Here is a 65,044-nt window from a genome sequence, read left to right as displayed (position 1 = left end):
ATGCATCAATTAAGTTATGAGACTCTTCACTCTATCTCCAGTAGTTAATGAGATATTCGCGTTCATGTGCACGGTGGCGGGTCAAATGAATCGTCCGTTTCACATTCAACCGTAATTATGTCATTAACCATTGGTGACAGAGACAAATGTTTCATTACCAAATAGATGCATCACAAAATAACAAACATCTTTTGTTCGAAATATTTTTCTCTATCTTCATCAGCTTCAGAGATATTTTAAGCGAGAGTCAGACTCCGACTACGCAGTCCGTTTACTTGAGTTCCACATGCACTCTCGAGCACCCGGTCGACGACGAGTGTGGACACAGTCTTCTTCGAATTGGCAAACAAAAGCCTTATCTATGTTTTGATTCTGGACCTTTTCAATGAATTCAGTCGCATGGTATTGGATGGAGAAATTTGGATATGCCTTCGTTGAAGACGACTTGATCCCTAGGCGCATTTCTGAACTCATTCCACCTGCACATCAGCTAGTACCCAATTGCACATGTACAAGTTGTGTCAAAGCAACTTGCATGTGCTTTTTACATAAAGTGTCCTGTTGTTCTTTTTGCACCTGTCAAGATCAGAAAAAGTGCAGAAATCCATATAAATAGAGTTCTCATATCCAACAATTCCTGTTGTTTCCATTAAAAGTGGTTCGTAATGAAAAAAAAAAAAAGTCAGCTCGAAAATGATTTTCCTCCCCAGAAAATGAAGATAGAGAAAAATGTTTCGAACAAAAGATGTTTGTTATTTTATGATGCATCTATTTGGTGATGAAACATTTGTCTCTGTCACCAATGGTTAATGAGATAATTACGGTTAAATGTGAAACGGACGACTCATTTGATCCGCCACCGTGCACATGAACGCGAATATCTCATTAACTACTGGAGATAGAGTGAAGAGTCTCATAACTTAATTGATGCATTTTTTAATAAAAATTTTTTTTGATTTGAACTATTTTGCCCTATCTTTGACCGATTCGCTATAATCCGCCCTGAAGCGCGCTTCCGTTGCGCCAAAGTGGTCGCGCACCGTCTGAGTTACTCCCACGCACAATAACTCTTCAACGATAAGAGTTAGGGAACCAAGTCATATGACAAAAAATGTTCCTTTTAATGTGAGGAACATTCTTTGTTTGAAACATTTTTTTCTATCTCGAACCGTTTTTGCGACAGCGTTTTAAACAATTAAAATGTTATGAACAAATAGACGGCCCGTGATTTCGCAAAAACGGTTATCATATTCGTGATCAGCGACCCCGAAAACATAAAGTCCAACCATAAAACGCAATGGAGAAAACAAAAAATGTCAATGGACACAGAAATGGCCCTGGCGTATGGACTAAGGGGATTCATTTTTATTTGGATTTTCAGTTCTTTTCCATTTATCATTCATGAATTTTCTATACATTTTTTACATAAAAAATGTAACAATAGTTTTTTTTAAGTTTCACCGTCAAAATGTTGAAAAATTTGTTGATTAGGAGTGGATTTTTTTAAAGTTTGTTCAAGTTTTTGCGAAATTTTCTGATTTTTTTTATTGGAGAAGTCGGAGAATTGAGGGTTTGAGGTTTGTTTCATTTGACATTCACGAATTTAACTGATGAGTGGATTCATTCTTATTTTTACATAACAATGCAACAATTGTTTTTTTTAAGTTTCACAGTCAAAATGTTGAACAATTTGTTGATTAGGGGTGGATTTTTTTTTAAGTTTGTGCAAAATTTTACGAAATTTTCTGATCGATTTTTCGTATTGGAGAAGTTAGAGAATTGAGGTTTTGATTTTTTAATCAAAAGAAAGTTAAAGTAGAGAAAATGTCATACGGAAAGATGAAATTCAACTGATTTTTTCTATAAAATCGTTTCTATTGGCCAAAATTATAATATTAAACTGATAAGTAAGTAATACAAGTGTAATAGAAATTCAATAGAATTTTCTATCAAATGGGGTAGAGGTTTGTATGAATTTGCAAGAAAATTGAAGGTTTGAGGAGTTTTATGCCATTCACTTCTAAATTTTTCAAAGTTTTAAACATTAAAAATGAAACCATTTTTTTATTATGATGTTTTCAAAATGTTGAACTTTTTTTATGAGGATTGGATTTTTTTAACGTTTTTCCAAGTTGTTGCGGAATTTTCTGATCCGTTTTTTATAGGAGAAGTCGGCGAATTAAGATTGATTTTTTAATCAAAAGAAACAGTAGAGCACAAAAAACTTGAAGATTCATGTCAAGGAGTTCGTATGAACAATTTTGTATTAGAAAGAAGAAATTTTACAGATTTTTTTCTATGAAATCGTTTTTATTGGACATTAATAGTAAAATAAATAAATAAATAAATAATAAATTGGCTAAGACTTTCTATGAAATTCATCTCGTGCGTGATATGAAGGCGAAATGATAGTACAAAAGTCTCATTAATTAGTGCAGCAACATTTGATGGAAAATGAAAGGGAGATTCAACCGTCGGGTAGCATCAAAGACCACGGGAGAAGGGGGCCCTTGAAGGCCCCCCAACCTGTCCCACCAGTTTCTTTATTCCACGCTCCGTGGAATCTCTGTCGGGGCGCTGTGAACATTTTGCGTCTGTTGATCCGTGGGCGTAACAAACCGCAACCGTAGTCGGGGCATTTTTAGCCGACAAACCACCTTAACTTTTTCATCCGCTCTTTTTTCACTTCAAAGCCCGAGGGTTTCCCTCCGAAAACTTTTTTTTACACTAGATGACGAAAACTTCGTCTTCTTGAACTGCTTTTTTTTGTAATACATTTAAATGAATTGATAACACGCATTCGTTATTTTTTATTTATTTTTTTACGTTAGGGTATTGCCCATTTCATTTTTTGAAATAAATTTTTTTGTTGGAGATTAATAAATTTATAAATTCATTTCTAACACATCAAGTCTTCATTTCAGTCAACGAAAATATTTTTTCCATAAAAAAATATAATTTAAGTGTAAATGAACTTATTTATTTGATTAAAATAAACCATTTCTTTTGGTGCATTAAAAAATCAATAAAACGTTTGCTTTTTAACGTCAAATTTTCTTAAAATTTCTGCGAAAATGTCGCTTCAGAAAAATTTTCTGGAGTTGACGCTTGAAGATATTCGCATTATTACAGCCACATGCTTGACCTATTTATAAATATCAAACAAACGTATTTTTTTTGTAATAAATAGAAATTAATTGATCACACGCATTTACTATTTTGAAATAAAATAAATAAATAGAATTACTTATTTCATTTGAAATGAATAAATTCATAAATTCATTTCTAACTGATCAAGTCTTCATTTGCATCAAGGAAAATATTTTTTCCATTAATAAAATGGAATTTAAGGTGAAATAAACCTATTTATTTCATTAAAATAAACCATTTCTTTTGCTGCATTCAAAAATCAATGAAACGCTTGATTTTCAGCGCCGATATTTCCCGAAATGTCAGCAAAAATGTCGCTCCATAAAAATTTCCGGAAGTCGACGATTGAGAATATGCTGATTATTACAGCCGCATGCTTTGTACCATTCCAGGTTTCAATGTTCACAGTTCTTACTCAGTAAAAACTGGGATAACAACCCGACTGGTTATTGTAAATGTTTTTTCAACGTCTGCGACTGTCCGTGAAGTTGGTGCGGCTCGCGAAAGAATGTGACAAGTTTTTCATCACGTATTTTTTGCTTTGGTTGATGGATGTATAGTCCCATTTAAGGAGCAAGTATCAGGGATTTTTTTGCTCGACGAATCCAATCAGCGAGGGTCTGGAGGCAACAATGAATAGTCCAGCTGTCGTTTCTTGTACAGGAATAAGTGGAGAATTGTAGGAAGTGGAAAAATTTCTGATTGAATTATCTTTCTGTTTTTTTGTATTATGAAAATACAAATCGACTTCTGTTGATGTGAAATTGGGAGATGTAGTGGTGATGGGGTCAGGGGCTCCATAAGGATTTAATGAAGTCATATGAGGGTCGCCTGGAGGTCTTGTATAGGGTTAAGGTCTCGTAAGAGCCCATAATGTCGAATGAGGTCATAAGAAGGTCAACTGGGGTTTTACGTAAGGTCAGGAAATATATGAGGGGAAAGATTTTATATAAGGGTCATGTGAAGGTCATAAGGGTCAGGACACCCATGAGGGTTAGAAGAGTTATGTGAGGCTCATGTGAAGGTAATGAGGGTCATCTGAAGGTCTTATGTAGAGTCAAGGTCTCATAAGGGTCATGAAACTCGTAAAGACCTTCCCATGATGTCGAATGAGGTCATATGAAGGTCAACTGGAAATCAACACTTCATAAGGGTTAGGAAATCCACGAGGGACAGAAGAATTATGAGTTTCATGTGAAGGTAATAAAGATCAGGTCATCTGAAGGTTTTGTATAAGATCAAGGTCTCATAAGGATCAGAAAAACTCATACGGGCCATTCTATGGTGTTATATGACGAGGTCATAGGAAGATCAGCTAGAGGTTTTGTGTAGGGTCAGTGCTTCATAAGGGTCGGGAAATCTATGAGGGTAAGATTTTATATAGGGGTCACGTGAAGGTCATAAGGGTCAGGACACCCATGAGGGTCAGAAGAGTTATGTGGGGCTCATGTGAAGGTAATACCAGTCATCTGAAGGTCTTATGTAGAGTCGAGGTTTCATAAGGGTCAGAAAACCCGTACGGGCCTTTCCATGATGTCGAAGGTCAACTGGAGGTCAGTGCTTCATAAGGGTCAGGAATTCCATAAATCAGAAGAGTTATATGAGGTGCATGTGGAAGTAATGAGGATCAGGAAATTTACAAAGGTCATGTGAGGGTCATCTGAAGGTCTTGTATAGGATCAAAGTCTCATAAGGGTCAGAAAAACCCATAAGGGCCATTCTATGGAGTCACGTCGAGGTCGCGTAAGGGTCAGAAAAACTCATAAGGGCTATTCCATGCTGTCATAAGGAGGTCGTAAGGGTCAGAGAATCCAGAAGGGTCATTGGAGGGTCACCCCATGATGTCATAGAGGTCGGAAGGGTCAGCAATTCTCCTCCAGTCGCCCATAAAAATTAAGTCTTCGGCTGAAACCCAAAAAAAACGGAAACCAACGAATGTTCGTTCATGCCTCATAAAAAAAATAGCAAAGAGTAAAAATAAAGGAAACGAGGGGGAGAAGGAGCACTGACCATTGCCGGTAGAGACGTCGACGTTGAAGGAGTCTCATGAGTAGCCGGTGTGTTCTTGTCGGCGAATCAAAGAAGATTGTAATTAGCCGCGCATGTGCCGCTTCCACAACTCCACCCGTGTACGTCAGACTGGACAGCGAGATTTAAGTTATTTTTCCGCTTTTATTTTATCGCGAATTGTATCTATCACTTTTTAAATGGTGTCTCCTGAGTGCAATGATCGCTTGGGGTTATTAAAAATATACAAGTACTTTGGCTACTTTTTCTCCAGTGAAATGCCTTTCATTTGAGTCGTATTTAACCCTAAGTTTCAGAACATTTTACAATGATTTTATTATTTAAACTTTGCAGGTTTGAATTTGAATTTCGATATTGAACCGTTGGAAAACACTTTAAAAATCTGAATAAAAAATAGAAAGTTTAGTTTGGGAGGAAGATTAATGAAATAATACAAAAATTAAAATTGTTGAAAATTACAATAATTTTCTATAAATAATTTATAAACAATCAATTTTCCAGCAAATTTTTTTTTTTCAATTTTTCTCATCCAATACGATTGAGAAATTTGATGATTGAAAATGGCTGTATCTATAGTGTGTTCTATATCAAACTGTAAAAGATACTTTGAAATCTTTAAGGGAGATTTCACAAAGACTATTTTCATCGAGAAAAGAATAGATCGCGGACGAATGTGCCTCCACAGGATGCAGTTAATCAACAATGATGGAATTTTTTTGTTCTATTCTCCGAGTTCCTTTTTTTTCTCATTGTGGAGACCGGAGAGACGATTTGTTCCACGTTCCATGATTCGTTCCCGACAAATCGCATCGCAGCCCGGAGGGGGAATAGCGCGCGTAATGACGGGTTGGCGGGATCACGTATCTCCGAGGTGTGACCCCCACACCATCGGGCCTCCTGATGCACCATATGATGCCATATTCCCGGGGAGTTGGTCGAACTGGAGATTGTAGGGGTATACCTGTGTGCTGCAATCTCATCCACCGGGATATATCGACGTTTTATTAAGGAGATTGTCCCGATTTTATTCATTTTTATTTGAAAATTACACGATTCATTTGACTTATGAGGATTTGTACTGATTAGCAGCTGCGTAAAGAGAAAATGTCGGCAAGTTTTACGAGAAAAACAACATCATTTTTACATGATTTCCAGAATTTTTTTTATAATACTTTTTCTCTGCACTGTTAGAAATTCTTCGACATTTCATGGAAAATATGGTACTAATTCTCATGAGAGTGATATTAAATCCGATTTAAGGGGAAAATGGCTAGAAAGTTTTAGGCAGAATTGAAGGAAATTCATGAGTTTTCAGTGGAAGTGAGAGAGGAATTTCACTACTTGATTGAATTTTCAACGAAACATGAATATTCGGAAACAAAACCACATGAATTTTCAATTTTTCCTTAATTTTCCTAATTTTTCCGAATTTTCATGGAATAATTAAACTGAAAAATCAAGCAGCATTTTAGCGATTTGCAGATCATTCGAATAGAAAATCAATGGCACATTTGATTTTGGAATGACAAGATTTCCTGAAACTCCAGTAGAAATTAAACACACTGTTAGAAAATTACTCTTGAAATTTCAAGTGAAAAAAATTGAAATTTTTAACAACGACAAAGTTACATGCAATTTCTGTATATTTCTTCATTGACGAATTATTTAATTTCATGAATATTTAAGTAATTAGGCACTGAAAAACCTTGAAAATTTTGAAAATTCAGGCAATAACTTTTCTGAATTTTCAATCTATTGAAAACTGAATTGTGTATGATGTTCAATTTTCACGAAGAGTTTGGAAATTCAAGCTTTCATTGAAAAATCAATGATTGTTTAATACGAAAAGTTCAATTTTCTTGAATTTTCGAGGTGAATTAGAAATTTAGTGGACGCGTTCTTTTGAAATTTAATTCAGTAGTGAAGTGGTAAAACGGTATAAATCAATTTTGATTATCGACCAGTTTTCAATGAATATCTCGCAATCTAAGGGATTTTGTGTTAAATTTTTTGTTACAACCTTTTTTGTAGAGCCGATTGAGAGCTACAAGAGATGTAGTTACAAAAATTTCGCTATTTCTCTTAGATTCGGAAATATTATTCAAAAACTCAACTAGTAGATAAGACGACGACCGTTTTGCCACTTCGCCACGGAATTCAACCTCACATTATCGAAAATTCCGATGATGCTGTGACTGAAATTTCAAACGATTTCTAACAGTGCATTACAAGAATTTCCGGAATTTGACGCAGAAAATTCAGATGAAAATTTTAAATAGTGTGTGAAAATTAGACGATTAATCCGACTCATGGAGGAAACTATCGGGAGAAATTACATGACAAAACGTAAAAGTGAGAAATATCACCAATGATTTTCTGGGAATTTTTATATGACAGAGAACGTAATATTTTAATGATTTCTAGAATACTTTTCATAAAACTCTTCTCTCTGTGTGAATTTAGCGATTAAAAATATCGGATTAGTTCGTCAATTCGTTCTCACATCTGCCGACTCGGCGTTGATAATAAAAATGAAGAAAAATGTAATGAAAGAGAAAGAGTGCGTTTTAAAGGGCGAATGGCCCGTGGTTGCGACTGACTCTTTTAACCGTGAAGAGGGGGATTTGCTTCGCTTGGCGGGCGAACCACAATATAATGATGCTACACGGTGCTCAACTTTTGGGTCCTCGGTTGCTCTCAGAAATTGCCTCAAATGGAGGGATGTTTTTGTTTTTGGAGAGAATAAGGCCCGAGACTCTCACCCGTTTCGCGGTTTTCACCCGTTGATCTGCGAGGCAATGAAGGGATTTATGTTATCGAGAGGCGTAAGTGACCATTCGCGGTGATAGTGGTTGATGGTAAGACTATTTGTCATCGAATGTTGGTGGAATTACCGGCTGAACATTTTACGATTTTTTTATCTGAACATTTTTTACGAAATGAAAGAGTTCTCTGGGTCATTCCCTCTCGGTATTGCTGGGTATTCTTCGGTTTTCACACGTTTTTATATTGATTCATGGCACCGACTGACGCCTAACTAACATAAGACTTGATTACCCCGCGATCACTCGCTCAATGAGCGCGGCGCCACCTGTTTTCGTCTTTTTATATTTTTGCCTGTTTCTTGACGTTTAAAAATTCTGAAAAAATTAGTGTCCCTAGTTTAATCCTTTTATTAAGCGTTGGCGTTGCCCGTTTTTTTCTCGGGAAATTTGTTCAGCTAAAGAAAGAAAAGAAACGTCGAACGGACAGAAAAGCGGCGCCGCGCCATGCGGTGCGAGTCAGTCCCTGTCGACCCCTCGAGCGACAGTGTTGCTACATTCACTGCCACACTTGAAATGCGCGCATAGCGGGAAGCGCCAAGATGGCAACAGCGCGCTCGGTTTAACTCAGCGGGGCTGCGCTAAACGTGCGATGGATGAAGGCCGGCGGCCGAGCGCGAGTGATCGAGGATTAAATTTGAGCCAAATCTTGATGAAAGCTTGATTAAACCTTGATTAAACCCTGACTGGAAAAGAATTCGAGTCTTGAGGATTTGAATGTAGAATCGTTTAAAAGAACGAACTAATACAGAAAAATGTTGATGACATTTCAATTTATGATAGTACTATTGCATGAAACAACAGAAGAAGAGTAAAATAACAATTCTAAAAAAATGAGAATCCATTCGGAAGCAAATTCCTAGTTTATTAGTATTAATCACTGTATTTATTTTCAAAAAATGCAAACTGTCACTTGCTTTTACATCTAGGATATGCGTTCGGTCTCGAGTTCATGGTTCACAATTTAAAAAATTTGGCTGAATTTTCCGGCAAAAGCCCTTGCATTCGATTTAAGGGGAAAAATTTAATGGAATTTTAAGTTTCTCTGAAAATTCAAGTAAAGTCCCATTTTTTTCAGCGGCGGAAGTAAAAAATTCCACAATTTTGGTGAATTTTCAAGTGAAAATGAATATTCACTGCCAAATCCCCTTGAGTTTTCAGGCAATTCCTTTACAATTTTTGCAATTCCAGGAATTCTTGGAGGAATTCCCTGAAAATTCTGAGGAATATGAAATTCGTGGAGAGAATTCTCTCAATTTTCCTGATTTTTCATTAACTTCCCCTCAATAATTAAACTGGAATTGACAGTTCCCACGGAGAGAAATATTCAGTAAGTGACGGTATCGTAATTTTTCACAGGAGATTCAAATAAAAATTACGGAACGCTCCGGAAAATTTCCGTAACAGTTTCGTAAAATTTCCTACAACCACATTTCGCTCCGGAATTACGGAAAAGATACGTAATTTTTATTGAATATTTCTCTTCGTATGAAATTGTGAATTTTCAATGACAAAATTCCTTAAAATTTCGGTGGAAATGTTACTTGTTGAAAATTTCCAAGACTCTGTTGAAACCACATGATCAACTGAGGAATGGGTATTGGTCATTGCTTCGTTTGACAGTTCGAGTTTTCCAAAGGACAATAAAAAAATGAGAGCAATCTATCTGTTTTATTAAATATCGAAGCAGTGATTTCAGAAAAGAATGTTAAGATGATAATTCTCCTAGATAAAAAATACTTTGGCATTCTCTCTCAACAGTCAGAAGGATTTCATCAATGAACCCCTAGAGTCTATTCTCCTTAAAGACAATTTGAGCTATGAAAACTTAAGCATCGCCGAGTGTCGTCACTAAGTGGAGGGATGACCACGAGGGAACACCTAAGGGCAGAACCTTGTTCCATTTCCGGGATATGCGGCATTTAAGCGCATAAAAGACCGAGGGAAATCACCCCAACTCACCCGACCCCACGCGCCTCATCATTTTTTCATTTTCCGAACGGAAAACCCAAACAAACAACATAAAAAGGCTATCAACTAAAAAACACAAGAAAAAATTACGGCAATCCATCTGTTTTGTTAAATATCCAATAAGCATCTCGGCAACGAGTGATTTCAGAAGAGAATGTGTTTTGTACCCAGCGTGGGGGCTACTTATAATACAGTCGTTTCTAGGCTTGAAGGGATAAATCCCACCAATGGTTTATCGGCATTTAAATATTTATTTATTTAGAATTTATTACTTGATTATATTAATGGTGTCATATGACTGATTACAAACTGTTTACGACTTATGTACACGGCGAAGTCCAATTCAGGTCTGATCTGTGCAGACTCAACCGTCTCTTAAATAATACATTAATTATTTATATTTCAGTAGTGAAGTGGTAAACGGAAATAAGTCGACTTATCTCCCAGTTGAGTTTCTGAGGAATATTTCCGAATCTAAGGGAGATGGCGAAATTTTCGTAATTACGTTTGTTGTAACACTCAATCGGCTCCACAAAAAAGGTTATAACAAAAATTGTGCTTTCTTCCTTAAATTTCGAGATATTGATTGAAAACTAGTCAATAGTCAAAATTGATTCATCTCCTTTTACCACTTCGCTACTGATTTCATCACAATACGAAGGCGTTGAAAGAAGCAGAGGAAAAAACCAAAGAGAGGGCAAGGAGGGACAGGAGTGGCTGAGAAGAAAGCAGTGTAGGAAGAAGGTGGGGCAAGGGAGAGGGGGGTGATAGTGTAATAATGAGAAAAGCAACAAATAAGTGAGAACTAACAGTGATATTAGATCTTAACTAATTTAAAGCAGAGTTAAAATGAAGGATAATAGGAAAATGAACATAGAAGAAATCTTATATAACTGATGTTAACTGATTATTAAGGAGAGGAGGAGGACTACATAAGTGTAAAACAAAGAAAAACATTTGTAACACAAAAAACATGAATAAATATATTGTTACGAATAACAATTTCTTCCAAATGCATTCCATTGGCATTCATTCTTTTCTTTCCGTGAACCTCACCTCTGAACATAACAGCATTCTTTTGTCATTTTTTTTATTCTAATCTCTTTAACGTTTGACGTTTTATTTTGCTCTCGTCCCTTTTTTAATAAACCCCGTTTATTAATTACCACGTGCTCTTCAATATAATATTTCATCACAATGCTACATATTCAACAATAACGCAATTGACCAAATCTGGGACATCACAAATGTCAAGATGATAATTCTCCTGGGTAAAAAATACTTCGACATTCTCTCTTGACGTTCAGAAGGATTTCATCAATGAACCGCCCCTGGAGTCTACTCTCCTTAAAGACAATTTGCGCTATGAAAACTTACTAAGCATTGCTGAGTGTCGTCACTAAGTGGAGGGATGACCACGAGGGATCACCTGAGGGCAGAACCCTGTTCCATTTCCTGGATATGTGGCATTTAAGCGCATAAAAGACCGAGGGAAATCACCCCAATTCCCTCGACCCCACGAGCCTCATCATTTTTTTTTATTTTTAGTTACACAAGAACAATACAAAAAACCCACACGGAGAGAAATATTCAGTAAAAATTACGGAACAATTCACGTAATCCGCAATGGGGAATCGTTTTCCGGCAATTTTTATAGGAATAGAAGAGAAGAAATCTGAAACGTTCAGTGAATTTTCAGGTTCATCATCGAACAAAGTACGAAATTGTCACGTAATTTTTCCCGAAGAAGAAAAATTCTTGAACGTTCAACAATTTTTATGAAGCTGGTGAGTTATGTCTGCGTTCCGTTCCGTAAAATTTCTCAATCATTGGGGAAAATTACGGAACGACCTGTTGTCCCCACAGCGGTGAGTCATCAGACGGGTGGTTAATTTTTACGGAACAAATCGTAGAATTTACGTGGCGATTCGTACAATTTCAGTTCCGACTCACACTTTTTATTGGATTTTACTTCGCTCCCGGATTACGTTTCGAAACGTAATTCTTACGTTTTCTTTCTGGTAATTTTTATTGAATTTTTCTCTCAATGTATCAACTAAAAAATCTACGTCATCAGCACCAGCGTCAACAATCAAATTCCCGTCCCAAATTCATGTATTCAAATCCCAACCGAAAACCAATTATCCAGCGATCCAAGACATCTCCCGTATTCATCCCTCCAAGACACGTCAAAGCAACACCACCAAGAACTCCTCGTCTATGAATCAATTTTCCTCATTGTCCTCGCATCATCCTCGATTAAACATGCATTGGTTCCACTCCTGATGCACCTGAAATATAAATATATCGAAGTATCCAAAACCTTGAATTACCAGCACCTGGCAGACAACTGGAGAACCCCATGCGGGAGCACAATCGTGGCTGCGGCCGGCCGTTGGTTCAATACGCATGCGAATTAAAGCTCAGAGCTTGCGCCCGCGTACAACGTATCAACTGTGATACTTTTCGATCGACTTGGCGACGGCCAGAAAAGAGAGAGGCCAAGAGGAAAGGACGAGAGCTTGAAAATCTCCGATGGCCGCTGCAACTCGATGGTTAAGTTCACTCGGTCCTTCAATCATCTGAAAAATATATTTCGCGTTATCGGGGGTGTTTAGGAGCACCTGCGCCAGGTGCTCACTGCTTCAAGTGTATCGGCGGCTGAAGGTGGACATTGGTACTGTCTTCCGGCTGGATCCAATAGTGGGCATGTGTGAAGGATTAATAATGTGAGGGATACAAGTGTTAGCTTCATCCAGCTAGCGAGGAGGTGTCTGCGGAGAAAAATGAAACAATAGTTGAAGTTGAAAGTTTGGGGGAGCGGAATTATTTTTTTCAAAGTCGAAGCCGTAATTCACGGCGAGATGAATCGGAGGAAAACAAGCGGCTCGGGCTCGAGAAGATGTTAGCGTAGCCGGTGTGAGTGGAGATTGAGCTCTAAAAAAGTGACAAGTTCTTGTGAGCGCGATGTCTCTATTACCGTGAAAGCCCTCGATATCTCAATGTTAATTTAATCCGAATGCCAATAATGACACATCATTATTGGAAGAGATCGATGCATTCTTCGGTGGTTTCATAATTGCTGGGGATTTGCGGGGGGATGGAGAGTGGGTGAAGGGAATTGATGAGTGGTTTTGTGAGGGATTGAAAATATTGAGGGCTTTTTCACGAGAGGGGAGGAATTTCACGGGATTAATCCCCTGACCCCGGGTAATGCACCTCCGGAAATAGTGGTTCGGGTGTTTGTGGGGGATTTTCAGGATGCGGGAGGATAAATGACTGATGTGATACGGCTGGGTTATATTACCTGAGAATGCACGAGACTGAAGTGACATCGGTCCGACGATCATGATTACATTCCAGCTGGGGATTTTCAAGCCGAGGTGCGTCAGTTATCACAGACACCTGCACGATGCGCTTTTTATCAGCGTTCTGTGCGTGTGGATTGTTGGATCACTCTGCGTTAAGGATAGTGAGTACTCTAATGATTATAATTATTAGTTTCTAAAGCGTTAATGAAGGTTTTGTTTGAGGGGCCGGAAAATGGATCTTGTTAAATGTTGAATATCTCAGAAACTGACGAAGCGATTTGGACGAGTTTCAACTCACTTTGAAGAATGCGAAAATATCTTGAAAATGGAAGAAAAAAATTGAAAATTCACTCTGCGAATCTCCAGATATTAGAGATTGAAGAGTGGAGTTTTAAAGAAGCGTGAATTATTTTCATTTGGAAAATTTCTGGATATTTGGAAAAATAGGGATTTAAGTTCAAAACGATCCATTTAGCCCCGTCTCATGAAATATGGGGATTATCAGCGACCTACATAGGCGAACAATCGCAATTATCCTGTCACATAATGTAGGATGAACGATAACTTGTGATGGAAATATAATCTTCGAGAAATGTGTCGCCAGATGCACGCAAATTGATTGTGTCTTGAGCACGAGAGTCCGTGCGAATTCTAGGGAAAGAATGGGGAGTGAGTGATGGGGGGACGGTACGTATGGATTGGATTGATTGGGCTCATTGATCTGGATGATTGAGACATGAGGTGTATTAGTTGTATTGATAGTCAGTGGGATAATTTGCGTTTAGTTGAGAGGGATGTAGACAGCGTGCCCACATTTACGTGCGTGCAGAGGAGTACATAGATGAAGCCACATCGATCGATAGCTCACAGCGCATGACCGCTCTGTTCACGTCTGTTCATCCATTATATACATTTAGAGTATGCGAGGAATATACTTATATGACATTTACTTGTTGCCTCTTTGCTCTGGTGAGGTGAAATCTTGGGACTGTTGGTGATTAGTGTCAATTGGAGGATGATTTTCGAGAGATGAGAGAGTTTCTGAATCGTTGGTTTGGGTTTTGGAAATTATCTTTTTTTTTTTTTTTATTGAAAGGAGCTCGAGACCGGTTGGTCCATACAGCGAATAAAAATATATAAACAGTGATAATAATTATATCAGTAATATTACTGACAGTATAGTATGGTATAAAGATGGAGGTATATACACATCTTCGATAAGCTGAGTGCTATTACATTTTGTGGTTCTGTGGTTCGTTTTAGAGAATACCTTTTTTGCGTTTAGATGTTAATTTTTCCTTCGTTCAGGAAGTTTGTAACGATTTCTATGCACTTTATGTCTAGTTTTTTCAAAATGTTTTTGATACTGTACGGAGGGAGAATTTGATTCAATCGAAAAGAACTATACATTTGTTGCCTTGGGAGATCGTATCTTGGGCAGTCCCAGAGTACATGGTCGAGATCTTCACTTGGGTGTCCACATTCGCACTCAGCTGATTTTGTTAAGTTCTTTTTTTTACGAGATGCAGCTAAATGGTAGTGGTTGCATCTCGCTCGGTTCACCCACCACTATGGTTTTCCTCGAAAGCTTCTTATCGTGGAACCACGGTTTTCGACTTTTCCTATAATATTCTCTAAAATATTCTTTGCCTTTCCCAACTGTGGCATTGTCTGATCCCTGTTCTAGACAGATTTCTAGCGTTGAGTCAAGTGATTCTTTCTTGAACTCCTCGCGGTAATCTGTGAACGGGATGGTCAATTCCATATTAGGAGGATTTTCAGTGGCTTCTCCAGCTAATCGATCAGCCTCCTCATTGCCCTCAATTCCTGAATGGGGAAATTATCTGAATGAGGAGTGGGGATAGGTGAAAATGTCAGAAAAGCTTTTTTGTGGGAAATTTTGTTGGCTACAAACAAAGGTCTTGTGAAGTTTTTTCTTAGAGGTCATAGTTCCTGAGATAATCAACGATTAACGGGTCGATCACGCTTGAGTCTCTCCAACTCACGTTGTTTTCGTTTTTTAAGATTATCTGGGTAATGAGTGGAGTTAGGAGAAAATACTAAAGGACCTTTCTTGTGGGGAATTTCCTCGGCTACAAAAAAAGGTTTTATGACATTTTTTCCTAAACTCCGAAATTCCCCAGATATCAACGATTTTGTAAAGATGAAATTTTGAAATTGAGTTTCGGGACGAGTGGAGTATCCGACAAATTCACAGATCCACTTAACTGAATTTTTTTTCTTTAATTTTAACCTTTCAGTACCGACATCCCATGTAGTCGCTGTGGAGGGTGATGGCACATATTTACCCTGTGACATATCGACGAATGATGAAGGCGACTCAGTTCACCTTGTCCTCTGGTATCGTGAGGACCTCGATGCATCGGTATACAGTTTGGATGCCCGCGGGCGAGACTTTGGTATTGCTGAGAGATGGTCGGACAACGCCGTTTTCTCCAATAGAGCCTATTTTCTACCGGATGAAAAACCAGCGAGGCTTGCAGTTGATAGAATACGGGAGGAGGACGCTGGTATCTATCGGTGCAGGGTCGATTTCAAAAAGGGACAGACGAGAAATTCTAAAGTCAATCTTACGGTTATAGGTAAGAGCTCCACGTTAACCCTAGATTGGTCACCCCATGAGGGAAACCCCGCGGCGCATCGTTTTTCTTTAATTACAATTGACTGGCTAACCGGGAAAATTAGAAAAAAATTGACTTTGTCAATTGAAGTGTCTAAAAAATTATAGTATTTTTTAGAACAACATATTTCTCCAAATTCCGAAAGAAAACAAATTCTTTCGGATAGATGAATTATTTTTTCTCATGTTAAATGAAATTGCCCAGGACGCGGCGTTGCCCAAAACTCGCTAAACGCGCCCGGATAGTGTAGAGTGAATTCGGCAACGCTGAAGCCTAACATAACACGGCGGCGAATCCCCGCGGGGGTGACCGAAGTCGCAGGGTCTCGCGTCTTGGTGACCAGACTAGGGTTAATGTCGACGAATGTTGATAAAACCAGAAATGGCGTTGAAATAATGAAATTAAAGAATACACTGGTAGAATTTTTTTCAAATTTCATGGAAGATATAATAGTAAATCTTATGAGAGTGACATTGAATCGGATTTAGAGAAAAAATAGTTATGAAATTTCAGGTTTTAAGTAGAATTCACGGAAATTCATGATTTTTCAGTGGAACATGAATATTCAGAAACAAAATGACACGAATTTTCCATTTTTCCCTAAATCTTGAATTCCCTGATTTTCCTGAATTTTCCCCGGATAACTGAACTGGAAAATCAAGTATTTTATTGATTTCCAGATCATTTGAACGGAAAATCAATGGAATATTTCATTTTTCCGGAACTGACACCGGAATTTGACACGGAAAATTCAGACGAAAATTTTTAACAATGCACTCTTCAGTTATGAATTCAATGAAATTGCATTTCCCGTTGAGAGATTCAGACAAATTAATATTATTCAGATGTCCAGAATGATATTTCTGCCTGTGTTTCGCGAGATGTTACTCTCCGCTGAACATAATGTATCATTTGCACTGCATCCTCCGCATTTGCTTAATTATCGCGGTCAAGAGCCTTCGGGCAATTGTCACTTGTGAATTCACTCCCAACAAATTACTCTCGTCACGTTGAAAGCAAAAAATAGACATTGCTTATGCCATAAATAATATGAGTTGCCTCCCTTCACATTAAAAGCTGCAACGCTGCTGCAGTTACTTTTATAAGTGTAGTTCAAGAGGTCAATTTCAACACCTCGACAAGTAATACAGTCATTATATCCCTCATTAAAAGTACCGAAGTAACATTCGGTTACAGTTTCAGAACTACATCTATAGTTTCACTATAGCCTATACCCTCCAACATATCATCATGCCATTTTTATAATTGTGCGACTAATTTCACTCGTGACATGTGGACTATTGCCCTAGTGCATATAAAGCTCAATTATCAAAGAGTCGGGGCAGAATTTAGAATTTCAAACATTTTGGGCATCTCTCAAGATGTTTTAGGAGAAATTACTCCATTCGTATTGTTCATTTAGAAGATATTGATGACTTCAGAGAGACTATTTGGCCTCATCCTAGGCTATTGATACGCGTCCTGATTTATAGCATGAAAAACAATGATCATATTGAATGAAAACCGATACGACGCGAGCAAAGTTTATCGATCAAACAAAACATACTTTCCGATATCTACCTATTCACCTATTTCAGGTCACTCCATCAAAATTCGATGCGATCCGTCTCCATCCGTTTTATGTGATTCTTGGAAATTAGAACGACTTGCAAATTTAATCCCGAAAAATTACTCTCGTCACGTTGAGAACAAAAGATAGACATTGCTTACGCCATAAATAATATGAAGTTGCCCCCTTCACATTAAAAGTTGCAACGCTGCTGTAGTTACTTTTATAAGTGTAATTCAAGAGGTCAATTTCAACACCTCGACTAGCAATACAGTCATTGTATCCCTCATTAAACGTACCGAAGTAACCTTTGGTAACAGTTTTAGAACTACATCTATAGTTTCACTATAGCCTATACCCTCCAACATATCATTATGCCATTTTCATAATTGTGCGACTAATATCACTCGTGACATGTGGACTATTGCCCTAGTGCATGTAAAGCTCAATTATCAAAGAGTCGGGGCAGAATAAGAATTTCAAATATTTTCGGCCATTTTCAATATCTTTTTTCATGCTTCAAAATGAAAGAGAACGATTACTCCATTCGTACACTCTAAAGGATAACTCTAATTTTCACATGCTTTCATCACACTCAGGCACCTCAAATTTATTTTCATTCTTATAGAATATGAACTGATGCGAATGTGCTATAATTTTTATTCACCGGTACGTGTAATTAACGGACTTCAGTAAAAAATTACTATCCTGTATACATTTGTGCCCAATCATAAAATAATCATGAAGATCCTAATTTTCGTCGACTAGTCTACTAATTATCGAGTACAGTATCTGAATACTTCGGTCGCGCACCTTGAATTATCGCTAATATTAAAGAACAAGTACAGTAGGTATAATGTCCTGAAGTGGAAAATTTGAAATTATGCATTATATGAAATGCGTCGATAGCCGATTGCGTACCATATAGATTTACCCTGATGGGAATGAGATATATCCAGCACTTATATCTAGCATATATTTGGCATACCACATTTTTGGCCGGCAATATATCTGAGATATATTGCAGATATATTACGCTAGTGTTAAATATTTTACATCGAGATATATGTGCATATTTATATCTAGGATATATCTGGCATATGACATTTTTGGCCGAAATATAAGTGAAATATACTGAGATATATGTCCGGATATATCCCGACTAGAATTTATGTACGGCATGCCGAATCTAGTCTCCACCGAATTCGGCGCGAGTCTCGTTTTTCGTTAGGCATGCCGAATAGGGTATACCTCATGTGGTTCTCATAAGGCCCAGATAAGGCATACCCCATCTGGCCAGCCGAATCCAACTTAGACAAATCGGAAGAATATTCTTCTCATAATAGACCCCCCCACCCCTTCAATTTGTTCTAGGGTCAGTCGACCATTATATAGGATTGCACATTCCTCCCATGTAACCAAGATAATTGCCTTACTTTTTTTTTGCTAATTCACCCTCAGTATCCATCTATACTCATCATTATATTCTTCATTGACCTCACTTGATCCTCGAGATTCTATTTTTCAACCCTTCTGCTTGACCCTTATGATCGTATGACCCTCGAATAGGGTGATCTCATTACTTGTGTTCCATCTTAGGACTAGTGGACACTGATAAAATCCTAGCCGATTGCCGAATGTCTACCGAACATCTGCCGAAAGTAGGAGGGGGAGGGGTGAATTTATAATTGGTAATATCATATCAAACTATTTAAATGTTGAAAAACATGATGAAAATATGTATGTGGTGTCATTTAAAAATTTTCGGAACAATTTTGAGAGTGGCGATTGAATGAACAATAATTGATGAGAAATTACCAATAAGATTAATAATAATTTTAATTGGTCCCCACGACTCGGCTTGGATACGGCAATCATGATCCGGTCCGAACGTGAAACTCGCGTAACGCGCCTCATATCTGGGCCGGACTCGATTGACCACACCAGCACCGAACATCAAGCTCGGCATGCCGCATCAGGGCCGAAGGGTTTGCCGAATCAAATTTCTAGTCGGGATGTTCTTTCCATGAGGGTAATATCCTCAAAGACATGGTTTCGCGTCCCGGTTAAGTAAATAATTAGGTTTCTTTAAATAGTATTAAGCTGAATAATCATGAATGCGATTCGTCAATATACCCTGTAGGATGAAAAGACACAAAACAACTACGGTTCATGTTTTTTTTTATTAATTATTCTAATATTAATTATATACACGGAGGGAAATGGTCAGTAAAACTCACCGATTGCGGAATCGACTCAGAAAATTTAAGTGACGGTATCGTAATCTTTCACAGGAGATTCAGATAAAAATTAGGGAACACTCGGGAAAAATTCCGTAACAGTTACGTAAAATTTCCTACAACCACATGTCGCTCCGGAATTACGGAAGATACGTAATTTTTATTGAATATTTCTCTCCGTGTATCCGTGCTTGAAATTAAGATACCATCGTAGAATAATTTCTTGGTACATGTACATGAAAATTCATGCAAGACAGTAAGAAATTTATGACACTCATGTTATGTGAATTCTGTTCACCAGGATAGGAAAATTTGGGTACAGTACTCGAATTGATGTGATATAATTTTATAGTACTGCACACTGAAACAAACTTCCTGCACATATACTTAGAGCACATCAGCCGGAAGGTTTTTACAGTGTATTGTTTATTCAGAGGATAATGATGATTTATGAAAGACTTTTTGGCCTCATAAGCTCATACGCTATTCTCGGCTATTGATACGCGTCCTTATTGATAGCATGAAAAACAATGATCATATTGAGTGAAAACCGATACGACCTGAGCAAAGTTTATCGACCAAACAAAAGATACCTTCCGATATCTATTCACCTATTCGCCTATTTCAGGTCACTCCATCAAAATTCGACGCGATCCGTCTCCATCAGTTTCATATAATAAAAAACCGAACGATCTCCATAATGATAGCATCGAGACAATTCAATCAGCATCGGCTGCAAAAATTTGAAAATTATATTGACTGTAATTATTAGAATGCTATTCTCATATTAGAAATTTTGTTCGTCGAACAGTTGAGAATATCATTCAAATTAATTGAAACGAAATACTCTCATTTAATTAGTCTGATTAAAAAGCCATATTACTGAGCATGGAGTAATCGATTTTCGAATTTGCAGTACCACCTCAGGAAATTGTGATAACGGATGAGAATGGCGTTACGAGATCGTCTCAGGTTGGGCCGTATCTCGAAGGCAGTGATCTGGAGTTGCACTGCGATGTTTACGGGGGAAAACCGAGTCCCACTGTCGCCTGGTATCGGAATAAACAGATTTTCACGGATAAGGCTGAAACGGTACAGCAGGGGATCATCCGGAGCACTATGGTCATCAAGAATTTGGCAAGGCGGGATGTTTATACGGAGCTGACGTGTGCGGCCACCAATTATAACAAGTCGACGCTCTTGTCCGCTACTGTGGGCATTGAGATGAATTGTAAGTAACCAGATGAAACTTTTTTTTTTCTTTAAAATTTAGATTTGACTTCGTTGGGAGTTGGTTTAGGTGGGGGACTATTTTTATTTCATTATTGATTTCTGTTGTGGAGAACATGTCAACCGAATTTTTAAATTATATTTTAGTTTTTGGCGTCTGCGGTCATTAACTGGTTTGGCGTGAAGGAATCTATAATGTCCAAATGATAAAAATTGATCCAGTCATTTGGATTAAGCCCAATATATAAATTATAAAAAAAAATTCATATATTAATTATTGATTTTTGAAATTTTTTAAAATCAACATTTCACTCCCGTGTGGATTATCTTTCGAACGTTATCTCGATTGCTTGTCCATCTTCATAATGTAAAATATGTCACAATTTCCATTGGATTTTACATCACGCAGGAGTCCCTAAATATTATGACTGCACATTTTCAAAGAGCTTTTTTGATAAAGATTAAGAAATAAGTCCGATAGAGAGGAAATAGTGAATGGATAATTTATCATGGAAACGAACGATCTGACAGCTATTGACTACTGTGACAAATGATGACCTAACAGCCATTAAATACACCAAATTATTAATTTGCAATTTCCTCCCTATTGGGTTCATTTCCCAATATTATTCAAAAACGCTCATTGAAAATGTTCAGCTTTTTTCAATGTTTTTTTGATTGTACAATCATAATTTTTGGAGACTCCGGGGCTTACTAAAACTGAATAGCAATTGGAGATTATTTCAGATCATGAAAATAAATAAAAAACAACCAAGATCACGTTAATTCAGTTTAGGGGGAAGGAAATAATGAAATTTCAAATTTCAAATAGTCAACAATGTACCTTGCATGATTATCTGAGGATTGACTTAAAATATATACAATGAAAAAAAGAATTAATTGGAAATCAAAAAGTAAGAGCGCATGGACGTCTATAGAATGCATTTTAATTATGTACGTTTCCGCTCATTAATCAGAAATCCTCTGAGTGAATATAATTACCTTAGTCATTGGCAAAACTAATCCCGGGATTGAGATTCAATGGGCTCAAAAGAGCGGTGACTGAACTCCAAATGTCGTTGAAATGTTGTGACATTCAATCTATTTATTGCCGGTGAATTTTCATCCCAATGAGGATAAATGTCTGAAAATGGATTTAATTTTGGTCGCTTGAGGGGTTGGTGACCTGCAATGCTAATTCAAGCCTTGCTAATTTGAATTGACATCCAAATGAGACTATCATTAAAGAATAGAGAAAAAAAATTCCTGGAACAACTCAAGATTCTTTTGGAATCCAAATAATTATGTAAGAAACCTCGACCATCTCCTCGCTGTGAGAATTTTTTAGCTTCATTTCCAAGATAACTTCATAACACCCAGATTTCACCGCTCAATTACTCAACAAACTTGACCAAACCCCTAGAAATATTCTCTACTGTTCCATCATGTCTGAAGAATCCCTGATTTTGTGGGAAACGCTTGATTAAGCGATTCCCTGCAGCGGAATCACTTCACAACGAAATGAAGTACACAAAACTTCAATTCAATCGCTTAAACAAACAAGACTAATGGACTCCCAAGTTTAAAAACAATAATAAAAAAGCCATCGGTGGCACAACAAGTTAACATTCATTCAGTCAAATGCAGATCACAAAAAATGTAGATAAAAATATCTGCAATTCGAAAGACTAATGTCTGATTTGAAGCCGAGCCGTCGACTCACAATTTGGGCTGCCCACGAGACTCAAACGAGACTTCACTTTGACGGGATCGTCTCGACCTTGGTGAACACGGAAACTTTTCGGCTTGTCACAGTCTCAAAAGAGACAGTATCGGCTCTTTCCGTGAAGGATCACGGTCAATTTATCTCATCTCGGTCTCAAATTTCGTGTGCTTCTTCAATATAAAATCTCGGTTTCAGTCTCGATCGTCTCGTCTCGGCCTTGTACACATAAAAAACGCGAAAAACTTGAAACCGAGATGAGACAAATTGACTGTGAGTCATCACGAGAAGAGCCGATACTGGCTTTTTGAGACTGCCGATACCGAAAGTTTCTGTGATCTTCAAGACCAAGCCGATCCCTCCAAAGTGAAGTCTCGTTTGAGTCTCGTGGGCAGCCCTGTTGACAATCAGGTTCTTCGAGAGCTTTGAATTGAAATCTTGTTTTATGACCCCAAGGCCACATAGTCTCCCCTCAAACTAATATCTGAATATTTGTTCCCAGTGGATCCCCTCGACGTCAACATTCTCAATGCCAACAAGCCGCTGTCCGCCGGCAAGCACTACGAGTTAACCTGCGAGTCCTACGGTTCGCGTCCTCCCGCCTTAGTCACCTGGTGGTGGGACGGCGAGCACCTGAAGACCGCTCACGAGTCGACGTCCAACGACGGCAACATCACCAAGAGTTTTCTCTCCTTCACCCCATCGAAGACCGACGCGGGGAGACGCTTGTCCTGTCGCTCGGAGAACCGTGAGCTGTCGATGGGTCCAATAGAGGACGAGTGGATCCTCGAGATCAACTACAAGCCAGAAACCAAAATCCAGCTGGGCACATCGCTGAACAGAAACGCCATCCGCGAGGGAACAGACGTCTACTTTGACTGTCTGATCAAGGCTCAACCACCGGTCTACAAGGTAGAGTGGCGGCACGAGGGACGGACGCTGCACCACACGATACCCCATGGAATCATCATAAGTAATCAGTCTCTGGTGCTGCAAGGGGTGGAGAGAAAAAGCGCGGGCAACTACACCTGCGTGGGGTACAACACAGAGGGCGACGGGGAGAGCACCCCCTTCCACCTGAACATCATGTTCGCACCGACGTGTAAGCCGAATCAAATGAAGATTCATGGTGTTGCCAAGCAGGAGAAAGCCAACATCTCGTGTCAGGTTGAGGCTAATCCACCGCAGGTTGAGTTCAAATGGACCTTCAACAATTCAGCTGAAAGCATTGATGTCGCTGCGGGTCACATCGCCAAGACAGGGATCTCCTCGGTGGTCTCCTACACTCCAATGACGGAGTTGGATTATGGAACGCTTCTCTGTTGGGCTAGTAATATCATAGGAAGCCAACAAGTACCTTGTGTCTACCATATTATACCTGCTGGCCATCCTGACATGGTCCACAACTGTTCGACTCACAATACTTCTACGAGTTCTTTCTCGGTTCGATGTAGTGAAGGCTTCAACGGAGGTCTACAGCAGTCCTTTCTCCTTGAAGTTAAGGAGAGCAATAGTCAGGAGTTGAGGGCCAACTTGACTTCGGTTGTTCCCCACTTCAGTGTGACTCATTTAAACCCTGGAATGCTGTATCAGGCCTGTATTTACGCTTTCAATGAGAAGGGACGGAGTGAACCCATGGTCGTGCAAGCCGGGACATTGAGACTCCCGGAGAAACAGCTGACGAGTGACAATGGGAAGTCTAGGGAGAGACCCAGGCATCATGTCAAGTTGACGCCCATGTTGAGTGTCATGATTGGCGTTGTTGCGGCACTCGTCATTGTCGCTGTCATTGTCATTGTCGTTCTGAGGATTCAGAATGGTAATCCTGATGATCAGGGCAAGCCACATCTCGAGGAGCATCACAAGAGCTCGAAGAGCATACCCATTCAGAGGGAGTTGAGATTTCGGGAGGGGTGTAGTTTGATAACTGAGGAGAAGCATGTCAGCACGGCGTTTGTCAAGTCACTGGAGGCTAGTGGTGAAATCAGTGAGGGGGATGATAAGAATCCCGATATCATTCCTCAGCAAGTCGCCAGTGGGGGGGAGGAACAGCAAATTGAGTTTGTGAGGAAGCACAGACTCCAGGCTGTTTCGACTATTGATACCTCGCCGTCGAGGGCTAGGTGTAGTTTAATTGAACAGGGAAGTGGACCTCCTACTTCTATGAGTGGACATGGCAGTTATGCTGGGTACTGCACCATTAGGAGCAGCATGCCCTTGAGGGAGCTTTCTGCTATGTCCTCGAGTAAACATAAGAGTGTGAGTATTCAATATCTTTGATATGCTATTCTTCACTGGTGAGGAAAAGGGTCCTAACGAAGGCAATCCTCAGCGACTGAGTCAATTGATTGCCGTGTATTTTCACCCTCGGGTCATCATCAGGGGATTTATTATTACATTATTACAGAATAATAATCCGATAAAATTTCTCATCGTCGGTTTGAATTCTTCGCTATTTTTTATGTATTCTATGAAAATGTGAGGATAGAAATTGAATTTATGGGTATAAGTTCATTATTCGAAAAAATATATCAATTTTAAAATTTTCCCTAGACATTGAAAAACTAAAACGGCGCGAAGCGCCCGTTCGCTAGTCCATACTATAATATGGGAACAAAAAATGTGAAACAAAGAATAAAAGTGGATAAAATGTCAAATTTGAAGTAATTTTGTTAGAAACAGACATTATTTATTAATCATTTCCCTGAGGATTCTAGAGCCAGAAAATACGTCAGCCATACACAATTTAGGGCGAATTGTCCTCTGGAAAAATGAGGGATGAAATCCGGGCTCTGAATAATCAAATTAACTGATTCATATCCCAATTCTCCCAATTCGATTAAATTATCCCGATAGCACTTGGGTAATTGTCGAGTCGATCGAATAAATGTCTCTTCAAATGAAACCGTATTTTTGAAGTGATGAATACTGCATTTATCGGGGCGCTGTGATTAAAATTCAATTGACTATTCCATGCTAAAGGTTTATGGAATTAAAATTATGACCGGAGGAATTATCGTTACATCATGTAATTCAATCTTTCGGCAAATGAGACTAATAGAAATTCGTTATAGCCCTTTCGTAATTCGATATGGTTAATAGTGAGTAAGCGTCGTCTTAGGCGGTTCGGCGCTCACGGAAAGGGCCGACTGACGCCGGGAGTGAAAGCATGCGCGTCGCAACGGACTACATCTCCCAATAAATGAATTACTCAGAATGAGATGATTCGAACAAATTATTCGTCGATAGCAATGAAAGATCTGGAGGAGAAAACATTTCACTCATCTTTTTTTCCGCGGAAAATATTTCACGGACGAGCTGCGTTTTTTCTATCGGCAAAAGACGACAGTAATCTTTCACGCCATCAATTAGTCTTGCATGTCTCCTTGAGTCTCTCTTCTCAGTTTTCAAAATCCAATATTCCAGTCTGAAAAGAACGAATATCTTATCGATTGTGAATTACACAGTTGAGATATTACGAAAAAAGGAGGCAAGTTATACGTGAAGTGGAATGAAAAATACAAATTGGGGCAACTGATGTCTGCACCACTCAGTCTGTAATACTTCAACTTGGTTTTACAAATTCTATTTACGGAGTTGCAAGCTGCTGGAGAAAAGTCTTAAGCTCTTGCAATTTTGTTAACGAAGTTTTTTATTGTGGACTGTTTTGGGACTCTATCGGAAGGAAAACAAGGGGTGTTTGAATTTACACGAAATTAGAATTCGTCTAGGTCTGGACAATCATTTTTGCAAACCTTCTGTCGAACTTTAAAATCAGACCCGATTTGTTCAAGATTAAAAAAGTTTCATTTTGTCACAAAAGAAAAATCGATAGAAACGTTTTTTTCAGTCTATTTAACCGAGACAAACAGCTGCGGTTTGAACAAATTCCGGATTGTATTGATTCAACAAAATATTGCATCCGTTCAGAGCTCAATCAACTCGATATTTTTTCACCGAATTTCTCATTTCGAATGGGAGAAAAATTGGGCAGTACTAACGAGGGAGCAGAGGTAATGAAATTCCCGTGCAATCGAGAGGGTGAATTTTCCATTGGAGAAATTTATTAAAAAATTTCTCTCCCGGGGGATTATTAATAATGATACTTCAATGAAGTACTCGAGTACTACCCAATTTCAATGGAATCTCAATAGGGATCCTAAGGGATATCGCCTTCGTATAATTCTACAGAAACAGCATCATAACAATAATTTAATTAGATTGCGTTTCACATTAAAAAACCAGTTGAAAGGAAAATTACTTGTGTGTACGGGGAAAGCTCTATTGAATTTTTCCGACGGATTTATTCCGTGGGGACGAGCCGAGGGCTTGAGATGATCGATTAATTCGTTTCATGTCACGTTCAGATTTATTCGTTTTGATTAATTAAACGGTAATGCCTGTTTAATGAACCTCAACAAACTGTCGCTTTTTTATAATGGATGGATTGAATACTTCTATTCATAAAATATCTTGACATTGATGAGTGCTGCAATGGACGCGCTTCGAGCAAATGTCCCCTTTGTTTTATTAATTCGGGGCATTTTGTCATTGAACATTATTCGTTATTCGTCACTCAATTTTATATTGAAATAATTATTCACTTTTGATGAAGAGTAATTTAATTCTTTAGTTTCTAATGAAGTCGTTTCAGGAGAGAATGTCATGAGAGGTTCCCAGATTTTTTCCCCGTGAAAAATACTCCGGAGAAAAATCCCAGGGGAGGGGGAAAATTTTCCTGAAAGACAAAAAGAAAAACTATTTTTATATTTTACTGAAAAGAATTATTATTATTTCAAATAATTGATTATTCAGTTTTATAATTATTAAATTTTATTATCATTATTATTATTAATTTTCCCCCGAAAATATCCCATGTCCCCAAGAAACAAACCCATGTAAAATTTCCCTGGAAAATATGAAGTCAGGCACATATTCGAACACAACATCGATTCATGTTTATTTAATGTAATATCCATTTTTTTTTCTTGCAATCGACAATTTCTGAACATCATGAATAATTTACACACACCTTTTCGTCAAAATAGGATTCAATTCTTCAAATAGAACATCTGCAACCAGACAAAATTACTCACATTCCAACAAGCTAAAATTATTAATTTTCAATGTTATCAACAGCATACAAAAAATTGAATGTGAATTTAAAACTTACGTATCAACATTGCTCGGTAAACAATGAATTCACTAAACAATCGTGAATGAAAAAAAAACGATTTTTGTCATTAATTTTTTCATTTTTCTCGTTCCAAGAAAAAAAAATTCAATTAGCATTTTCTGAAAAAAAAACTCCATACAAAATCCCACATGAAAAAAATTCGTACAGAAAATTAATCTCAATGAGAACAATTTGCTGAGAAAGGATTAATGAAAAAAAAAAATCCGGGAATTTTTCAACGAGGAACAAAACTCCGGCCATCGTCATGAGACTTTTTTTATTTGATGAAATTATCAATTAAAAATCTTTTTACATTTACCTCTGAAAATAAGATGGAAAGATTGACTTGTTCTGCTCTTTTCTGTTACATTCCACCACTTCCAACTCATTCAACTCTATTCTACCATATTCAATTCTACAAAATACTTCATAAACCCCTTTCACTAAGAATTCATTGTACTGGCAAAATTCAATGCACGCATTGTGAACGGAAAACAAAAGACGGGGTGAATTCGCTCCAAACCTCATCAATATTTCGGAGAGATTATCATTACAACACGCACATCATTGTCATCAGATATATCCGAGAAACGGTAGAAAAATATTTCGTACGATCGTATGCCTCGGGGTCATTTTCCCCATCAGAAATTGAATTCAAATTCCGGAAAAAATGTTGGAAGGATTGCGATGCAGGGAAAATTCACTCAATAATTCTCCTAGCTGATTTTCTATTCAAGATCGGCGATGCTATCTCCTAGTTGTGCCTGAATGCAAAATAAAAATGTGAAATTCTCGGTTCCTTGTTGCCGGCTCAACAATCTCTCTAATCCTCTGATGTACAAAACGTACCAGAGTGCACTAGACATTGCGCTAATCCGATGGAATGGAGCAATGAAATTCATGTGATAACTTTAAAGAGCCTCTCCTCCAAATCGCCCATGTTATTGAATACACGTAAATCCCCGGATACAACGGCTCATTAAAATTCGAGAGTTATTTTTTCCTAGTCTAAATTATTTTCTGCTGAACATTTGAAGAGTTAGTGCCCCAAGGTGAAAAAATGTTGCAAAAATGGATTTATTCTTTCGTTCTGGTATTAAATTCCTGGTTCGATGAATCTGTACGAATTATTCAACGCGATTGATATTTTCACGCACGAAAAAAATTAATAGAAAATCCTAGCGAATTCGTTAGAAATTTCTATTGGATTTCTATTGAACTTTCTCTTAGTTTTTGGTCGATTCTATTGAAATGTTCAATAGAAAATATTCAACAGAAAAGCCAATAGAATTTGATTCCGAATTTTTTTTCATTTTATTCTTAATTTCTTCTCATCAAGAAAATCAAACAAAAAAACTTAGAAAATTTGAGCCGAGGAAGTACTATAGAAAATATCTCAATAGAATAAGTTATATAGAAAAATCGAATTCGATTGACTTTTTCTATTAAATATTGTCTGAACGTTTCAATAGAATCGGCCAAAAGATTATAGAAAGTTTAATAGAAATCCAATAGAATTTTCTAACGAATTTGTTAGGTTTCTCTATACAATTTTTTCATCTGTATTTCTGTCGTTTCGGCTATTTTACTATTCAATATAAAGTACTACCAAAAATTTCAGCACCAGCTCAGATTTTTTGTTGAAATATTTGAACAGTTATCAATGAATAATCGTGGACAAACACATACGTCCTCCGAAAATCAATCCGATATTTTGAGACACGTCGGAAATGCTCTTAAAACGATAAGGCAGTAGAGGGAAAATTCTCGTGCGAGGATAAAGTTTTTCCTGAAAAAGTTGACAGCTTCCAAAAGTTAGTTTATGATGGATTATCGATTGTGCAAGCACCATCAAATTTATCACAGCTTCGTCACACAATTCCCCCTCAACTCCCATTTTTTTTCATGATAACTTTATCAGAGCCATCTCCACGTATATAGTATTTCCATATTTTTCATATTAATGAAGTTTCTTGTAGTGAAATTCACTGCCCATTCATTCGATTTTTCACATGTATAAAAAAGTTTGTGAAGTTTATAAAGGAATTGTCTCCTACGGAACTTTGAAAATAAAATTAATTGCGCCATGGGAGTTTAGGTTCACAAAGTGTCACACGAGTGAAGAAAAGTTTTGTTGAATTTACGGTAGACCCGCAAATTTATTCAACACTGTGTACATCATCTACATAATTATGAGGGATAATGGGCCTCTGTCATTAAGCAGTTCCACCCGGTCGACTTGAAAAAAATTTCCTATTCCCTTTGCGTGAACTGAGGTATTGGGAATTGTAATGCGACTCTAATTTCTCGTCGATCCTTCTGGATAATTCCAGATAATCTAGGGAGTATCAAAAGTAATGAGGGAATATCTAATGAGTGGATTAGAGGGTCTGTGGTGATAAATTCATGGAGACCATGATGCCGATGAATTCAGTCTCATAAAATTTAAATTTCCTACGTTTGTAAATGGATTCATTAATATTCCTTCTTTTAAACGAGCTTAATTAATGATTTTTTAAAGAGCATTCGTGTCTGGTCTTGGATTTAGGTCTAGATATGAATTCCTTATTTTATTTTTGGATATGAATTCATGTCTGAACATTAATTTCTGGCCGAACATAAATTTCTGCCTGATCATAAATTCTTGTCTGAACATAACTTTCTGGCTGAATATGATTACCCGCCCGAACATAATTCCCTGTCTGATCATAATTTCCTGCCTGAGCATAAATTCCTGTCAGAACATGATTTCCCGCTCGGACATAATTTCCTGTCTGAGCATAAATTCCTGCTTGAGCATAAATTCCCGCCTGAACATAAATTCCTGACTAAACATAAATTCCTGTCTGACTATGACTTTCTCTCTGCGTATAAATTATTGTCTAAACTTGTCTTCCGGTCTGAACCTGAATTCCTGTCTGAGCAAATTTTTTTTGCAATAAAAAAAATTCTAAAACGTCCAATAATTGTCTCCTTCAGTTCCAGCCAATGATGACCTCAGACGCGGTATATGGAACAGGCGTCTGCACGCTACCTCGTCAACATTGGCCGAGTCACTCAACTCCTCAGGCCATGACAATGAGCACCATGACCATGAATCCACCAGCTGTTTTATACACTGGCCTGAGCATTGTTGGCCGTACATGTCCCAGTGCTACGATAGTCACTAAGGACATGGAGCCAACCAAAATTCAAGGCCCACGACTCGCTACCATACAAGCATCCAAGGATTCCAACACGTCCATGACAATGCCACAAGTCACAAAGAGGGAGAGTTCTGTGTGACCTGGTTACCCTGGGGGAATTCTCGACTACTCAATTGTCATCCTCATCACTTCATCACATTTATCTCGTGGGTTTGGCTGTTTTGGGGTTCATCCCTTTGTCAAGATCATTTTTTTAGGGAATGAAGGGGCAGTTTTTTTGGATGGGGATGAATTACAGTTTTTCCGAAAAAGAAGAGGCGATATCGCATTGGTGGAAATGTCATTGATTGAATCACATTCACTGCCCTCTTCACCCAAAATTGGTTCATTAATTATATTAATTATCAAAAAACATGATTGCAATGATTATTACTGAATAATTTCGTAATTATTTGGTAATAATAATGCTCGACTATTAGGTGAATCGACAGAGAAATACGAGAGCTGAGAGTTTTTGAATGATTGAATATTTTTAAACAAAAACACAACCAGGGCGCAATGATATTAATGATGAATACCAACTAAGAGTAATACTCAGCATAATAATTACAGTACTAAGTTGATATAATTAATATAATGATAATGATAATGCAGCCATTGAGAACGAATAAATTACGTGATTTTTCGCCACATGTAAATATCTTTGTCATTTAAATATTTTATACGTGAATTGTCAGCCTCGTTGATTTGTTTTTTCAATCATCAATGACTAATTTAATTCGCAAAAAATGGAGCAAAATGGAGTAAAATTGTTCAAATTTTCATATCTTGTGATTGAAAGATGCGATTTGGATGAATCTGCGATCATTTTAAACTTTGAAAAAAAATTTAGGATGAAAAAAAAATTCGGAATTTCACTCTGCCGATCTCAAGTTATTGACGATTGAAGTGGTAGAACGTGACAGTCGATTTTTTTAAGTCGTCAGTCGTTTTATGTTAACGTCGAATTATGTTGAGAACAAGGGGTCTTAGGCGGAAATGTCTAATAATCGTTATTGTAGAAAATTTCGTCAGCTCCGAAAAAGATTTAGAGACATTTTATTCCAAACGCAACCGTTAACGAGATAGTTACATAATTGAACGAGCAATGTTGCCAACGAAATGGACTCGTTACGTTTTCCCACTTCACTAATGGATTAAAAACAATCCATTTTGCCCCGGTCATCCATAATTTTTCACTTTCGTTGTGCAGGGAAAACCAATAAATATAATATATTAATGAATATCTCCGGAATGAAGCAGACTCGACCCTCTCTGTGCATTAATAACAGCAAAATGTCATTGATTTATTCAATGACCGCAAAAATCGTGACGTAATGAAACATATCGTTCTGTTTTCCGGTGATGAAAACCGACATTTGTATAGATGATGAATAAAATTGAGGGGTAGGATGATGATCGTCATCGAGAACAACGGAATCGTAAACATATGGAGGAAAGGGAATTTCGACTGCTTTATTCGAGTACTTTATTAGGTGAACAATTCGTTATGACGTGTGTATAATGTATAAAGTCAGATGTTAGTTCATTCATCGGTTTATTTGGGATTTTTCGAAAATTTTCGAGGGGTAAATTTGGTGGTTTTACGTTTTTCTGTTAGTTTTTAGTTGATGAATTTCACAGGGAAAATGAAAAAAATTCCAGTGTTAGTTCATTTCTTGTGAAATATCTCGGGAGTGGACATGAATATTTTTTTGGTCATGAATTCCTGCCTGGGTATGAATTTTTGTTTAAGAATAAAACCATTCCCAGACAGGAATTCCTGTCGGGAATGAAATAAATGTTCGCTTGGATATGAAATCCTGCCTGGACCTAAATTCTTATCTGGATATGATTTTTTCCTGGATTTAATTTCTTTTTCTGAACATGAATTCTTGTCTGATCATGAATTCCTATCTGAACATTAATTTTTTACTCGATGTAAATTCCTGTCTGGACATGAATATTTTCTGGTCATGAATTCCTGTCTCGGTATGAATTTTTGTTGAAGGATAAAATCATACCGAGACAGGAATTTCTGTCGGGAATAAAATGAATGTTCACCTGGATATGAATTCGTGTCTGGACATAAATTCTTATCAGGATATAATTTTTTCCTGGGTTTAATTTTTTTACTGAACATGAAATCCTATCTGGACATTAATTTCTTACTGGAATTAAATTCATGTATGTCTATGAATTCCTGACTGAACAGGAATTCCTGCGTGGACGCTAATTGTTTCCTGGATTTAAATTCCGGTTTCGCCATGAATTCTTTTCTGGATATGATTTTTTTCTTAACATGAATTCGTGTTTGGCAATCAATTCCTGACTGAATAGGAAAATTTCTCTTGAAATTCTTCGCAAAAGAGGTCCTTCTAAAATTTTTGCTATTTCGTTCAAATTCCGAGATATTTAAGAAAAACTAAAGTTGGAATGATTAACTTCTATTGTTTTACCATTACAGTTACGAATTCTCAACAGAATAATAGAATATTATCAATTCTATGGGAAAAAATGTTATTATTGCCGTTAATGGAATTGATGTGAGTGCACAAGCGATAAATTGTAAATCTGTTTATGAACAAAAAACGCATCCCATTATTGGTTAACTTATCCAAGTTGTAAAATTGAAAAAGAAACTTTTTTTATTTTTACAAATGAATATATGAGCAAGGAGGAGGGTGAATTTTGGACTCTTGGGCAACTGAAAATACTTGACTATTGCATTAAAAACTTATGGACAAAATGATAAAGATAATTAAAAATACTTTTCAACTAAATTTCAGTGAGTTAAAATTCGTGATATGGAAAATCGTTAAAGTATCCACTCATATAACTAGGTTTGCTATTTTCATGAGTAAACTATAGTATTAGTCATCATAGTAAATATAAGTGTTAACTGTATTTAAAGAGGGGCAAAATGGGTTTGAAGAGACGTGAGAGGGAAAAATTTCGTAATTTTTCGTCTGCAGGTTCGAATTTTGTTGTAATTCAGCGAAAAGTCGTTAGTCGTCAGAGTTTTACTTTGTGATATGACAGATATTTCATCGGATTGTGAAAAGAGGGGAGGAAAATGGGAGATGGGAGCATCAAATATTAAGGAACTATGAGCTGAGAAGAACGAAATGAAATTTTAATGGGAATACAAAAGCATGCGTTCGTTAAATAGTCAGAGGGAGTGATGGGCACTGGATGACGAATTTCATGATATTTGAAAATGGAAAATAATTTATTATTTGAACATTATTTTGTATCTCCTTTGGACAGATTGCGGAAAATGGCACGAAGAATGAGAATTTTATGGTGGGAGTAGAAATTCATGACGCACTATTTCGCGAATATGTTGAAAACCATCAGGGTTAGAGAAAAATAGCTCGGGAACTTTTTGTAGCTCATGAAATTCCCTACAAAACATATCTTGTAACATTTTTTTCTCAACCTCTTTGTTTCGTCACAAAAATGCATCGAAAAATCGAAACAATTTCTCTTCATTTGATTTTTTTAAATTAATACCTCCTCACTATTTCGCAAATATCTCAGGAACTATTAGGATTGGAGAAAAATGTCATACAAACTTTTTGCAGCTCATGAAATTCTTTGGAACAAATTCGTTGCAACATTTTTTCCTAAATCTCTTCATTTAGCCGGAAATGTTCATTTGAAAGGTGGAAGAAAATCATTGATTTCAGTTATTCTAAAAATTCTGAATTTCTATTTCGGAAAATCAATTGGAAAAAAATTGGGATGTAATTGGGGCTTTACGCATTCACAAACATTTGAAGAATGTGGTGTTGAATGAAATGTTCTTTATTGCTAGGAATTAAACGCTACCTGATGGTTCTTTCACACGAAATATTTTGCAAAAACATGATGCTTTGTCCTCGTATTTCTCCTCGAACTTGTTTCCTACGAAACTCTCCTTCTCTATTAACTTCTGTTGTACGTTGTACTTTGGTTGAAATCTCGAGCACGTATTTTCATCGTAAAACAAGGTGGAAAGTGCCGGAGAGAAGAAAATTAATTAATTTCACCTTTTTTCTCATTTTTATTGAGTGTTTCTTTAAGTGATTTCCCTTCACCAACACTCTCTTGCATTTTTCAGTTTTCTTAATGACAATTTCACAAACACTAGAGTGAACATGAATAATCAGAATTCAATTCGTAATTCGAGATTTTTACAGGAAACCTTTATGGCAGATGTTTATAAAAGTGAATTTACTTCGGAAACGAGTTGTTGTAGGGGAAAATGTCATAATCAATTTTTTGTAGACGAGAAAATTTCCTCCAAAAATGTCCTGTGACATTTTCTTCAAAAATCGATAGTTGGGAAGATATTTCCATATTTGAAATGTGAAAGCTTGAATTTTTTAAAAAGTTAAATTTCATATTTTTTCATAAATGTGGATTTATCTCGGGAATAACTGGTTTTAGGGGAAAAAGTCATAAGAAATTTTTGTAGAGCCCTAAATTTTCCACAAAAAAAATCTAGTGACATTGTTTTCTAAAACCACTCATTACCGAGATAATTCACTATTTAAAAACCCAAAAATTGATGAATCTGTACTTTCAATTTCTCTGCATTGCCTACGGAATTATAAGTTGTTAAAAATTCAAATTATCTCCATTTGTAAATTTATTAACGATATTTCGCTGGACGCCAACAACCCTCAACCCCCGAAAACCTTCAGAAATTCTCAATCCCACGAGAACGTCAGATGAAACATTTCTTTATCTGTAAATAAAAGAAAAAAAATCACATACGCATAATTTATGACTGTTGTATCTGTGCTTTGAGAAATCATGCCGGCTATCAATCACCACTTGATCGCGAATAATTCGAGAAACAATAGGTCTACGCAGCCCCAAAAAAAATCCACTCTCGAATCGATTGTTTCATTTTCTCAATAAAAAATCTATAACTCATTTTTTTGAGTATATAAACAAGGCGATACGATTTTATACATATAAACGAAGGGGAATGAACACTTATGTAAGCCTTCACCTGTACTCATAGCTAGAAAACCTTTTTATAAACGTTTTTCCCAAAAACTCATTAAAATGTAGCGGCCGAAAAAAAAAAGTTCAATGAAAACTGTCAACAGAGAAATTAGCGGTGAAAACCAGTAACAATAAAGGCAAAATATAGACAATTTTTTAATATAAAGAATGTTCTTTTTTTATGCAAAAAGAAAATTCTTCAGAGGATAGAAGAGGACACCGGGATCTACGTAAATATGTAAATAGTGAGTGTGTGTGAGAGTGAATAGAGGCAGAATTTCGACGCAAATGCTATCATAAAAATTGGAAAAGGCGTTTACGATGTCATGTTAATGTTGAAAAGTCTCCCACGCTCTTTTATGGGATTAAGGAACGAGGAGAATTGAACGGCTGCACCAACCTGTTGACTCACTGCCTGTACATCTAATATAATTATTTAAAACGTGGATAATTGATACAGACGCCGATATGTTGCATCAACGAGTTTGAAGAAAATTAAAAGAGGAATTCTCATCCTAAGCTTAGTATTATGCAAGGAAAATCGATGTACCCTCAAATTAATGCGTAATATTGTTTTTTCTTTGATTTTTTTACATATTGTAAATATTCTAAAATAAATAATCGTTTTTATTCAATTAAATATCTTGTGAATTTCCTTATTTCGCTAAATTTTTTTATCAAACATTTTGCTGAAATTCTAGATGAAAAAAATTTTCTTGATCATTTCTTTGGCTTATCGGCCAGTTTATTGTAAACTCATCGATAAGCTAAAGAAATTATCATTTATTGAATAAAAAGTACAGCTGACAGATCATGCAAAGAAATATATTATTCGTGTGTGGAAATTCTTCATAAATTGAGATGGTTGTATCATGAAAGATTGAGTGCATTCTTCGATAATTAACTTGAAACGTCAGACGATAATCTCAAAGTTGAAGAGAATAAATCCCAGAAGTTGTCGAGTTTTCGCTTCTTAACTCGTGGGTATTCATGAATGAGGGTGGTAATGTCATTTCGCACAATTATTTAAACCGAGAACCATTGACACAGGCGCCGATATATTGCATCAACGAGTTTTAAGAAAATTAAAACAGGAATTCTCATCCTAAGCTTAGTATTATGCAAGGAAAATCGATGTACCTTTAAATTAATGCGTAATCTTGTTTTTCCTTTAATTTTTTTTACATATTGCAAATATTCTAAAATAAATAATCGTTTTTATTCAATTAAATGTTTCGCGGGTTTCATTATTCCGCTGAAATTCTAGATAAAAAAACTTCCAGAAAAAATGATTTTATTATTCGTGTTTGGAAATTTTTCATAAATTAAGATGATTGCATCATGAAAGATTGAGTGCATTCTTCGGTAATTAACTTGAAACGTCAGGCGATAATCTCAAAGTTGAAGAGATTAAATCCCAAAAGTTGCCGAGTTTTCACTTTTTAACTCGTGAATATTCATGAATGAGGGGTGGTAACGTCATTTCACTGGGATTTCCCACCCACGTAATTTTGCTAAAACGACCCTTCATCACTGGCTGTTGGGACTTGTTAGTCGCTGACAGTGTGCAAGTTGCTGTGGATTTCTCCACCGTCTCGTTCGCAACGACTGCAATTCTGCAGCTGAAATAATTATAAAAGCATCAATCGTTCCAATATTTTTCGCAAATGTAAATTTCAGAGTTTCATTTTGATCTTTCAGTACGCTTTGAAACAATTTCTCATCGAATAAAATACTAAAATAAAAACGAACGAATCGTATGCAGTTCTTCGAAACAATAAACTTTCAAATAATCTTTTTGTTGCAAATAAAATAAAAGAACAAATGTCAGAAAAAAAATTTATTCACTTCGGTTTAATTACAAGTATCAAGGGGAGAATGAGATGATCTAAAAATTGTAGAATGACTCGATACAGGAGAAAACAGAAAAAGAAGTTAGAAAATTAACGCAGACTGGGAATATTTGAACTAGAGGTTGAGGGCTAGTGCCAGGGAACTTGGTTAGGATGGCTGATGGATCCCAATTTAATGTACCTGGTGGTTGACAGTGGCAATTGAACACCAGTACTGTGTCCTGGGGGTGTGGCAATCTGTGGTACTTCAGCTGTCTGCGCTGACGTACCATCGCCCTTGAGAACAGCCACGCACTTCCATTCATTGATGTAATTGTCTTTCCAGAGACGAACACAACCGTCGTCGCCTGATGAGGCCAGAATTGTGCCCATTATGTTCCAGCAGACGCGCCAGACTGTGCAGTAGTGATCGTCAAACTGAACTGTTTTTATTTCGAAACGGGAGAGACCACTGTGTGCGTTATCCCTGGGACGAAATCATTTATTGAATTTAATGATGAATTCAGTGACATTTTTGTTTTAATTAATTCATTTCAGTAGCGAAGTGGTAAAGCGGTTCAAGTCAACTTATATCCCCGTTGAGTTTTTGAGGAATATTTTGGAATCTAAGGGAGATAACGAAATTTTTGTAATTACATTTGTTATAGCTCTCAGTCAGCTCTGCATAAAAGTTTACAACAAAAATTGTGCTATCTCCCTCAGATTCCGAGATATTCATTGAAAACTGGTCAATAGTCAAAATTGACTTATACCGTTTTACCACTTCGCTACTGATTTCTAGTCGCATCGACAACGTGGTCATTAGCAACTATTTACAAAAGAAAGAAAAAAATAAATAAATTGCAATATAATACAATATAAGTGTATAAGAGATAGCAGCTGTCACCATTTAAACAGTCTTTTAAATTATCTGCTAATCCCTCCTCTTGTCAGTGACATTGTTTGACATTGTTTCGTGGGAAAATGAAATGAAGGATCAGAATTCAATTAATTCAGAAGCGATGCAGGAAAACTGCTCAAGTCGTTTTTGATTGCCGGCCAGTTTTCAATTCATATCTCGAAATCTAGGGGAGATAGCAAAATTTTTGTCATAACCTTTTTTGTAGAGCAGATTGAAGGCTACAAAGAACGTCACGACGGCAATTTCGTTATCTCCTTTAGATTGAGAGATATTCCTTGAAAACTCAGTTAAGTCGATTTGTGGAACTCATCATGGAAAAAAATAATTTCATTTGTCAATGAAATTACTCACTGAAGTGGCTTCAAGCTCACAATCCTCACGTCTTTCGTGGCAATAGCCAATGTGTGGAAACTTCTACCCAGATTAGGCGAGAATGCAATATCATGGACTGGATCGACAACGTTCGACAGTGTTTCGGTTTTAGTCCATCGTCTGCTGTTCTCTGAATACTCGTATATGAATACTTTACCACCTGATGATGTATTAGAGTCGTCACTGCCCACTGCAATCATCGGGGGATGCAATCTGCAGGAAAATTAAGGATTAATCGAGGAAAAAATTAATTAATCAGACAAGTCAATAGAGATTCCGTTTAATGAATGCTTAAAAAATTTTATGTGACGTTTGGACGTTTAACCCGTGTGTTAAACTCAATTAAAAATCTTTCACTATTTTTATTCTTTTGATATTTGGTTTGGTTGTCACTCCGACCTTGACTAGCTTCGGCGGTGAGCTCACGGGGGATTCGCTCACTCGGAGGGATGTTGGACGAAGGATATGAAGGGTGAAGTTCTCAATAACCACTCACGTGCTTAATACATAAAAGGACGATATATTAAAACCGATAGTGGTACACGCTATTGGTTCGACTTGGGTTGGTATACGCTTTGCTAAATTGTTCGCGACTCAAACTTGGGACTTTGACGCGATTGTATGGCTTAAGGCCCAAGCTCAGGGATCCGCTCTGTTGTGCTCCTGATCGTACTCTCGTGCTTCCAGAGTCCTCAAAACTCGTCAAAGCCCCAGTTTACTGATCTAAGCAGTCTCACGGTTTTTCTCACTAATATTGTCTTGGGTCATCATTGACATAGACTAACACGGTCAAACAGTTTATCATACCCGACCTGGACCTGCATAAACCATGGGACTGCTTACCACGATGTCCAAATGACACCGTGGGACTGCTGACCAATCTTTGGTTGACAGGAAAGGGAAATCACATTTCTCGTTCCTATCAACCATTATTATTCAGTATAATGTGCTTATTTATTGAATCGACGTATTGGTCGATCCCAATACGTCACATCTATGTAAAGCATTTTCTGTGAGAAATCAATCAATTGAACAAATCTATAAGTTCTTTTCTTCACAAAATTTTTTGGCAATTTTTTAATACAAAAATGGACGTAATTTGCATGAAAATTGAACAATCACTAGAGATATTTTTAATAAACAATGACGTAATTTTTTTAATTAAAAAATGCAATTTGCAAAAAATTGAAGGATTAATCAACGAAAAAATGAATTGATCAAACAACTCAATAGAGATTCATTTAATGAATGCTTAAATTTTTCATGTGAAGAATTTTCTGTGAAAAATTAATCAATTGAACAAATCTATACGTTCTCTTTATAAAAATTGCTGGCAATTTTGCAATACAAAAATGGACGTAATTTGCATGGAAATTAAACAATCACTAGAGATATTATTAATAAAAAAATGAGGTAAATCTTTGAAGTAAGAAAAAATTTATGGAAAATTTATAGAATAAATTTACGAAGTTCTTCTCTTCAAAGAAAAAAATTTGTCAATTCTTCAATGCAAAAAATATTGCAGAAACAAAATGATTTTGTTTTGATTAATGGATACCTAGATAATGATGGATTCCAAGTGATACAACTGCACGACAATTTACAACTGATGTCATGCTGCAGTGTCCACTGGCTCAAATTCATAACATCAGGTGCCTCGTATATCCTAATTACCCCGTCTGCACTGCATGTGGCCAAAACAAGTCCCAGTGTTTTTGGGCCAAATTTAACGTCTGTTACAGAGGTACGTGAGTCCACCAGGTTTGTTCGTCGTACCCAGTGCCTCATGCCACGTTCTCCAGGCCCAGAGCCCTCTCCAACTGCAAATCAAATCATCTGCGCATTAAAATTAACAACAATAACACAAAGGAATTCCCCTTGAAAATTATTAGTGCAGCATAGAGAGAGGCAAAATTGACATCCGTAAATCATCAATATCTCGTGACTCAAAGATGCGATTTAGATGAGTCAAATTTAATTTTAAAGCTGGAAAAAATATCTTTAAAATGAAAAAAAATTGCCCATTTTCATTCTACCGATCTCTAGTTAATTGGCTTTAATTACCTATTTCTTCCCAAACAGCTGCAGTTCTGTCGAAGGAACAGGTCGCGAGGACTTGGCCGAATTCGGGATGTGCCCATGTGACTTTCCACACAGATCCACTGTGCGCCTTCCAGGAGGCTGTCAAGTGCCAATTTTCGTGCTCATCCTCGTCCCAAACCTGGAATAAACCCCAAAGATAGTTTTTCATGCAAAAAAAAATAAATTTGTTTCCTTAATTTTTTTCATTTTCATTTAAATTTAATGAAAACATTGAAGAACTGACCTTCACGAATTGATCACTGGAGCAAGTGGCCATTCTCTGGCCGTAAAAATCGTAGGCAATGTCATGAATCAAGTCTTTGTGCTCAGCGTTCAAACTGTGCGCCTCGAACATTTTTTATTTCACGTGAATAAATCACTAAATAATCATTAAAAAAAGTCTTATTTGTGTTTTGAGAGGTTATTTGCCGGACTCTGGACGTTCTCAAGGTTATGTTTACAGTTTGGCGTGCGCCAGTGACGGTTGGAGAATAGAATCAATCATTTTTAGCGGGAAAATTGTCGGAACGAAATAAAAATCATAAAAAGAAAACAATTCGTATTGAAAAATTAAAAAAAATCTGCAATAATTAATTTTTCAATGAAGAAAATCAATGGAATGATTAATCCAAAAATGTTTATCAATAACGATGAATAATAAATATTCATTATAGTATCGATACTCTAAATCTCACGGTTTCATTGTTGAGCAGGAGTCTCGCAAGAGACGACTGTACCTGGGCAGGTTTTTCCCTCAAATGAGGTTTTCCCTTGTCCTTCGGCGAATGCGGTACAGGAGGTTAGGGGGGGTGGGAAGGGAACAAATTGTAAAGACCCGAAAGGGTATACGAGAAGAAAAAAATTATAATAATAAAAACGACATTAACTTGAAATAAAAATAATTTTTAAAAACGATTCCCATTAAAAAATTACTTATTGCAGATTTTTTTAAAATTTTCAATGAAGAAAATCAATGGAATGATTAATCCAAAAATGTTTATCAAAAGCAATGAATAATAAATATTAATTACAGTAAATATTCAGTATCAAATAATTTTTTATGGAATATTAATAACAATAAAAACGACATTTATTTGGATATAATAATGGTTTTTATTGTGTGAAAAGTTTCTACTGTCTTAAAAAGTTATTCCATAGTTGTTTTTTATAATTGTTTAAATTAGAACAATAGATCAGCTGACGGATTAAAATAGATTTAGAGCCTGAAGAATGCTTTTCTCGTTTTTCCAGTGGGTATCTGTCCCTGACATCTCAGTCTACGAACAGCCTCTCGAAGATGCTTTGGCTGGAGGGGACCAGTCTCATTGTTGGCCTCCATTACATCCAGAGCTGATGAAAAATAATAAATTTGTTTTTTAATCTCAAATAAAAAAAATTTTTTTAATGTTCGAAAAAAAAATTTTTGTTCTTCTTTTAAAAACAAATTTTTTTCAATCTTAAGAACAATTAAATTATTTACCTTCTTCCACAATCTCACCAACGAATACTTTAGCAATACCCGACATCGCAATTACGACATTCTGCGAGACTGAACATCCTGTTATTGTCTGCATAATCTGTGAATTATTTAATTGTTCAGATCTTGAAATTGTGATGAGACATTTTGCGCAGGAAATTTCATCAGTAACAAAAAAATATATTTTCATTCAAAAAATCTTACATTTTCCCCTAAAAATGTAATTATGCTAACCATAAATCTCAAATTCGTCAATAAAGTACCTCTTCAAATCCATGAGAAAATTATTTACTCACTCTCTTTATCGCTGCTTTAGGGAATGCAGCTCTCCTGTACATTTCATATCGATCCAACTGATCCTCAGTGAAATTAGAAACTAAAACTCTAACGAAATCGATGGAAATATCGCAGATTAACAATTGAAAAAAAAATTGATTAAAAAATGACATTGATTCTTTGAAAATTGTGATAATTACTGCATTTTCTCTCGCTCCTCTTCCTCAAGCTCCCTCTTGTTCTTCTCCTTGCTCTCTCGTCGTTCCTTCACAACAACTGGTGATGCTTGAGGAAGAACGATATCCGAATGAAACAAATCATCAACTACTTTGTCTCTACTATTGTCTATTTCCATCCTAGAGGACTCATTGCTGCTGTCCCTGGATTCTGGGGGTCGTTTGTCTGTCGTGAGAGACGTGGGGAGATCTTTAGAAGGACCCAGATCGGTATCAGATGCTGCTTCTGCTCCAGAACTATCCAATTCAGTCTTTAAAAAAATTATCAATTAAAATTCATCAATTCAATTGTCGACGTGGTTGGCTTCCGGATGGATGCCGCGTTGAGTTTCAGCATTGCGCCGACGTTTCGCAAACATTGCAGTCTGCATCTTCAGGGCTATGAGCTCCGATTCTGAGCTCCGATGTGTGGGGGCAGTCCTTATATACCTTCCCTTGTGGTGGTGGGAGAAGGGGAAGGAGTTCCTGAACAATCAGCACACGAGCATCAAGTTCACCATGGAAATTGAGCAGGACAGATGTCTTCCTTTTCTGGATGTTCTGGTTCGGCGCAACGAGGATGGCACTCTGGGCCACCAAGTATATCGCAAGCCAACACACACAGGCAGGTATCTCAATGCTACCTCCCATCACCACCCCTCCCAGAAACACTCCGTTATCAGCTCTCTCATGTATAGAGCACTTACAATTTCTCAACCCTCAAACGTTGACAGTGAAGTTGAACATCTTGAGACAGCTCTGACCACGAATGGGTATAACATCCAACAAATTCGAAAGGTCAAGCAAAAGCTACAGAGCAAGCTCTCATCTCTCCAAGAGGAGACTGTTCCTGAGGAAAACCAGGAAAGACCTAAAATGGCCCTCCTCCCCTATCTGAGAGGCACAACAGAACGCATCAGCAGAGTACTCGGTAAACATAACATCCGAACGATCTTCCAACCCCCAAAGAAGATCGGACAGATGCTGCCGAGCGCGAAGGATCCAAGACCAGCCTTGAGTACACCAGGAGTGTACGAGATCCCTTGCTCATGCGGGAAAGTGTACATTGGAGAAACCGGGAGGAAGATCAGTACACGGATCAAAGAACACCAGCGGTGCTCCAAATACGGTCACTTAGAACAGTCTGCCCTGGCTGAACACTGGATGGATACTGGACATACTATCCACTACGACCAAGCCAAAATGCTGGCCAAGTCTCAAGGGTATTTCGAAAGGAAATACCGAGAGGGTTTGGAGATCCATAAAAACCCTAACAACCTCAACAGGGACAGAGGATATCAAGTGAACCCCATTTGGAAAACCGTCCTCCCGGTTTTTTAATTGACCAGCTGATCAATTAAAAACATATGATTGGCTGCCCCCCCCCCCTTCCCCTTCTCCCACCACCACAAGGGAAGGTATATAAGGACTGCCCCCACACATCGGAGCTCAGAATCGGAGCTCATAGCCCTGAAGATGCAGACTGCAATGTTTGCGAAACGTCGGCGCAATGCTGAAACTCAACGCGGCATCCATCCGGAAGCCAACCACGTCATTAATAATGGCCGCGAAAGCCTCAAAACTAAAATTCAATTGTCGTTTTAATTCTGGGGAAAAAATTCATGTGTTCACAAGCACTTTTTTATTGCTAAATTATTACCACAATTATTTACCTTGATCTCATGTTCCTCAACGTCAATCATATCATCCTTATCAGAAACCCCAACATCACTGTCTCTGTTTGAATCCTTGTTATTCCCTATTTCAATATTTTCGTTTTCGTTCTCAGAGTCATCTTTTCCAAACAAATTATCCATTTTCGATGTTGAAAACTATTTCAGTCTCTGAAAAAATTGTGTTTAAGGCTCGGCTGGATTGTCTTTCGAACATGATTTTGTTTTTTTTTATTTTGATAATCTGAAATGATCTCCAATTGCTATTCAGGTTTACATCGCCCTGGAGTCTCCAAAAATTATGATTGTACAATGTACAATGAAAAAAAACGTTGAAAAAAAGGTGAACATTTTCAAAAAGCGTTTTTGAATAATATTAGGGAATAAACCCAATAGGGAGGAAATTGCAAATTAATAATTTGATGTATCTAATGGCTGTTAGGTTGTCGTTTGTCACAGTAGTCAATGGCTGTCAGATCGTTAGTTGCCATATGATAAATTATCCATTCACAATGTCCTCTCTATCGGACTTATTTCTTAATCTTGATTAAAAACCCTCTTTGAAAATGTTCTATTTCTTTTCTACTTTTTTCATTGGACAATAATAATTCTTAGGGACTACTGCGTGATATTTAATCACAATGGAAATTGTGATATATTTACATTATGAAGATGAAAAAAAATCGAGATGGCGATCGAAAGATAATCCACCCGGGCCTTAAAATGCAAATTTATCATAAAACTGATTTTACTCTAGAGAATGTCAAGGTGAAGTGAACCTGCTTCAATCATCAAAATCTTCTGATCAAATGATGCCATTTGTATTAATCAGGGCTCATTTTGAAGCTTAAAAAAATATTTTCAAAATGAAAGAAAAATTCTTTAATTTCACTCTACCGATCTCAAGTTATTGAACATTAAAAGCGGTCCTTATTCATTTATTCAATTATCATTTTATTATTAATTGCATATTACCTTTATGTTTATAACCCTCACGATCACTCTCACTTATTTTTATTCTTTGATTCTCCTCCTGAATTATTAAAATCAATTCTAGAAACAATCAATGCACTAGTTTAATTCTTATCACTTCATGTGTTGCAATCAACAAAAAAAAAACATTTCATTTCATTTGTTGTTTTGGAGTATTTGTTTATGCTGCGATGAACAAAGTTCTAAATCTGCCCTGAAGGGGGCCGAATGTGCAATTAGGTATAGTCAATTTGCATGACGTCACGATAATGATAAACTGTACATATTGACCGTGGACCAATGGGAGATGTCTAACGTCGACGTTTCATCAGCCAATTGGCGAGCGCCAGCTGGGATTTCGGGGCTTTGACAGAATTCAACGTGGTATAAAGCCGCTTATTGCAAAAGCAACAGAAGGAGGAGGACGATTGTTATTTGTGAGTGCTAACGTTGTTTATGGGTATTTATATTTCGATAAACAAATCAATCGATATTTGGGATAGACTCCAGTGGCCTGGAACTGTCTATTTTTCGCGGAAAAGGGGAACCGTGGAATCCAGTGATTTATCCGATTATCATAACCTGTGAGTATTTCGGTTAGAAGACATTTTGGAGTTTTTTTTTGAGAATTTTTAGTTTTTTAAGGATTTTATTGTGAGGACTGGGATAATTAGACGTTTTGGAGTGGCCGGCGTATGTTCAGTTGAATTATTAGTACGAATATTAGAAATTTGGGTTTGTTGTTTCTCGTTGTTGACAGATGCATTAGAAATCGATTTTTCCAGAATTTCGTCGGGAGATGAATAAATTGTTAATTATCTTTGTGATGAGTAATTTTATCGAAAAATGTCAGAAAACGTGTTTTGTGGATAATTTCATGAACTACAAAAAAGGTCTTTTGATATTTTTTCCTGTGATCGGGATAATTGGACAGTTAACAAACATTCGTAATTTGATTTTGTGAATGGTTTATGACAGAATTCCACGTGGTATAAAACTGATTATCGCAAAAGTAACAGGAGGATTATTGTTATTTCAGTGTTAACATTGTTTATGGGTATTTATATTTCGATAAACAAATCAATCGATATTCGCGATAGCCTCGAGTGGCCTTGAACTGTCGAGTTTTCACAGAAAAGGGGAATCCAGTGATTTATCCGATTATCATAACCTGTCAGCATTTCGGTTAGAAGACATTTTTAAGTTTTTGTTGAGAATTTTTAGTTTTTTAAGGATTTTATTGTGAAAACTGGGATTATTAGATGTTTTGGAGCAGCTGGAGTATGGTTCATTTAAATTATTAGTACGAATGTTAGAAATTTGGGTTTGTTGTTCCTTTTTGTTGACAGATGCATTAGAAATCGATTTTTCCAGAATTTCGTCGGGAGATGAATGAATTGTTGATTATCTTTGTGATAAGTAATTTTATGAAAAAATATCAGAAGACGTGTTTTGTGGGTAATTTCATGAGCTACAAAAACTGTCTTTTGATATTTGTTCCTGTAATCATTTGTTATCGAGATAATTAAAGAGTTAACAAAGACTATAAACTTGATTTCGTGAAGAATGTACCCAAACGACATTTTTCAATCTTCAATATTTGCTGACCAAACGATGCGATTTGGACGAGTTAGTTCTCATTTTGAAGATTGGAAAAAGAGATCTTGAAAATGAGATCAAACTCATCGAATTTCACTCTGCCAGTCTCGAGTTATTAATTATTGATTGAAAATCAATCATTGGCGTACTGACTTAATTTATGTGAATAGTTATGAAATTACTTTTGATTGTTGCAGATTTGTAATAAAAATATCAAGATGTGGCGTGTTACGTTAATATCCCTCCTTGTGATCCTAGGAATAGTTTTTGAAGCGTCAGCACTCAAAGAAGGAGAATGCGAGGGTAAGTCTATCATCGAAGATATAAAAATCACGAAATAAAAACTTCAACTCCTAAAACTCATTCATAAAATTCAATCTCCAACAGTTTGTGTAGCAACAGTTAAGAAATTCGCTGCAACATTGAGCGATGATGTCAAGAAAGACCCGAAAAAAATTGAGGATGAGTTCAAGAAATTCTGCAAGGGTTCGAAATCCAAAGAGAATAGATTTGTGAGTATTGAAGAAATATTCATTATGTTATTCATTAGTTGAATTCTCACGGAGATGATCTCATTTTTTTTTACTTTGCAGTGTTACTATTTAGGTGGTTTGGAAGAATCAGCCACTGGCATTTTGGGTGAACTGAGCAAACCACTCTCTTGGTCACTGCCAGCTGATAAAATCTGCGAGAAACTGAAGAAAAAAGATGCGCAAATTTGTGATCTTAGATTTGGTATGTAGATGTTTTGAAATTAAACAATATTAAGGATATCCAAGTATATTTTTCAATTAAGTAAAACTATAGATTCAACCATTGTCAACCATCAAATTTGTAAATTAAATTGCCTGAAAAAAATTTGAAAAAAAAAAACATTTTGCAAAGAATTATTTTTTTAAACATTCGTTGTTTATGACGGAAACTTAATTTTTTTAGGTATGAAAACGATTTTTGGTGAAATTTAGAATATGAATAAATTTTTTACGATTTCTATTTATAGAAAATGCTCGTAATTTTAAAAAATTGCAATTTTTTAATTATTTCATCAATCATCCTCTAGAATTGGACTCTCCAATTTTTTTCAGATTTTTACAATCTTTTGTAACGATTCAATATCGAAATTCAAATTCAGACCTGCAAAGTTTAAATAATAAAATCATTTTAAAATGTCTAGAAACGTTGGGTTAATGGGGCTCAAATGAAAGCTCTGATGTTTGACTACAAAAGTAAAAAAGCTTTCACTAGAGAAAAAAAAGTCAAAGTACTTGGATATCCTTAATATTTGATATTAGACATTTAGAAATTTGCCTGAGATGAGCAAATTTTCACTCAAAAATAGATTTGGAAGAGGATTAAATATTTGTCTGATGCAAAACAGGAGCTACATAGCTACAAAAAATTATTTTTTTATATAAAATAATAATGACGAAGTGATAATACAAAATATTCATCATTGACCCTCGTTTTGTTATTGAAATCCCTCATTTTTTCAATTTACAATTGCAGAAAAACAAATTGATCTGAACACAGTAGACCTGAAAAAACTGAAAGTCCGTGATCTCAAGAAAATCCTCAACGACTGGGACGAGAGCTGTGAGGGTTGCATCGAAAAAACCGACTTCATCAAGCGAATTGAGGAGCTCAAACCACAGTACTCCAGCCCATCGAAAACCGAACTATGAAGACTTGATTAAATCCATAATTCTTTCATAATTTCCTCCATTAGTCTTCTCATTTCTCTCATTTAGCTCAATGTTACAATTAATTCATCCATATTATCATGATACAATCGAATGCCAGTATCAGTGTTTATAATTATCGATTGGCGAGTGAGAATGCAGAGTGAAAGAATAAATCGAGTATTTATAAATAATAAAAAATTTCAAATTTCATCGTATTTGAATTTGTATATCAATTTGTTACATTTGTATCCCAAATGTATATTTTTAATTAATTAAAAGACACAATTGATTAATTAAATCAATTCATTCATTCTAATTGTGTGGAATCATTTAGTACATATAACGAATAATTATTTATTGAAGGAAATGTCAATTTCGGTTGATGGAGGGGAATTTCATCTCACATTTCCCCAAAACCAAAACTCCTTTTCAACAATCAGGAATTCCACTCCAAAGTCCATCCTCCAGACACTTCATCACCCCCTTCCTCCCGCCCCCACAGTCATACCCCAGTTCCTCCATGTAAAGATAAGACTTCCCTTCGAGTTTCACCCCCTCCGAAACCTTTGGTTTCCCACAGGAGATCCTCGAACACTGTCCTTGGACCCTGCTCCATTTAGAGGACTCCAGGCACTTCGAGCTCCTCTGCCCAAACATCCTGAACCCCTGAAGGCACTGATAAGTCACCACATCCCCGACAGCATGATGAGAATGGTTGGACCCCAGGATCACCTCAGCATTCGTCACCTTCGGGGGATCGTCACATTCAATGGGTCTGCAGAGAGACAGCCCAGACAAAGTTCCTGAGGGGGTGCAGGTCGCTGTCGCCAGCCCCTGGAGGACGAACCCAGGTTTGCAGACATAATTGACAGTCACGTTGACCCTCCACTCAGTGATACTCGAGGGAACTAGAACAGCGTTTGCTGGAGCCATAGGGGGTGGACACCTCCCCTCGCACAAATCCTCAGTCAGCAACAACTTCTTCAACCCCTCGTCATCGAGGAAAGCCCCTGGGAGGGGCTGAAGTATCCATTCTTCGTCCTCCCCACACCTCCAGGAGACGTTCTGATACTTCGTGTCATTGACAATCAGCTGCTTTGACTCGTCTCTGCAACGAAGCATCAAATTGTCCCCGAGTTTGTCCCCCTCGATGGCTAGGGTGAACTGATCAACTCTCGTTGATAATGACTTGTTGATGAAGAGAGAGGCTATCGGGTGGATCGAGACCCCGGGGCACTTCAATGGTCGACATTCAGGGGTCGTCGACCAGGTGCCATCATCCTTACAGACGATCTCTTCTGGAAGGGCTTTGAAACCTTCCTCGCATTGAAAGGACAGGTTTCCTCCAGGTGCAGCGTCTTCAATATGATTTACGATCTCCCCATGAGGGATTGTAGGTCTTGGACACCTGGCGGGTCGACAATCAGAGGTGGAATTCCAGGTGCCATCCTGAGAACATTTCAGGAAGTGCTTCTGCAAAGCATCTCTAAAGGGAAATCCAGGGGCGCAGGACACCTCGAGCACCTCATCATGTACGAAAAAGGTCTCATTGGAGATCTCCAAACTGACATTGAGGATGACAACAGGAATTGTTGGTAGATGACAGCCCATGGAGATGCATTCAGGCACCTCGTGGTCCCAGAAACCGTTTTCAGAGCACGTTAGAATCCTCTCCCCCACGAGTTTAAACCCAGGATTGCACTTGAAGTCTAGTTGCTGACCAACTTGAAGGATGGTGATGTCGTCTCGCTCATGTTCCTCGATGATATACTCGATGTCTCCGTTCACTGGTGCCAGGAGGTTCTTGCAGGTGACGCCGATGCAGATCGGAGGGCGGCCGGTCCAGCGGCCGTCTGCGCTGCAGACCCTGTGGGGATTTCCCCACAGATCGTAGCCCTCCTCGCAGGTGTAGAAGATCTCGTCGTTGAAGTAGTACGAGTTGCCGAGGACTCGACCTCTGGGGAACTGATAGCCACGTTCGCAAAAATACACAGCATTCAGTCCATCTTCACTCAGTTTAACGTATCCCCTCGCAGGAGCTGGTGGTGACGTACATCCGCGGCAGAACGGACTCACCAGAATCCTCACATTTCCATGGAGACGTTTTCTCATAATAGACCAGGGGATCAACGATCCTGAGTAATCCTCACAGTGCTCCTTCATGCTCTGAGCGATATTCTCATCTAAAGCTGTTTTCCACACATCCAGCAGAGTCAGCATCCCCAGGAAGGATTCAGACGCTGAGAAACCCCCCTCGAGATAATCCTGCTCCTGCCCGATCACAATAGTTCCATTTGCAGGGATGAAAAACCCTGAAGAGAGATCCTGACCGTGCTCCTCAAGCACTCCATCAACGTAGATAGACCAGGTTCCTTCGATCTCCCAAATTACACATACGAAATGCCAGAATCCATCATTCAGGCTGATATCCGTGATCACTTTCTCTCCATTAACGTAGATAACCAGTCCATTGTAGTCGGTTAAGGTGATGTTGTTCTCTTCACCTGCTGTTGCATAAGAGAAGACAGTTCCGTAATTGAAGGTATCCCTCGACTGGATCTAGAGGCAGATGGTAAATTCTCGTAGATCCTCTTCGGGTCCATCAAGCAGGACAAAATTCGTCGTTCCAGGCTCTACAAAGGTCAGTAAGTAGTCTGAAGATAACTTAACTTCGCAGGTGAGACCATCATATTCCAGCGGACAACTACACGTGAAATTAGTTAGATTGTTGATGCAGATCCCTGAATTTTGACAGGGGGAATTGTCGCAGTGGTCGATTCTGGTGAGACAGTTCTCCCCCTGGAATCCAGGTGGACAATCACACCTGAAGGAGTCGTGAGTGGCATTGATCTCCCCGAGATCGATGCACATAGCGTTTGGATGACAGGGTAACCAGTCACAAGGGACGAGGTCACAGTGACGACCGAGGAATCCTGGCTTGCAGAGGCAGGTCCAGGTGTTGTTAATGATGATACAGGTGGAGCCTTCCTCGCAGGTGCCTGGTTGACAGAGATCCAAGGAAATCTCACAGAATTCACCTCCGAAGTTGTCGAGACAGTGGCAATGAAAGTCTGTTTCCGTGCTGATGCAGGTTGAGTTATCCTGACAGGGGTTGGACGAGCACTCGTCGATGTAGGTCTCGCAGGTGAAGCCGGTGAAGCCTTCAGGACAACTACAGACGTAAGATGTCTCGATGGACTGGCAGGTCCCTGCGTTCAGACACGGTGACGACTCGCAGAAGTTTCTGATGCTTTCACATCGCGATCCGGTAAATTCAGGTAGACACTCGCAGCAGAAACCAAACCCTCCAGGAATACAGGTTCCATTATTAAGGCAGGAGTCGGGTTCGCAGGGGTCAGGAGGCTCGATCGATCTGCATTGTTGGAGGTCCACAGATCCTGGAAAGTCTGTCGTAGTGTTGGTGGGACAGATGGCACATGCTGTCGCCCCCTGGAGAAGCTGATAGAATCCTATGCCGCAGGGGGTGCAAGGCTCCAGAGACATCCTCTGATCCTTGTGATATCTTCGTCTAGAATAATATCCTGGTTGACAGGTATTCACACAGTCATGTCGACTGGTCGAGTGCATTCTCCTCGTCGACATGCTTCTTGGACACTTCTGACAGAAAGTCGAACCGGGATTATCCTGGTACTCGGACAGTTTGCAGGCTTGGCAGGACCCCCGGTTGACATTATGGAAAGTCCCCATGGGGCATTTAACACACTTGAACCTTCTCATGACCTTCCCGGGGTCACAGACATTCTTGATATCAGTGTCAAACAGAGTCTTCAGGTTCAGTACTAAGTTAGCTATCTCTTGGTTGGTCTTCTCGTTTAAAAGGTTTAATTTGCCTGATCTCGTCAGGCTCAGAAGCTCATTGCGGAGCCTCTGGATGCCCCCCTCGGGGTCCCTTCGATGTTCCGAGATGATTCGACTGAGGATTCGAAAAGTTATCTCGATCCTATCGCGTCTTCGCTTCGCCGGTCTGAAGGGGAGAGACCTCCTGAGGATTTTGGTGGTCGCCGGAAGGGATTCCGTGCAGTCCAGGTCTAGGTAGGAGGGGTGGCAGTCGAGGCCGTTGGCGGAACATTGATCAGGGAGGTTGGTGGCTAGATCCTGATGGATTTTGATTTTCAGGTATTCAAGGAGAGAAGAGTTCGAGCAGATCTCTGAGGATTCCAGGATGATAGTTCCTGTGGATTCGACCGATCCTGGAATCTCTGTTATCAAACAGGATGACGGTAGGGAGTGGTTCCAGATGTTTTGGGCACTGCAGGAGAGGACAACTTGGTCCATAGCGTTAGCTGAAGGTGTCAGGGGAAAGACGTACCCCTCGTCACAGGTGATGACGCACTGAGCACCGTCGGAGGATGATTCCTCGCAAGTCAAGTGACCGTTTGATAAGGGAGGGGGTTCTTCGCAGACGTTCTGCACTGTGATATTTATGACACATTGGAGGATATTTTTACTGAGATCCCTCGCGGTGTAGGTGACGCTGGTCGTGCCGATCGGAAAGAAGCTTCCCTGATCATGGGATGTTGTGATTATCACGGGTTTTGCGGAGTTGTCGAGGAATACTGGATCGTCCCAGGTGATGTTGGATGCACCCGCAGGGTTTGTGGAGAGGAATATCCCGATATTCCTCTCATATGTGGTTGACGCAGTTTTGAACTTGAGGTGGTTCTTCATCTAGAATATCGAACAAGAAGAATGTCAACATGAATGCAACATCAGTGATTATGTTCCATATATATTTTGAGAATAATTAAGTCTAATACGATTGGACTTCCTTTTTTCTCTTCTTAATAACATATTAATGTCCTCCATTGATTAAAAAAAAAACTAATCCTCACACTCATTCCTGAATTGCGAACGCACAGATATAATGCTGTGACTTTACTTTTGACGCAACTGCGCAACTCACTGCGCACACCCCGCACGCGCATATATAAAGCGCAGGGGAAGGCGGGAAATTTGAAAGGCGGAGTCCAACTTCACTCTCCATTTTTCTAAAATAGGATTCCCAATCTTACCTAGAGTTTCGACACTAAATCTGCACCTGGCACGATTCCCCGCGGCATCCTGCGCGACGTGAGTCACCACCTGCAGTCCAATTTTCGCCTTCCAAGGAAACTTCAAATGTGGTTTCGTCCAAACTTGCACCTTCTCATCACTGTTATCACTCACTTGAGGTTCCTCCCATCTGGGCAAAGAGTATCTTTTCCCAGGTGCAGTTTTCCAAGTTGAATTAGAAGAACACCTGATCACCGGAGGTGTCTTATCAACGCACTTAGTAACACTGTGTCTCTCACTCCACAATCCTCCCGTTGCGTTCGTTTCCCGTGCATTTTCTGACCGCTGGTCCCTGAAGAACGAAGCCTTCTTCGCAAGACACATTGCAGACAGTTCCGAAAGGTAGCTTCTTCATAGATAGACAGGTATCAGGTGTGACGAGTCCATGAGCAATGTTCTTCAACGATTCACACTTGATCTGTTTGCATGTCACCTTAAGCCCATCCCACCTAGAGACAGGAAGACAATTCCTGACTTTGCTGCCCAGCAGCTGATACCCCTGACTGCATTTGAATTGACACTTGGTGTCGATCGGCATTGCAGAAGCGTCAAGTTTCGGAAATTTCTGGTTCGCATACTCTTCGTCATACTCGCATTCAACTTCCCCGTTAGGCGGTGCTTTCAACACTGAACATGTCTTCAGGAGACATTGGGCTTCTATTCCTGACCAATTGCCGTCCCTTCCGCAGAGTCTTATGCTGTCTCCAATCAGTTTAAAGCCAATCTTACAGCGAAGACCGCAGACTGCGTTCACCATATTGTTACAGGCATTCGCTTTTACTAGGTAACCATTCTCAGGAACCTTCAGCTTGGGGCAGGTGATCGGTTGACATGTAGGGCCATTTGAAATGAAGCCTGAGGCGCAAATGCAGTCGTGAGGGGAAGTGGCAGGGGTTTTCAGGGTTATGTGGTTGGGACTAGGGCAGGGATGGCAGTTGGAGAAGGAGTCCCCTGGGGTTTCTGAGTACCCGTAGGTGCGGTTTGGACAGGCTGAAGGTGAAGAAAGATGATCATAGTTTTTTGCGTTTCGTTTAATGAGGTTATCTCGATAATTATATGTTTTAGAGAAAAACTTCTAAGGACTTTTTTGTAGAAAATTTTATCAGCTACAAAGAAGGTCTTCTTATGTTTTCTTCTAGAACCACTCGTTTAAGAGATAAATGCAAATTAACAAATGCAATTTTTTATGATCGATTTTGGTTCTTACGGTAACAATTTCCTCTGAGTCCAGACCCATAATATCCAACCGGACAGAGCCAGGCGTAATGACCACTAGTGGTACCGCACGCACATTCAGCTAGATCATTACAACAGCTTCCATTGATTATGTTAGATGTGTTTCTTTCTGTGCCATCTCCAACCACTTCTTGGGCTGACTTGCAAAGGATTTGACATAGATTTCTCGATTTCAAGATAACGTATTTTCCTTCCTTCAAGTCTATAAAGACAAATATGAATTGGTAACATGAAAAAATCGAGGAAGAAATGAAGATATATGACCTCTGTGAAGTGCATGTCGCGCCAATGTCTCAAACTCCTTGAACGAATCGAGAAGATAGCTGTGGGTGTAACCAGGCTCACTGGCTATATCATGAAGTTCTTCGACATTTCCGGTTCGAATACCGAAGGTTAATATCACTGCTCCCAGGGTTTTCAATATTTCCGCGACTGGTCTCGGGTCTCCTCCATTACTGAATCCATCAGTAATTAAGAATACCACCTTCTTAGTGTCTTCCCGACTTCTTTTGAGAATTGTCTAGAGAAGAAATTCATCAATAGACACTTCCACAAAAAAAATTACAAAAGGGCCCGCTTTGATCATCAATATCTCACGACCCAACGATACGATTTCAGTAAGTCTGGCTTCATTCTCAAGATTAGAAAAAGATGTTGAAAATACAAAAAAATCGTCACTTTTGCCTCAGCTGACTGCGAGTTGTGAAACATTGAACAATCTCTTATAAAAGGATTCGCTCAATATCTCCCGATGCAACGGTCCGATTTGAATGAATCTGAACTTATTTTAACGATTATAAAAAAGCCTTGAAACTGAAAGAAAGTTGAGAATTTTCACTCTGCCGATCTCGAGTTATTGACGATCAAAAACAGTCCATTTTGTCCCCTCTCATGAAATAACATACTACAGCTTCCAGAAGTGCTCCTTTCGTATAAGTTCCGCCTCCAGTATAGTTGATCTTTCTCAACTCTTCATTCAACAATCGACACTTGTCCCCAGCGAATTCGGCGGACGTAATCTGATCAATGTTCCTCGAGATGCCTTTTCCCCCGAAAGTTACGACCGCAACTCTTGTCGCTGTGTGTTCTACCCTAAGATCAGATAGTAATTTCCGGACGAAGTTCAATTCGCTTCGGAAATTTTCCTCGCCTACGGAGGATGATGCATCCACCAGAAAGACTATTTCGGCCTTGAAAATATTTTGGACGTTAATGACGTACGAGTGGAGGATCGAGATAACTCAAATCGTTCTAGTCATTATTAGGCGATTGTGAACGGAAATATCTTCGAAACTCGAGGGAGACGAAGAGGGGGGGGGGTAATTATCATTAGCGTAAGGGCTTTTTAAGTGACAATTTCAAGAAGCTAATGTCGGAAAATTGTTTTATTTCTTTTCGATTTTTATGTCAAGGGGATGTTATGTCGATTTTTTATTTTTGAGGAGATTCAAATGGCATGAATATAGAATTTGTTGCAAGAAAAAATCTAAAAATTCTCTACTTAAACAGTTTTTGGAAATTTTCAGGATTTATTTTTCGCAAACATTTTGGAATCTCAAAAATTTTTCAATTTTCGGTTTTTTTCGGAAACTACCTACCATGTTCAGAGAAATTTGGGGTATTTTTAAGAATTGCAACATAATTTCTGAGTTAAAAAAAATTGAGGTAATCGTAGTTTTTTTCTGCAAAATATTGGAGAAATTTGGAGTTTAGTAAAGAAAAATTGAAGGGGGGCAGAACAAGACTAATTACCCTATCAAAATCCAACCGCACATGATCGATATTCTCCTTAAGAATCATCGCCAAAGCCTGAATCTTCCCAATGCCATCTCCATCGCTGGACCGAAAGAGCCTCTCATTTCCGTGAAAATCACTATTTCCATATCTTCGCGTCCACTCACTTCCGTTTGATTGCGCATACCGATAGTGACTGGTATCGCGGGAACTCGAGGCCTCTTCCCCGGCAAAGACTACCCCCAGCATCAGCAGAACGCGTAACATTGTGCTGACCGGGTTGAGATTCGCACCAGCAACTGGTGGTCGACATCACGAGATGCTTGAGGTTCGAGTGGTCCAGGGAGATGGGAGGGCCGCGAGACAGAGACGGAACAACAGTAATCCTCTTTGTGCTCGCGCGGAGCCACGAGAGCTCCTCCGAGAGTATGAATTAAACAAAAAATTGATCCAGACATGAACTTTCAGAAGAAGAGAGTCTACTTCGTCTTCTTTATTCATTTATTCTCGTAATAGAGTAAATTCAGTGCCATGTTCTTGGCCGCATGAGTGGGAGGGATGACAGTGTAGACATCTAAAGGCAGATAGTCAAGAGTCGCCGAGAGAACCGGTCGCACCTCCTCGGTCTGAAATTATTTAAAATCCGTTTTTAAACGCTCGGTTTTGCGATCAAATCATGAAGACGATCTTCATTACTTCGGTAATGCTGGTGGGTTTTGTGAGGAGTGAAAACATTCTTTTCGATGAGTTTCGCGAATTTTTTAACGTCAACAAGAGAGAAAATTCGGACTGGTTCGAACCGTGCGCTCCGGTTGATGTCATGATAGGAGAGTTGGGGGTTGTCCAGGTTTTGGCGTTTTTTAATAATTCTTGGGCATATAGTCATAAACAAGCATCTATGTGAGTATTATTTTCAACTATTGATTGTAAATGTTTAAATTTTTATTGTTATGAGGATTCCATATGTCGGGGAATCTCTCAATATTATAAAAATCCAAATCGACTTCTGGTGATGAAAATTTGGTACTCAAATTTGAGATTTCAAAATTAAGGGTCAAAATAAGGGTCATGAGGGCCAGAATAAGGGTCACAAGGGTCAGATTAAGACTCACGAGGATCAAAATAAGAGTCATGGGGATCAAAAACCACGGGTCAGAAAGTAAATTGGTCACCAGGGTCAAAATAAAGTTCACGAGGGTGAAAATCAGGGATCGGCATTAATCATTACTTTGGTAATGATTACAGCTCAGATTGATGATTATATTTGTAATCCATTAATCCCTCCACTGATTTTTTGATTACAAGACAAATCGGAAATCAGGACTCAAAACTCTTGAATATTTAATCAATCGATAATCATAACGTAAATGTGCTTGATTACATAATAATTAATCAATCGCAAGTTGTATTGATGAATTACTCCATCAATCGTCAATCAATTTCAAAAATTATTTAATTATTACATTAAGCGTTGATCTGACTGAGAAATTATTTGATTAATTAATTAAGCGTTAATCTGACTCAAAAATTATTTTAATATTTGATTACACGTTAATTCAACTCAAGACTTCTTTGATTGAATAATTCGTAATCAGAACTGAAAATTAATCGATTACACTGTCAGATTACTAAATACTCATGTTTTTAGAAAAAATGAGGCAGGAAGACCTATTTTTTATATTTTTTAAATTTAATATCATGTTTTTTTCCATTTTATCATATCAAATTTTTTCAAATTTTTTAAATTTTATTTGTTCCTCATAATAAAATCACAAAATGAAACTTGGAAAATTCATGCCCAAAATGTCACATAAGAAGAATTCCAAAAGAATAAGTTATATAGAAAAATCGACCTTCATCGGCTTTATTCTGTGAACAAATATCTATTAACAAATGCATAGGAAAATTGCAGAATTTCTAATAGAATTGGTGCAAAAANCTTTGGTAATGATTACAGCTCAGATTGATGATTATATTTGTAATCCATTAATCCCTCCACTGATTTTTTGATTACAAGACAAATCGGAAATCAGGACTCAAAACTCTTGAATATTTAATCAATCGATAATCATAACGTAAATGTGCTTGATTACATAATAATTAATCAATCGCAAGTTGTATTGATGAATTACTCCATCAATCGTCAATCAATTTCAAAAATTATTTAATTATTACATTAAGCGTTGATCTGACTGAGAAATTATTTGATTAATTAATTAAGCGTTAATCTGACTCAAAAATTATTTTAATATTTGATTACACGTTAATTCAACTCAAGACTTCTTTGATTGAATAATTCGTAATCAGAACTGAAAATTAATCGATTACACTGTCAGATTACTAAATACTCATGTTTTTAGAAAAAATGAGGCAGGAAGACCTATTTTTTATATTTTTTAAATTTAATATCATGTTTTTTTCCATTTTATCATATCAAATTTTTTCAAATTTTTTAAATTTTATTTGTTCCTCATAATAAAATCACAAAATGAAACTTGGAAAATTCATGCCCAAAATGTCACATAAGAAGAATTCCAAAAGAATAAGTTATATAGAAAAATCGACCTTCATCGGCTTTATTCTGTGAACAAATATCTATTAACAAATGCATAGGAAAATTGCAGAATTTCTAATAGAATTGGTGCAAAAAATGAAATTTTTCAATAGAATTTTAATAAAAATCTCATAGAATTCTTATAGAGTTTCAAAGAAAATCAATGGAATTTTTTAGAGGAAGCGACATATTTTGACATATAATTTTGTTTGTTAGTCATTTATGACATTTTTTTTTTTAGTTCAAAATTGCAGAAAAATTTCGTGCATGTATGGAGAGAAAAGAGGGAAATTGCTATTTATTTCCATTTTTGTTAATTATGAGAATCTAGAATCTATTTTTTTGTTGATATTCGAGATGATTCGGTAATGTGTTTTGTTGAAAATTATTGGAAAATTATCATTAAATGTATTGTGTTATGTTATGCTATCAAGAGATTTTATTTCCACTATACGGTGGAGTGTCCACAAGACCAGCACTCATAATAAATGGATATAGGAATCCAAAAAACATCAAATACAATATACACACAATCCTGATACATAAGTCTTTTAGTATTCAAGTATTTTTCATTGTTAATGAATAATTGATTAAGTAATCGACTAATCGTGAATTTCAGTTACTGATTGCTTATAAAATTGAAAAATTCAGGATCTCGAGTAGTGGTTAATTAAAAAATCGAATAATCCCTAGCTTCGATTAATGTTTACATAAATAATCATATATTTACCGGATGGGATTAAAAATTAATCAGATAATTGAAATGTCAATTATTGATTAATTAATTTAATCGGTTATTGCCGACCTTGATTGCCGATTAACGAAGTATTCGAGAATATTCCAATTTTATTTTTGATTATCGGAATAATCAAAAAATTTTGCCTTCAGATTATTTAATTGATGAAGTAATTCATTAATCATAATCCTCGATTACGATTATGCCGATCCCTGGTCCCGAGAGTGAGATTAAGGGTCACAAGGCTCAGAATATCTCTCTATATTATAAAAATACAAACCGATTTCTGGTGATGAAAATTTGATACTCGAAATTCAGACTTCAAAATTAAGAGTCACAAGGGTCAGAATAAAGATCATGAGGCTCAAAATAAGGGTCACGAGCGTCAGATTAAGGCTCACGAGGGTCAAAATAAAAGTCATGGGGGTCAAAAACCACGGGTCAGAAAGTAAAGCTCACCAGAGTCAAAATAAGAGTCACGAGAGTGAAAATGAGGGTCACGAGAGTGAGAGTAAGGGTCAAGGCTCAGAATATCTCTCTATATTATAAAAATTCAATCGATTTCTGGTGATGAAAATTTAGTCCTCGAAATTAAGACTCCAAAATTAAGGGTCGCATGGGTCAGAATAAAGATCATGAGGGTCAGAATAAAGCTCATGACGGTTAAAATAAAGGTCATCAGGGTCAAAATAAGGATCACGAGGGTGAAAATGAGGGTCACGAGAGTGAGATTAAGGGTCACAATGGTCAGATTAAGGGTTACAAGGCTCAGAATATCTCTCTCTATATTATAAAAATCCAAATCGACTTCTGGTGTTGAAAATTTGGTACTCGAAAATAAGACTCCAAAATTAAGGGTCGCAAGGGTCAAAATAAAGTTCAATTTTTTAATTCTTCTTATCTTCAGGTTGAACGTTCTGAAATATCGACTTGATAGATCGGGTTTCCCCAAATCCCTATTCATCGTAATAAAATCGGAAGACTCTTCAAACTTCTCCGAAATCGAGATCGAATCGGAGGAAATCGAGAGGCGGGCGTGGAAGGAAGTGGCCTCAGAGGAAGCAAAGAAGATCTCCTCAGGGTTTGTCCTCGCCGAGCCCTTGGAGAAGATCATCTCCCCGGACATTTTCGTAATCGAGGACACCAAAGAGCATGGACTATGGAAGGAGCTCCGTGGATCGAAGGACCAGATCCAGGTGATCGACAGATGTGGTAGGCTGGCGTACCAGATCATTGTCCCCTGGAGCATTCTTCATTTTCCCTACGTGAAAGCCGCCATTTTGTCGACTCTTAACGACAACCCTTGTGGACCCTGTAATGTTAATGCTACGGGCGTTGGGTCTGAGCAGACGGTGAATGGAAAAAACGCCACTGAGATGGGTAAGATTATATTAATTTGTTTCTGTGTTATGAAAATGCAGATCGACTTGTAGAATGTAGGTGATATGCGGGTCATAAAGGGCTGTCAGGTTATATGCAGGTCATACAGAGGTCTTATGGGGGTCTCATGCAGGTCATATGGAGATCATGTCCGGCCATATTAGGTTACACGAATATTATATATAGGTCATATGGAGGTCATAACCAGCCATATCAGGTTACATGAATGTGATGGATAGGTCTTATGGGGGTCTTATGCAGGCCACAAAAGACCATATCGGGTTACATGAGAATTATACGCAGGCCTTACTGAGGCCTCATAAGAATCTTTTTGTCACTCAGTCCGTGAATCACCGTTCCCGGACTAAATGACAAAAAATACTGTTCGATACACAGCCGTGAACAACTTTTCTGCCTCATGATTACAGAACTCGCCTTCGGCTCGTCCTGTAACCTCATATTCGCCCGAAAAGTTGCTCACGGCCTAGTGTCGAAATGTACTATTGCATTTTATGGAGGTCATATGAAGGCCTTATATAGGTCATATACAGATCAAAACATTTAAAAAGCTGTTTTTCTTCTTAAAGAACCTCAAAATGTTACCGAGGTCGATTTTGAGACAACAACCACTCCTCCCGAATCAATTTTCGAAGAATCAGTCACCACCAAAAATACCGTTCAGCCAGTCCCTGGTGAAAAAACATTCTTGATTCCTATTAAAAAAATACAAGATAATAGGAAAATAGGTGTGTCATTGTCCAAACCCACATAATTTTCTATTACCTCTACTGAGTGATTGATCAGGCTGGTTCGAATAGGAAATAAGGGAACGAACCCATAAAACATTATAATTTTTCTGTTGATGGGGGGCAGATGGTGGACAATAGGAATTAAATCAAGAGGATTAAAAAAATTGATTTCTGAACCTAGGTCATTCTAGGAACAGGTATCAGTGGAAATTATAATGAAAATCTTTCTGCCATTTACGATGGTCATTCCTGGGGATAATTAGTGGTAAATGAGATGTCAATGGGTTTTAATGGGAATGCTTTGAAATACCTATTAATTGATGTGACTATTTGAAAGAGAAAAAGCTTGAACGGGTCAGAAGAGTCAAAATAAGGGTCACGAAGGGTGAGAATAGGCGTGAAAAAGCTGAAAATAAGGATCAGGAGGATCAAAATAAGAGTTAGGGGGGTTACCATGAAGGTCAACATGAAGGTCTGGAGAATCAAATTATCATTTCCGGGGGTAATTAGCGGGAAATAAGATGTCAATGAGTTTTAATGGAAATGCTCTGAAATACTTATTAATTGATGTGACTATTTGAAATGTCAAAATGAGGGTCAAGGAGGTCAGAAGGATCTAGAAGATGGAAATGAGGATCAACAGGGTCACGTTACGGGTCAAAAGAGTCAAAATAAGGGTCACGAAGGGTGAGAATAGGCGTGAAAAAGCTTGAAATAAGGATCAGGAGGGTCAAAATTAGAGGTAGGGGGGGCTACAATGAAGGTTGTCAACATGAAGGTCTGGAGGGTCAAATTATCATTCCCGGAGGTAATTAGTAGGATAAAAAATGTCAGTGGGTTTTCATGGAAATGCTTCGAAATACCTATCATATGGGCATGACGCTGGTGTCATACGGGGATCATATGGGGTCATATTGAGGTCAAAAGGTTGTAAGATCATATGGAGGTCTCATAGTATTCAACATCGGTATCAGGAAGGGTCAAAAAAGAGGCTTTGGGGAGGGTCAATTTGAGAGTTAGAAGGGTTACCGTGAAGGTTGACGCAAAGTTCAGGAGGGTCAAAGTAATGGTCAGTATACGAGCCAAAAGAGTTACGAGGGTTAAAATAAGAGGGAAACTGATGAAGATAAGCGTCAAGATGATTGGAATAAGAGTTAGAGGTCAAGAGACTCCGAAATAAAAGTTCAAATGAGGATCCAGATCATCAAATTCAAGATCAGGAGAGGTCAAAAGAAGACTCACTCTGGTTCAACATGAAGGTCATCAAGAGAAAGAATGAGGGTATAGGGAGGTCGTATGCGGTCATATGCGGGTTATGGAGGAGTCAGATGGGAATCATATGGGGTCCCATGAAGTCACAGTCGTTCATATGTGGGTCATATGTGGGTCATATGGTGTTTAGAATAGGGGATGAGGATGTTCAATATGTGGGTCATATGTGGTCGAGTTGGGATTGGAATGAGGGTCAGAGACATATGAGTGTTGTGGGGGTTCGTATATGAGCCCTGGCGAGCAAGGAGTCACGTGGTAGCCCGGTCATAGGGGGAATGAAGTCTTGAGGGTCATATTAGGGTCACTGAATCATTGTCGATGATCGCAGGCCTCATCATGGGGTTTGAGAAAATGGGGGGAGTGGCAGTGAAGTTCAAATGAGGGCCGGAAGAGTCATTGAATAATTTTGATGATTCGAGATATAGTGATAGGGAATAAAGAGCGGAGGATGCTAAGAACCAGTTAAAACCCATTTCGATGATTTAGGGTTTACTAATTTCGGTGTGATGAGGGGGGGGGGGGTATGAACCAAACGAGGGTTGTAAGAGTCATTGAATCATTCCAGATGATTTGAATTCTAAAGATAGGGTATCGGGGAGCTGAGGGTCACATATATGCTATTGAATTAATCCGATGATATAAGGTGCAATCATGGGGCTGGGAGGTAGCTGTCAAATGAGGATCATAAACATCTTTGAATCTAATAATGGAGCATAAGGATAGGGGGCGTGAGTCATAAGAATCATAAAGGTTCTATGATTCAGAGTCTAGTAGGGATCGATACGTGGGGTGCGTGTAGACGCTAAGAGTCAAATAAGGCCTCGAGCGATGTTAAGTTATTTTATATGAGCAAAAGGTCAGCCATTGATTTCCGATGATCGGTCACATAGGGGTCCCAACAGAAAGATTTTATGGGCTCTTATGGAATTAATATGGGTTGTTATATTCGGTTGTGTAGAATGATTTTATGATTATATGAGTGATGATCTATTGATGTGTGCATTTCATAGGAGCTCCGCCCTTATTCTATGGGGTAAGCCTGATCTTTGCGACCTTCAATTTTCACTACTATCTCTGCAAATCATTTCTTTGACTCTCATTCCCGACTCATGTGGCTTTTATTCTTGGACCATATTTCTGAAATTCTTTCATACATGGG

General features: G+C 37.9%; 5 protein-coding genes across 7 annotated transcripts; 2 read left to right on the top strand and 3 right to left on the bottom strand.

Moving 5' to 3' along the window:
* The first annotated feature begins 13,319 nt into the window (after positions 1–13,319).
* LOC107045240 (neural cell adhesion molecule 2) lies at positions 13,320–31,865 on the top strand. The gene is made up of 5 exons (XM_015267431.1): positions 13,320–13,443; positions 15,544–15,885; positions 20,651–20,965; positions 23,190–24,946; positions 30,843–31,865. The coding sequence occupies exons 1-5, from the start codon at positions 13,320–13,322 to the stop codon at positions 31,146–31,148; spliced, it is 2,844 nt and encodes a 947-aa protein (XP_015122917.1). The 3' UTR covers positions 31,149–31,865.
* Positions 31,866–37,214: 5,349 nt separating this feature from the next.
* On the bottom strand, positions 37,215–41,808 carry LOC107045224 (nucleoporin SEH1-A). The gene is made up of 6 exons (XM_015267411.2): positions 41,502–41,808; positions 41,240–41,396; positions 40,734–40,995; positions 39,155–39,388; positions 38,084–38,368; positions 37,215–37,671 (listed from the first exon to the last, which is right to left on the bottom strand). Exons 1-6 carry the CDS (start codon positions 41,610–41,612, stop codon positions 37,485–37,487), a joined length of 1,236 nt encoding a protein of 411 aa, XP_015122897.1. The 5' UTR covers positions 41,613–41,808; the 3' UTR covers positions 37,215–37,484.
* Positions 41,809–42,372: 564 nt separating this feature from the next.
* Positions 42,373–46,117, bottom strand: LOC107045221 (transcription initiation factor TFIID subunit 11). The gene is made up of 6 exons (XM_015267407.2): positions 45,874–46,117; positions 44,899–45,069; positions 43,211–43,497; positions 43,031–43,118; positions 42,738–42,834; positions 42,373–42,607 (listed from the first exon to the last, which is right to left on the bottom strand). Exons 2-6 carry the CDS (start codon positions 45,040–45,042, stop codon positions 42,474–42,476), a joined length of 750 nt encoding a protein of 249 aa, XP_015122893.1. The 5' UTR covers positions 45,043–45,069; positions 45,874–46,117; the 3' UTR covers positions 42,373–42,473.
* A 120-nt stretch (positions 46,118–46,237) lies between these two features.
* Positions 46,238–49,449, top strand: LOC107045222 (mesencephalic astrocyte-derived neurotrophic factor homolog). Of its 3 annotated transcripts, none has more exons than XM_015267408.2 (5): positions 46,238–46,454; positions 47,667–47,772; positions 47,857–47,981; positions 48,063–48,204; positions 48,976–49,449. In XM_015267408.2, the coding sequence occupies exons 2-5, from the start codon at positions 47,688–47,690 to the stop codon at positions 49,149–49,151; spliced, it is 528 nt and encodes a 175-aa protein (XP_015122894.1). In that variant the 5' UTR covers positions 46,238–46,454; positions 47,667–47,687; the 3' UTR covers positions 49,152–49,449. The 3 variants fall into 3 exon arrangements, with proteins under 3 accessions (XP_015122894.1, XP_015122896.1, XP_015122895.1); XM_015267410.1 differs by having other exon boundaries at positions 46,241–46,307; XM_015267409.1 differs by lacking the exon at positions 46,238–46,454 and adding an exon at positions 47,011–47,043.
* A 131-nt stretch (positions 49,450–49,580) lies between these two features.
* On the bottom strand, positions 49,581–63,023 carry LOC107045217 (sushi, von Willebrand factor type A, EGF and pentraxin domain-containing protein 1-like; the record flags this gene model as incomplete). The annotated part of the gene is given in 10 exon segments (XM_029126603.1): positions 49,581–53,675; positions 53,812–53,840; positions 54,185–54,485; positions 54,487–55,214; positions 55,432–55,565; positions 55,602–55,662; positions 55,725–55,980; positions 56,366–56,650; positions 57,213–57,297; positions 62,941–63,023. Coding segments are annotated over 10 exon segments (6,057 nt in total), but the record flags the coding sequence as incomplete, so codon positions are not given.
* Positions 63,024–65,044: the final 2,021 nt, after the last annotated feature.

Source organism: Diachasma alloeum, unplaced genomic scaffold (assembly GCF_001412515.2).
Source record: "Diachasma alloeum isolate Michigan unplaced genomic scaffold, Dall2.0 Dall_scaffold_00891, whole genome shotgun sequence".
In the NCBI taxonomy this organism is placed as follows: Eukaryota; Metazoa; Arthropoda; class Insecta; order Hymenoptera; family Braconidae; genus Diachasma; species Diachasma alloeum.
The sequence above is the reverse complement of the archived record's forward strand: the minus strand, read 5'-3'. Positions and strand labels throughout refer to the sequence as shown.

Excerpts from the sequence above, each read along its gene's own strand:
- LOC107045221 (XM_015267407.2), bottom strand. The coding sequence starts at position 45,042 with ATGGATAATTTGTTTGGAAAAGATGACTCTGAGAACGAAAACGAAAAT. Across the intron at positions 43,119-43,210 it reads GAGGAGCGAGAGAAAATGCA|AGTTTTAGTTTCTAATTTCA; the intron begins GTAATTATCACA and ends CGATTTCGTTAG. Across the intron at positions 42,835-43,030 it reads CTAAAGCAGCGATAAAGAGA|ATTATGCAGACAATAACAGG; the intron begins GTGAGTAAATAA and ends AATAATTCACAG.
- LOC107045222 (XM_015267408.2), top strand. The coding sequence starts at position 47,688 with ATGTGGCGTGTTACGTTAATATCCCTCCTTGTGATCCTAGGAATAGTT. Across the intron at positions 47,773-47,856 it reads CAAAGAAGGAGAATGCGAGG|TTTGTGTAGCAACAGTTAAG; the intron begins GTAAGTCTATCA and ends AATCTCCAACAG. Across the intron at positions 48,205-48,975 it reads AATTTGTGATCTTAGATTTG|AAAAACAAATTGATCTGAAC; the intron begins GTATGTAGATGT and ends TTACAATTGCAG.
- LOC107045224 (XM_015267411.2), bottom strand. The coding sequence starts at position 41,612 with ATGTTCGAGGCGCACAGTTTGAACGCTGAGCACAAAGACTTGATTCAT. Across the intron at positions 41,397-41,501 it reads CCAGTGATCAATTCGTGAAG|GTTTGGGACGAGGATGAGCA; the intron begins GTCAGTTCTTCA and ends GGTTTATTCCAG. Across the intron at positions 38,369-39,154 it reads GTGAGCTTGAAGCCACTTCA|GGATAACGCACACAGTGGTC; the intron begins GTGAGTAATTTC and ends ATTTCGTCCCAG.
- LOC107045240 (XM_015267431.1), top strand. The coding sequence starts at position 13,320 with ATGATTACATTCCAGCTGGGGATTTTCAAGCCGAGGTGCGTCAGTTAT. Across the intron at positions 13,444-15,543 it reads ATCACTCTGCGTTAAGGATA|TACCGACATCCCATGTAGTC; the intron begins GTGAGTACTCTA and ends TTAACCTTTCAG. Across the intron at positions 20,966-23,189 it reads TGTGGGCATTGAGATGAATT|TGGATCCCCTCGACGTCAAC; the intron begins GTAAGTAACCAG and ends ATTTGTTCCCAG.